Raw genomic sequence first — 52,496 nt, forward strand, 5'->3', positions numbered from 1 at the left:
ATTCATAGAATTATTACACACAACACATGATAATTTCTATTTCATGTCTTACATTCTATATTCATAGAATTATTCTTATACATCTTAAACACTTACTCACTTGAGCGTCGGAGTGTCTTTTGCAGGTACCCACCCTTTATTCTCTCCTTACCGACGTATAACTCATCCCAACAAAAAACTTGAAGACATTCATCGACGGACGAGCTATACACCGATCAAACTCAACCAGAACAATAACTAATAGACAAATTAACACAATTTTATTAATATATATTTTTTATATATATATTTTTACTTTTCCTTCTCATCATGAAAGTAACCACCAGAAAATGCCTAATGCACTTAAATGGAGTATGAATAGTGTGGTAGGACACAGGACCCTATCATTAGTTTCTTTATTTGTCTAGACCTCTTTTTCAAAGCATTTACGATGGTGTAGAATTAAGTTTTATCTACATCTGTAGATACTAGATAGACACGTGTTAGGTTGTTAAGCATTGCAGCTAGTATTTAATAGTAGTGTGTTTAATTAGAAAAATAAATTGTAATGGTTTTCGTCCCCAGGCACGCCGATTGAATAAGTAAGATTCTATGTGGTATGAGATTAATTTAGATAAAAACAAATGTTTGTAATAACACGAATAAGCTGAGGTTTATTCATTTGATTATCGCGGAGAATATAGTTTATTGGTTAAATTAGCAGAGAATATAAATGAGAAATTAATTTCAAATGGTTATTTTGATATTCTTTTTTAGAGTTTAATTTTAATACTATAAAATATTTTATGTAAATGTTCAATTACATCGGTTTTTTGGATAATCTTTACGCTATCAATAAAAAAAATACAAACTTCTTATTTTATATTTAGTAAATAAAAAAAAGTAATACTTATATTTACAATTTTAAAAATACGAGGTATTTTAAAAGTATCTAACAAAAACTTTTAAAATTAATTTGTGTTTATCGAGATTAATTCATATATTAATAAATATCTAAATTTACTCTTATAATTACGTTTATTATGATCTTTTTAGTTAAATTTCAAAAATTATTTCACTAAACACATTTTTTGTTGTTTGTACTTATTTTTAATTTCATATACCAAACTATCCAAACATTATGTTACTGGGGTGTATATGGGTCGGGTAAAGTTGAATTTGTTTTGATCCAGATTCAATTCTAAATAATGACTGGATCTATTTTTGAGATCCTTATTTAATTCTAGACCCGGTGAAATACTTTTCTGTCACACTAAAACTGGGTCTAAAACGATGTTGTTCGGATCTTGATAAACTTTATGTTAAAAAATTATGATATACTTATTTATAAAGAATAAAAAAACATATCTGTTACTGAGAAGTTAATATCTATATTTGAACTTAAATTTATTCATAAATTCTAATTTCATACTTCTTTGATCTATTTTTTAATTCAGTAAGTGTGATTAAAAACAAAATAATAAGCTTATAATTAATATCATATATTTTTTTTAGTCCCTTTAAGGTGCACATAGACCGGGTGAAGACGAGTTCACTTTGATCCATACTCGACTCTAAATAATTATCAGATCTATTTTTAAGATCTTTATCCGACTCTAGCTAAACCTGATAAAATCACATCAAATTAACTCTAAAATGTTCAGATTCAGACCAAACCTTTAAACCAGACTGGACCATATACACTCTTATATAATACAAATTTTAAAAATTTATATTTTAAAACCCAATTTTTATAAATTATTTTTTAAACTAAACCAAACCTTAATCATATCATATCTCTAACACTTTTGTTATAAAATTGTTACCTTAGCAAATTATAACTTAAATATTTTTCTCTCCAAATTAATTAAAAGTACTTTTACCAATTAAAAAAGTGGATTACCTAGGAATAACAATAATAAATAAAATAAATAACCAAACTGATAAATAGATAAATTAAAATTAATATGTAAAAAAAAAATTTTTGATTTTATGGATACATGTATCCTCAAATGCAATGACGATGAACTTAAAATCAACGTGGTTCTTCTAAAAATTAAAAGCTGTGTTAATGGATTTTATTTATTAAGCAACTTTGAGTTTCAATATATTTTAAAAGAGGCTCATTTTTTCATAAGTTAGGGACAAGATATGTTGCACAATAAAATTTAGCGACAATTTTAAACTATCGTAAATTTCATAAAAATTGCCTCTAAAATATACGTACAGAATAAAAAATCAAATAAATTAAATAAGATATAATCAAATAAAGTAGAATAAGACTCTAATCACTATGGATCCTGACAGTCGTCGCGATCATCCCCTTAGTCCTGCTGATGTGGTAATTTATGCAATAATGTCAGTGTCCCTGATAACGTCGTCGCTACCACCAACGCGCATCTGTTTCTGGTATACTGCCATCTATCGCCATATCCGCTGAATCTATTCCAGCTCCAATTTGAGAAAATTTGTCTCTGCCACGCGTGCAAAGATCTCGCTATACTTATCCTCAGATTGTTGCAATTGCTGAGTCTGATTGTAAAGGTTTTGGGTGAGATTCTGAACCAGTTCCCGCAAATTAACGATATTTTTAAGATCAGCAAAACTAATAACAGTGTGAATATACAAAAATTACTGACAAAGAACGACCCTCAATCCGTAAATACAATTCTTATACGATTCAAATGTGGTCTTGTACCACATCGTATCAAAATTGATGACTGAAACAACAGAATTGTTGCATTATATGTCAAAAACAAAAACAAAATAAAATAAAACAAGTTACATACTAGCTTAATCTTGTCTTCATGAGAGTTATTCACTGCTCATTTATAAAACCCTCACTATCTAATTTCAGCAGAAATTTTTTCGTAACTCAGTCAGAACTGATCATACATCAACTTAATCATATTTATATATTATTGTGTACACGCATTATTATTCTATGTAAACCTATCAATAGAGAAGTTATTAGTCCTTCTACCATAATTCCTTCACTTTTCCTCTTAAAACAAATTAGATTTGTGAACTCTTTATCTCAAATAATATAACATCGAATATTGAGGTGCTGACAATTATTTAATGTATATGGAATCTTGCTTATTTATTTTAATATATTCATAAATTAAATAAGCGACATATATTCAAAAATAATTTTTAAAATAACATTTATTTATTTATTATATTTGACCCTTTATTTTAAGTGCATGATCTTAATCTTTGATGAAAAGTTACTTATGAAATTGTTAAACATATCTTATATTCTATATATGTCCCTTGGTTCTATTTAACTATTGATCCAAATATATATTAAAAAAGAGAGAGCTAGCAACAAAGAAAATGAACAGAGAAAATATATAAGATTTGTCACTAATTTGGATATATTGGATATTTGTGTCTTTATAAATTTTTAAATTGTTAAATTCTCATCAACACATGTCACTTTTTTTTAAGTACCAAATTAAATTAAAAAAAAAATTCATCAGCAATCTTACACTTTGTCACCGAATAGAATTTTATATTTTCATTTAAGAATAATAAATAAGACATAAGTTAAGGTAGTATTAATTAGAAAAAGAATATATTATACATAGAAACAAAAAAAAAAAAACATTAAAGAATCACCAATACTACAAATTACACACATTCTTTCTCTTAGCTTCCACTGCATAAAAAAAACATAGCACAACATACTCAACTACCAAACATAGCAATTGTAAGCTAGTAATTCCATACTCCAATTTACTAATCCCCATAATGTAATCTTAATCTAGATGTCATTATACTCGATACTTTAAAAGTATACTCATCGTCAATATAATTTATACTAATAAACTAAAACTTTTAAAATACATACAACAACTATACTCATAAGCAATTTTAGAATACATACTCAAAGTTCAATGTAAAAAATAGAGAATGCATACCTTCTCGACATGGTAGCAATGATGACGACGCAGTGGTGGAAGCGACGGTGCGGTGGTAGCAGTGGTGATGCGGTAATCGAACTGAATGGTGGTTCAAAAAGGGTTAGAATTTCTTTATTAAAAAAAAATAAAAATAGGATGGAATAGAAAAATGGATGAAGACAACCTACTTGGACGACAGAAGAGAGACGTAGTTTCAATGATAGAGAGAGCGGTGATAGCAGCTCTTCCAACAGCAGCGGAGATATAGGGAGCAACTCCATTTGAGGTGACAAAACACGATTCAGGAAACTGTAGCCAATCTTTGGAGGAGAATGGAGGTGGGCGGTGCTGGCGGAAGGTAGCCGGAGGTAGTTGCAGGGGAGAGAGAAAAAGAGAGGAGAGTTGGGAAGAGAAAAGGGTGTTCTCGAAAGTGAGGGGGCACGCATTTTGAATTTAGATCAAATTTATTGTCAGATAAATCTGACGGTAACGTTTTCCAATGCACTAAAATGCAGCGTTTTACTAATTGGGTTTACGGCGGATAAATCTGAAGGTAACTCTATCCCAAATTTTTGCCCCTATTCTTTTTATTTTTTCCTCTAATAATTATCGGTGAATTTACCGTTGGAAACACAAATCCACCGATAATGGTTTGACCTAACGAATTTTATTTCCTTTTCATCGATAAATTCAACGGTAACGCCGCCGCTAATGTGCTACGATAAATCCGAAGATATTTAGTATTTTTCTTGTAGTGATGGTAAGAGGGAACTAGTAATTAAAAGACAAAGAAGAGTATTGGAATTCGCAGAATATTCAAGATATATCACATCAAGGATAAAACGAGAGAGTGAACTTTAGGAAAAGAGGGAAGACACTAAGGTTGAAGAAACTAGTGCTGCACACGGATCGGATCGAATTTGGCCGAAATCTCGATCCGAACCACACTAAATTCATCGGGTAGGATCAGATCTAATATCCGCACTTTTTGAGCTCAGATCCGATTTGCGACTTTGCGAATATGATTGAATCGAATATCGGATATGTGCGATTAAAAAACAAGAAACACAAAATATTCAAAAAAATTAAAAATAATAAAAAGTAAAAAATTTGAAAATTAAAACGAAAAATTCAAAAAGCAGGAAAACCCAAAATCAGATCCACATTACAAAAAATAGAATATAAAAATAAAAAAACAAAATTAGAACCCTAAATCAACACTAATCACAATATAATGTTTATCCCAAAATAAATCAATTATAGCCACCACAATAATATATTCCAAAAATTAAAAACAAAAATTTCGAGGCAACACTCAGCAACAAGTTAGCATATAAAAGGAACACAATGAAACATCAAGCCCTCCTGCATAAGGAATGACCGATTGAGAATGAGGGAGGAGGGAGCATTGACGATAATGGAAGTGGATGATTGAAGATCCTAGTACGACTAGAATAGAAAAGAACAATGTGATGAAAACTAGAGACAGTCTGCAACGAGGATAGAGAAAGACAAGAGCTTTCTGTTGGCACGGCGAAGCAACACGATGAAGAATGAGGTGATGGGCTTCCCAACAACGAAGAACTAGGAGGCGACAAAGGATTATGTTAGTCAGTGTGGCGAGACGGTGACGAAGGAGGCAGCAAGTGGTTGAGGTCAGAGAAGAAATGAACACTGATAATGATAGCTAAAGATGAGAGGGCTGAGAAGAGGGAGTGGAGTGTGTGAGAGAGAGGGGCACAACGCCGCCGAAAGTGAAAAGAAAACTTTTAGGATTAGGGTTTTTGAATTGATGAACTTAGCGATATATATTATTTATTTATTTATTTATTGTGCAGATCTGCAGATCGGATTCGCGAATACAAATGCGATATCCGCAATCCGTTCCTATTAGTGTGTGAATCGGATGTGGATAAATACCGCGGATCTGCGAATATTATCCGATCTATCTTCACCCCTATAAGGAATAATGGTGAAAAAGGTTCGAAGTTTTTCTTCATATAATGACAATTCTGAATTATGTTATTAAGGTCCAAATTTAGTACAACAACTGATCAAAGGAAAGCAAGCAATTTGAAATGTTGTATGTCCAAGATTCAAAAAGGATAAAAAAGATAAACCAGGGTATTAATAGAACAGTATTTAAATAATAAATAGATTATTAAAAATCAATAGAATATGATTTTAAATTACAACAACGATCAACAACGAATTATTTAAATAACTCATCATCTTATGTAACATGGCAAAAAAAGAACTAAAGTATAATGTGCTCAAATTTCTGTATAATGTGCTTAAGTCACCAACACATGTTCTCCTCCACTTTGATATCTCAGAAAGAACAGAAGCTATAAACATCATATCCCAAAACTAGTAACTATGACAAGCAAAATAATGACAACACCAAACAATTTTAGAGATTTTGAAGATAAGCATAATGATAAATATCCATAACAAAGTGACAAATATCCATAATAGATTATTTTAATTTTGTGACAACTCACAAAATGAATTTAAAAAATTGGCTAGAACAAAAAACTTTCTCCAATGCATAACTAGAACAACAATGGTTAGGGTTTGCAGCAACATGGGGGGGTTGCGAGAGAGGAAAGACAGAAGGTTAAAGGTTTGCAGCGACAGAAGGAAGTGACGGCGGAGGGAGTGTCGACGGAGAATTTGCAAGAGAGAGTGAGTGCCGAGGAGGGAGGCCATGCCAGAGAGAATCACCACCAAAGGAGTTTTAGAGTTTACAGCGTTTGACCTTAAAATTTGGCAACTAAAATAATAGTTTACTCAAAATATAAAAATCAAGTGTGTTTTTGTACTTTTAAATAATTTTATTTCATATTGGAGTTTTATCAAGTATTTTTTATTAAATATTTTATTCATTTGATAATAATAATATTAAAAAAAATCAAATTAAAAAACTTAGGACGGACCAACGCCAATTTGCCAAAAAATAGAGTAGGATAAAATTTGTAGACCATCTTTAATTTTTTATTTTAGTGGGATGAGCCAATCCGTCTTATTTATTGGCCGACTTTTGACGAGACGGACGAACTTATAGATTTGCTACCTTCCAGAAGACAAATCTTGTGAGTTTTTTGGTGCTCTTTAGGTTAACTCACTCTTCCTTAATTGAACCCTTGTATATACAGTACTTTTGCACCATAAAATGTAATTATGGAATGACATGTTTTTTATTTTGTAATAATGTAATATATAATTTTTATTCTCTTTTCACTTTTGCCTATTTTCAATGTAATCTAAGTTTAATATCAATTGATGCAAAATATCTTTTATATGCTTAGATATATTAGGACAAAATACGAGGTTCACATAGTTGAAGCTAAACTATGCTATTAATGAAATGTTTAATTATGTTGATGTGAATATTATTTTAATAATTCGTTGATATTTTATAACTAATTTAGTAATTAGAGAGTAACAACTTCTACTAAATAACTTCAGACCTAGTTTGGTAAAGTATTTTAAAGATTTTTCTTTTGCTTTTTAGAAAGATCATGTGTTATATCTTATAGGTTTTAAAAGTAGAGATGTTTTCAAAAACACTTAAAGATATAATTTTTAAATTAGTTTATATTTATTAAAATTAAAAAATTTTAATATAATAATTTAATACATGAATATAAATATTTAAGTTTAATTTATCCTTAATTAAATTATTGATGTTAAATTCATCAAAAAATGTTCTCTATTTATATTTTTCATTGTCATAATTTTAAACGTTAAAATTAGTTTAGCAAATATAATTATCATTATTTGTGTTTATTAAAATTCAATTTTAATCTAATAATTTATCATGTTACAACCTTTTAAAAAAAATATCCGTTTTAAGACAACTTTGATAATATACCAGTAAAAAGAAATAAAGGTTTTATCACCTTTATTTAGGCTTTAACTTCTTATATATACCTTATTTTTTGTTTATTACACTCCACAAATCATGTCCTTTTTTTCTTTCTTTGGAGTTATGATTATACATTTTCTTAATCTTCTATTAATAATTATTTTAAGTAACCAATAAATAATAACTCAAATGGCATAATCTCTTCGTACTCACCTAAAAATTGCAGATTCGAGTCTCATTTTTTAACTTTGAAAAAAAAAAGGGAAAGTCTAGGAGGTCAGCAATTCTATTGAATTTTGGCCAGCATGTAACCAACAGAGAAAGGTGAGCTATTGGATGAAATCTCACACCATCAAATCATCATTGATGGCTAGTTGATGGCTAACAATCATAAAAATTGCTGTTGCTAAAAAAAAAATTATTTTAAGCAATTTGGAGTAAAAATTTGTTCACATTAAAAATAATGATTTGAAATTAAAGGGAGTGAAAGCAAATCGAACTCTATTTAAAGCAACCCTATGCATGGTGCAAACTACACACTACTACTCACTAAAAAGAACTAGTAGCTAATAAAGCTAATATGGCAAAGGCTTTCTTCTTCTTCTTCTCATTGCTGCTTCTTCAAACACTACTCATCATGATCATTGCAACAAGCCATGTTCATGCAATGTTTCAACTAAAAGAAGCAACCATCGACGAAATTCAAAGCGCTTTTGCGCGAAACGAAATCACATCAAAGCATCTAGTTAAGTTGTATAAAGATGAGATCTTTAAAAGAAACCCTATCCTTCGTGGCGTCTCGGATCTAAATCCGGACGCAGAATTTGAGGCTGAGAAAGCCGACCAAGAGCGGTTGGCGGGGAAAAGAGGGACAAAGTTGAGTGGAATACCGGTGTTGGTAAAGGACAACATTGATTTCAAAAAGAAGAAGATGAGTACGACGGCCGGTTCGTATGCGCTTGTTGGGTCGGTGGTGGCGGAGGACGCTTTTGTGGTGAAGAAGTTGAGGGAGGCTGGGGCCATCATTCTTGGCAAAGCCACCTTGAAGCAGTGGAATGGTTTTAGGTCTTACAATATGCCTGGTGGTTGGTCTTCCTATGGTGGCCAAGGCAAGGTAATTAAAATTCTGTTTTCGGTTTGCGTTTTTATTTTAATTAATTAATATTCTAAATTGGTTAATAATTTTAATTTGTTTTCCTATTTAGAAAAGGAAAAAATATATAGTGGAAAAAACTTTCTAAGTGCAGGTTTGGAAGGTGGCAAGTGGGAGAGAGCTTCTGAAAAATCAGAAATGAAATTCCGCATTAAATGATGAAACAAACTTTAGAAAACACGTACATCCATTATGGGAAAGTATCAGGAGCCAATGAAATATTTATACAATGTGTACAATGGAGGTTTATGGAGTATTAGAGATATAATTATTAGTGTTATATTTTTTCATCAGTTGAAGCTTTTGGGATGAGTGGTATCATGACATGGTATTAAAGCGCTAGATCTGAAAGGTCAAGAGTTCAATCCTTGATGAACCCAAAAATTAAACTAATTTTTCGAAAAGATGTTTATTATCCCTTGTACATGAACCCAAAAATTAAACTAATTTTTCGAAAAGATGTTTATTATCCCTTGTACTCGGATGTTTATTCTAAACAGTATAGGAGATGTTCATTGTACAAATAGTCCATTGTCTCCCTAGCGGGATCCATTTATTGTTTTGATTATTAATTAATTATTAACTTAATTTTTTTAGTTTAATTTTTTTATTTTAATAATTTAATAACATATTTTATCTCATATTTTTAAATATTAATAATTAACTGATGATTAAAAATAAAAAATTTTAATAAATTTGACATTTTTTCTCTATAATTATGTTCTAACTCAAACAATAACTAATATCTAACTCCAATAGTAAGTTAACCAATACATACTAACTAACTTAACTGGCAGCATAACTAAATATAACTGTCACCAAGTTAGTTATGCTGCTAAATCAGGAAAGTCAATCTATTACTATTCAACCACGACTTTTAACTTCTACTCAGTTATAAAGAACAAGAACTTTATTTTTTTTAAAAAATTACTAAACAAAATAAATATATCATTTTTTTATAAAATAAACCTAAATATATTATTACAATAATATTTAAAAAATAATAAAAAATTAATTCTAACAGTCTAAAGTTATCTTATTTAATTTTATTAATTATTACTAGAATAATTATGTAATTTTAAGTAAAATAAATATGTAATTACGGGTATTATGTTTTTATTTGTGATTAATGATATGGATACATGGATGGCATGCAGAACCCTTATAACCTGAGCAATGAAGTGTGCGGATCAAGCAGTGGATCAGCAATATCAATGGCAGCAAACTTTGCAACGGTGTCATTAGGGACTGAAACCGATGGCTCAATAATTTGTCCTGCAGCATACAACTCAATCGTTGGAATCAAACCCACCGTTAACCTCACTAGCAGATCCGGCGTGATCCCTATTTCTCTAAGACAAGATTCCGTTGGGTACATATTGCATCATATAATTTTAAATTTATTACGTCATACGAAAAAAAATTATTTTATAATAATATGCATGCCAATCAAAAAGCACATGCACGCATCACTATATCATCATATCGCGTTCTTTTGCAATCAACATCACTAATTATTTAATGAGTAATGTCTCGAATCAAGCCTTTTTTTTTATTATTTTATTTATCTTAAATTTCAAAGTTGGCTAATATTAACTAATTAATATTAATTAACCAAAAATTAATTTTTTATATTTTGACTTCAGTTTTATAATTAATTAGTTGGTCTGTCTTACGTAAAGTTCATTATCACTATCTATTGATTTTTGTATTGAGTTAATTAATTAATTTTTAGTTTTGATATTAAATTAAATTTAACAAAATAATTAATATTGTATGTTAAGTATAATAAAATATTTTTTTTAATTTAAGATAAAAAATTTAATTTATATTTTATTTCGAAAATTAATATAACAATAAAAATATTTATATATAAACACAGTGGGGATTTACATCAAATTCATAATGTTAAATAATTTTATTATTTTCATATGAAAACAATTATACGTGAATTTCTACTATAATATACTTGCTAAATTTTACACATATCTATTTTTATTAATAAAATATTTAATTTTACGGAATTAGATTAGATATACTTGTTCACTTAGGACAAGAGAGAGAAATAATGCATATGACTTCAACAAAAAATATAAACTCTTCTAAGTAATTTTTTGTTGGATGAACAGGCCTATGGCTAGAACGGTAGAAGATGCAGTTTATGTTCTTGACGTAATTGTAGGGAAAGATGAGAAAGATGAAGGAACTGTGAATGCCTCTAAACACATTCCAGAGGGTGGCTATGCTCAATATCTGAATCCTCGTGGTCTACAAGGAAAAAGACTTGGAATCTTGAGATACCCTGATTCTTTTAATATTTTTCCTGAAAATTCTGTTGAGAATGCTACATATCAACAACTCTTCCAAATAATGAGGTTCTGCTGCATCACCACTTTACATTATGCCACATTTATACATTATTTTTAATTTTAACTAAGAATTTAGATAAAAATTTGTATGCAATTATTTTAATGTGAAATTAATATTTGAGAATCGTTAGATAATTTTAATTTAAGGACAACATATAAATGTTTACTAAGAAATTATTATCATTTGTACGTATAGCTAATTAATATAAAAAAGTACTATATTTTCATATAAAAGAAAATTAATTAGATGACAACGGAATTATTTTAGCATAATCTAAGTAGATTATTAATTTCTTGTTGAATAATATATAATCAGGGATCAAGGTGCGACACTTGTGGATGACATAGTAATTGAGAATACTGAAGAAATTTATGAGAATGAAATGATAGCATTGTTAGCCGAGCTCAAGAGAGACTTGAATTCTTATCTGGCAAACCTCGTGTCTTCACCTATGCGATCCCTCACAGATCTCATCATCTTCAACTATAAACACTACGTCCTTGTAAGTATATGAATCATTTTATGTCATTATTTATTTATTTATTTATTATTTTGTTACAGATATATATAATGACTTGTATGTTTAGAGAACTTTTCCAAAAATGGACTTTTTAATAAATTTTAAAAGTAAAAGATATTTTACAGTTGGATATAAAATTAATAATTATGTTACATTGAAATAAAAAAATCAGTCATTAAATCAATTATTAATATAAAATATAAAATATAAATTAAAATAAAATATATGTATTTAATATTTATTATTTAGTGATTATTTTTAAACGTGTATGTAGCATTTCTTTAAACTAATTTACATACACTTGAAGTAATAACAATTAAAATATCTTATTTTGTCTTATAAAATATTTTTTGTAATCCAGAAAAAATATCTAAAAGATGAAAATATAAAATATATTTATCAATAGATATTAAAACACTTTTTTTTTATCAAAATGTTGATTTCTTTTTCTCTAAACATATAACGTCACACAAACTAAATCATCAAGATTAACTAACACTTTCAACCGTGCACGTATAGATAATTTATTACTATCTTAATTATCTTGGTACAGGAGAAAATCATTGAATATCCACAAGACATGTTTCTAGATGCAAACAAGTTCGATGGAATAAGCAAAGAAGTTCAAGAAGCAATATCAAATCTAGAAACACTTTCCGAAAATGGGTTTGAGAAGATGATGAAGGAGAAGAAGCTTGATGCATTAATATATGTGGGACAAAAATTGGTTCCATTTTTAGCGGTTGGTGGTTACCCAGCAATAACAGTGCCTGGTGGATACAACAATGAGAATATGCCATTGGGCGTTTCCTTTGGAGGATTAAAGTATTCAGAACCAACTCTGATTGAAATTGCTTATTCTTTTGAACAAGCTACCAAGAAACGCAGGCCTCCTCCTGATGATGTAATCATACTGCAAGTACCACAAGGCAGGAGCAGCCGAGCACCTCGATTTAATAAATATTAATAAGATAAATATGTCCTAAAAGATTTGGGATCCACTTATAGATTTTTATGGTAAAAAAATATAAGGTAATTAAGTTTTTAAGAAAAATTTGCGACTACTTATAAGTCTTGAGAAAAAAAAATGTCATGTTCGTTTCTGAAAAATTATAGCATTGAACTAACAGTTTTTTTTTTTCGAAATAAAACTTTGTTCAGTGTTATAAATTTTAAAGATTTATTTTTTTTCTCAAAGACTTATAAGTTTATTACAAAATTTTCTTAAGAGACTTATTACCTAATATATTTTTTTTTATAAATTAAACGCAAAATCTTTTAGGACTTATTTATGCTATTACTCTATAATAAATTTGTGTGAATTGAATAAATTGGCGAATTAGTTATAATTGTTGTTTAATATAATGGTATTCACACATTAGGTGATGAGTACAAAGTGTTCTGAGTGATGTGGCTTTGTCATCCCCCTTATGAGATGAAAGCAATGAAATAAGTAGCATCTTGGTGCTGTCAATGTGTAAGTTTAATTAGTTTATTGTTTCAAGTTTTCTGATGTAAGCACATGATTTATGTCATAAATTCACAATATTTTAATGAAAAAATATTGGTGGCAATACCTATTTCAGCTTATTTTATCACATAAGTTTTTTAGTAAATTAATGTTTTTTTTTGTCCGTGTAGATTAAGACACCTAAAATCCTATGATTATTAAATACATTTTTTTATGATATCTTTTAATTTGGTAGGCTAAAAAATAATCCGTCACATATTGAAATTTTATTTAAAGATTTTTTGTTGAACAATGGTTACTACTTACTATACAACAAAACGAAATTCCAACCATTAATGGTTGTTTAGTTAGATTAATAGTCTACAAATTAGACCGATTTAAATTGGTTATATATGTATTTTTTTATTTGTTTGTTATTGAATAGGTCCATAGAAACAAAAAAGCCCATATGAGAAAGATCTAATTCGGCCCGTTTGGTAGGTGAAGAACCCAAACCGGAAAAAAAAAACAAAAAAGTGAAGAACAAGTTCCATTGATGAACACAAAGGTTGTTGACTGAAGAACCCAAAGAAGATTGGGAACCCAACAACAACCCAGATCTTCTTCACCTTCGCATTCCGTTTTGAAAGAAGCAAAAGTCAAAACACAATTGAAGAAAGCCATGTCGAAAAAGGAAGGAGCTTTGCTTCAGTTCGCTCCGATGCAGAGTTCCGTCGATGAAGGCTTCTGGCACAGATTCTCTTCCTTGAAGCTCAACAAGCTCGGCATTGATGATTCTCCATTACCCATCATCGGTTCTTCCCCTTTTCTTGATCCTCTATCAACTACCGTTCTTTTCCTTACAAATTTACTCCCTTTAACGAAAGGGCAACATCAAAATTGTGGTCTTTATTTTTTTTTTCTTGTTTATTCTGATACATGCGTTAGCATAACCCTGTTGGAGCTGAAATGTACACTAATTTTTTTATGATCTTTTTAGTGGGTTCATTCATCCATTTAAGATGCTGCTATTACTTGAATTTATAGGTTTCTATGCACCTTGCTCACATTCTCAAGTGTCAAATCAATTAACTCTGCTAGCTGAGTCTTTGCCGTCTGAATCAAGTGATTCTTCATTGGTACCAGAACCATGCTCTGGTAACAGGAACAAGTGTTCTGTACCTGGGGTTCTTTACAATACCAATACTGTAGAAGGTTTTCATGCACTTGATAAGATGAAACTCTTGAAGGAAGAGGTAGCAAAAGTAAACTCTTCAATTCAGTTCTTATAGATATCTCAAAGATGAGATAGTTCAAAGTGGAAAAGTAGTTTAGACTTTTGGACTAAAATTATCACACGTGTTTTTTTAACCTTCAACTTTTGATGTTAATATAGATATGGAATGATATAGTAACTGGAAAAGCTGCGGAGGACTGTGCAATGCTTTCAAGATTCCTTCTTAATTGCACGCATGCTTATGGTGTGTATTGAGAGCTAAGCCTCAAAGTGGTCATTGAAATTACACTCGTGCCTCATAGTAGTTCCTGAACTTAATAGTTACTCATATTCGTCCAAGTTGCACTCTGGGACTCAGCTCGTCCTTCCGGCACATTCTGTCCATTTGGCGCCACCGGAAAGCTGATCTGGACTTGAAGGTGACACGCTGGCAAAGCTAAAATGATGCAACATTGGTGGTGGCGCGTAAATGCCCTAAAACGATATCGTTTCACTCTAAAACTGCTTTTGAAGAATCCTCCCTCAAACTTCAGGGACCACTCTGTTTGCACTTTGGAAGGTGAGTGTAATGGTGCGAGGGAGAATAAAAAATCGCAAGATGAGGATGGAAGACAACAGTGAAGCTGATTAGCGCTGAGGGTTTCGAATTTGTTGTTGATAAGGAAGCTGCTATGGTTTCACAGACCATACACAACATGCTTACCTCTCCAGGTTGCTCTTATTTCCATCCTGGTTAATAATTCTTCCATTTGCACTGTAAAATTAGGGTTCCGCTCATTTCACTCTTCTGATCGTATTGATAGGGAATTTCGCTGAGAGGCGGCACGGCGAGGTTACCTTCCCTGAGATCTGCACCACCATTCTCGAGAAGATTTGCCAGTATTTTTATTGGCATCTCCAATTCGCAAGGTATTTACTCCTTTTTTGAGAGGCATGTATTCGTGACTTCATGAAATCTAATGTGAATTCTGTTGTATGAGAGTTTTTCGTGAATTTTGTGGTAGTGTATCCGAAGCTACCTATATTCGAAAATTTTGTAAATGCTATGGATTTTTAGAGCGACGAGCAAGGAGGTTTTTATTATGTTTAACTATTTGATTCTATAAAGCGGCCGTTTGATTTTCATTTTTACTTCTTAGGTTTCAAACTGAATTCTTCATGTGTCAGAGTCTGGGGTTTTGCTGAATTCAGTGCTCCATCAAAGAGAGATTGTTTTACATGGTTTTATGTATCATGTGGTTGCACTTTTCATTGTGTGCCCTTCTTTTATCAAATGACAAGAGAAAACTACTGGACAGCTTGAAAATTTGAGATACTACTGAAAAATCGCATTGCTAATTGAGTTGGCCCTTTTTTCTAATTGATGTTTTGGCCCCCTGCCCCCCTTCTCTACCCTAACCAGCATCAATGTTAGTCTTTCTTATGTGTTGCAATGTAAGCTATACTTTCCTTTAGGAAGTAATTGAAAGCTCTGTAGCTCTGATCTGAAATCTCTTAATTCATGCGATGTTATTTTTAGCAAAATAGTTCTATTGACTTGAATAGTGAAAATCTTGCTGTTGTTAGTGGGAAAGAGACAGAGCTTCCTATTGAATCTGAATTAACTTTGGAGCTAATGGTGGCTGCCAATTACCTACATACATGAGCATTTCCTAGGGGTAGTAGCTCTCCATTCTCTGTGTAAGCCTTCATTATTCTCTTGAATTTAACAAGTTTATTATCTGTAGTGGTTATTTTTGTTAATGTAGCGTTTGTTTTTGGTGTTTTTATATCCACTATGTCATTCAGGCAGATGGAGCTGTTTCTTGGAAGAGCTTTCATAAAGATGTGACCGTATAATTTGCTGCCTTTGGAGACTGTATCTTTGCAGGAACTATAGTATGTGTGTAATATGTGTAATATGTGTAATCTAATGGTCATAGGACTCAACTTGAAAAAGTTGCATATGAGTGGCTATTAGATGCTTACTGTCGATGAAGCCATACACTGTGTACATGAACTGATTCAAAGAAAATGTTAATTCAAAGTGAGCATTACTATCTCCAAATAATAGGAAAAAGTGAGCATTACTATCAACAAGCACACCAGCTGCCACCACCCAACCAGCCAGCACCCCACCTGCAAGCACTCCATCTGCAAGCACTCTACTAGCAAGCACTAATCCACCTAATTCAATGCAAGGTGCAACACAGGAAACTATATCAAGGCTTGCAAGCATAATGATATTTGTGTCTCTAATCTTGAATTCAATCCACCCAAAACCAAGAATTAATGACTTAGATTATTATGTTTAGGAACAAATGGTGTCTTTATTTATCTGATTTGGTGAAGTAACTTACTTTGTTGCTTCCTTAATTAGAATCCTAGTGTTGGGGATTTTAGTGTTGGAAACTTATGAGGTCTATATTTTGACAACTCTGATATACTTGGTGATTCTTGTTCTGGCTCTATAATGCCATCTTTGGATGTATTTTTTACATTATGAATATGAATTATAACTTTCTTGAATTGATCTGCGTCAGATATTTGATTTTATTTTGTCCTCTTATATGCAATTAAGATGCATTTCAAACACTGTCCATTTCCATTTTATTGCAAAACAGAAATTAGGATACTATGATTACGTAAGGCCTTAATTATGAAAACTTTGACAAAAATTATATTATGGATGAATATATTAGTAGTTCATATTATTTTTCCAATTTCCAAAATATGCTAGTACAGTGATGTCAAACACTTTAATTTGTATTTCTTTCAAACAAACAAACATGTACAAGTACAAGAGTAATATATGTATGTCATTTGTTTTTTTCTAGATACAATTAGTCAAATTGCTTATTCAATTTTAAGAGAAGAACAACTACTATAATCAACAGCATAAATACAAACACTAAAATTTCACCTACTTTTAGAATCCTAACTTCAGACTCTAATCTTTCAAGTTTTCAAGCAATCTTCATCTTCTATTCTTCATTAAATGGCTTGTTCTACCATCACATGTTATCACATCTTCTTTCAAAATTTTATCTACCCACAGAAACAACCACACCAGCTCTTACTTATAGTCTGCACCCAAGAAAGTGAATCAGTCAAATTTATATATCCAGAAATACAGCAAACAACGACAACAACCACTTACATTGTAGTTTGGACAATCGAAAAATAGTCTTCCTGGGTTAGAATCCATCCCTAACCATCGCAAAACTGGTCTCAACCTGCACCCACACCATTCTGGCAAACACGAATCTTTGTTTCTGGTCATTCTCCTCATAATGCTTCCAAAAGATCGTGGGTTGTTCGAGCTCCCAGTTGCATTACTCGCGCTAGCCATTACCGTTTGGCTTTGAAGATGCTGAAGCCAACACAAGAGAATCCAAGGAAAGAGAAGAGAAGAGAGTGGGCACTGCAAATTGATCTTCAAATTTAGGAATTAGGGTTTTTAACTTCAATTTAGGGACCAAATTGAATCAATAAAGTTTACTCATCCACGTCAGCTAGCCTTTAGCTTCGCCAATATGTCACCTTCTAGTCCAGATCAGCTTTCCGGTGGCGCTAGATGGACAGAATGTGCCGGAAGGACGAGTCTGAGTCTCAGAGTGCAATTTCAGGGATGAATATGGGTAATTATTAAGTTCAGGGACTACTATGAGGCACGAGTGTAACTTCAAAGACCACTTTAAGACTTAGTTCGTGTATTGAGAAAGTTATATAGCTATAATTATTGTTTAAATTCTTCTCATGGAGATAGTTTATGATGCTTTTTTCCTTTTTCAGGCATGGGGAGTCAGAAAAATTACTCTAGTAGACAATGGCAAGGTGACCATGTGTAACCCATTGAGGCGGTCTCTATATACTTTAGATGACTGTCTTAACGGTGGTAGTTTCAAAGCAATAGCAGCCGTTGAAAGCCTCAAACGGATATTTCCTGCGGTGGTTTTAAAAGTATCTGAAGAAAATTTTTTTAAGTATTGTAAAATAAATAAGGAAGATGTACTAAGTCTATTAATATATAATAGGAGAGTAGTAGTAGGTTTATTGTTCAACAAGTGTTCAGCTCCAATGATCAACAAGTGATATGTTTGTATTCATGACAAGTGGCAGACTAGAAAAACTAATAATAATCAAGAATAAATAACCATTTGTACCCATGAAAGATGATTACGCTGACATATGTACCTATGATAGATCGAAACTGATCTTGTACCCACGAAAGTTGCCTTCCTTGTGACAAAAGTACCCTGTTTTGGTTATGCACTTGCTTCGTTATTATCCAAACCTACGTGGCACCCTCAACCCTCCAAAACCCTATCCCTTTTCAATTCCATTTCTAATTTCAACCACCCATCCATATTCCATGGCAGCAGCTTTCTCCTCCTCTGCCGCCATGGCTGCTTTTCCGTCCCTTCGCACCTTCACTTCATCCTCGTGCTCTCCTTTCCAACTCTCCCTCTTTTTCAAACCCTCCTCCATCAAAAAGTGAGAAGCTCCAAACAATCACAAAACACCTATGGAGGATGGGGAATACCATTCCATGCCTCCATCAGAGGCCATTTTTCGATTGAGGTTCAATTCCTCAAAAATTGCGTTTTGAACCGGCGTTGAACTACAGGCGCTGCTGCTGTTTGGAGATCGCAAACCCCACGCCGGAGTATGAGACTTTTTTCAAAATGGCTTCAAACCAGTCATTCGTCCCTGAGATCAGACCTAACAGTCTCCCTCGAGAAGCTTCCGTCATTAGCTACATCGAGAAGGTACTTATCTATTCTTTGCTCTTCAATTCAATTCCGTCGTTACTTCATTTTCTCATTCTTCGCTTCCTTTCTTCTTCTTATTGTAAATAATCGAAAAAAAGCAACTTCATTTACACATGCAACTTCTCTTTCTCTAGTTATTTTTTTATTCATTTGGATCTGGCGATGAGTTTGTACTCAATTCTTGATTCTTTTTGTGCGGTTACATTTGCAGCATTGTTTCAAGTTAGGACGTTTTACTTCAATGGTCGAATTGAATTCATTATTTTTTGATCTTTTGGTTTACAAGTAACTTTAATTTTTGTTCTCTTGAAGTAGAAATTGGACATCAATTTTATATAATCTAATGATTCTTCTGGAAAAGATAACTAAAATTTTGGCAACGAAAGATTGAAATTAGAGGGAGAGTTGAGAAGGAGAGTGCGGGGATAAGGCAAAGGTGCAAAAGGGCGGAAGAGCGGCGGTGGCGGCAGAGGAGGAGGAAGCTGCCGCCATGGAATAGGGATGGGTGGTTGAAATTAGAAATGGAATCGGAAAGGAATAGGGTTTTGGAGGGTTGGGGGTGCCGCGTAGGTTTGGATAATATCGAAGCAAGTGCATAACCAAAATAAGGTACTTTTGTCACACGAAAGACAACTTTTGTGGGTGCAAGATCAGTTTCGATCTATCATGGGTACATATGTAAGTGTTATCATCTTTTATGGATACAAATGGTCATTTATGATAAACAATATATGATATATGATGAAACAAAAACATGAAAAAAACAGAAACCTGAAAGTTGTCAGTGTTCAATACAACAACAGAAATTAGGCGAGAGATTTGAAATTAAAATCAAATTTGGATTCTTCTCAGTTCTCACTCAACTCATTTATTCTATCTTTGAAAATCAAATCAGTCTCATATCTCACCAGTGGGCACGTTCTTTTCTTTTTGGATCAGAATTTGAACTTGAGCATTTGAAATTAGGGTAAGAGTGAACAAATTTAAAATTAGAGTTTTAAAAATCAAATATTTCCTTGATTTCTTTTAATCTCTCTTTCTCTTCTTTCTTTCTCGCGCTCTCTCTAGTTGATTTTTTCTTATCATCTTCTTCATCTATAACGAGGACGTGGTAAAAGTATTGGACAAGTCACAGGTGAGAAAGTTAAAAATCAAGAAGAGGAGAGGAACATCTAAGAGACGAAAAGGCGGAGGAGAAGCAAACTTCAGTAGAGGAGACCAGAGCTTTCACGGTGATTTCAGAGGCGGCAAAGTGGGGAAGAAGCAGCACAGCAAGTATAGGACGTTCATCGCACCCCCTTGCTTCAAGCAACTTCCTTTCTGTTGCTATGCGTAACTACTCTCCCTAAGCTTCCTCCTTTTACGTTAATTATCTCTTCACCTTATACTTCTTTAACAATTCAGGCTTACATTTACTCCGTTTGAATATCTGATGTGCACAACTGATGGAAGTATTTTCGATGTTAATATGAGTTACTGTAAGCCATCACAAGTGTTTTGTTTTAATCGAAAGTTAATGGGCTGTTATATGATAAATTCAGTTTGTAAATTGGGTGAGGAACATAATCCCGTATAATAAATATGGGTAACACCCCATCACTAGAGCTCCCCTTAAGCAGGAAGATATCATTCCACTAACTTCCAACAAGAATTCTAACGATTTTTGTCGTTGCACACTCTCTCTCACTTTCAATGCATTGAATTGCTATTCCGGTTGCTTTTTTTGTGTTAAGACACATTTGGTTGAGAAACCTCGAGCTTGAGCTAAATGATGAATTTTAATTGCATGTTTCTTTGTGTATCGTTTTCTTCATTTTTTTAAAAAGAATATTCATGATTGATAAATCGAGCTATTTTTTTCTTCTCCTATTCTTTTTTGTTATTAAATATTTTTTTATTGAAATGCAGTGTCTTGAGTAAAATATTAATGAAGAAAAAATCCAATGGAAAAAATTTAAGTGAAGAAAAAATAGTACAATATCCTTTGTGATAGAGACTGCCTCATTAAAAAATCTTGTCAAGAAAAACCCAATGGAAAAAAAACCTGACCAAGGGAAAAAGAGTACAGTCTCTCCCTCTTGTCGGCGCATCCCAGTCTGATGTATCAAGTTTTCAAAGGAGGATTTTGGAAGTGACTTTGTAAATAAATCTGCCAGATTGTCACTTGAGCAGATCTATTGGATATCAATTGTCTCTTGATTTTGAAGATCATAAGTGAAGAAGAATTTGGGAGAAATATGCTTTGTTCTATCGCCTTTGATATATCCACCTTTAAGTTGAGCAATGCATGCTGTTTTATCTTCAAACAAGACAGTTGGAGCTATCTTTTGATCAATCAATCCACATGATGACAGAATATATTGGATCAAAATCTTAGACCAAAAATACTCGCGACTATCTTCATGTATCGCTAGTATTTTAGCATGATTAGAGGATATTGCCGTAATCGTCTATTTTGTGGACCTCCACGATATAGCTGTACCACCATATGTGAACAAGTATCCTATTTGAGATATTCCTTTATGTGGATCAGACAAGTATCCTGCATCTGCATACCCAATTAGTTGTGATTGGATTCATAGGGATAAAACAATCCCATATCAACCATTTCATGAAGATATCGAAAATTTTGTTTGATTCCATTCCAATGTCTTTTGGTTGGAGAGGAACTATACCTTGCTAGTAAATTCACAATAAATGATATATCGGGTCGTGTATTATTAGCAAGATACATTAGTGCTCCAATGACACTAAGATATGGTACTTCAAGACCAAAGATATTTTTATTTTCTTCCTTAGGACGGAATTGAATCTTTTCCACATCCAAAGATCTTACGATCATTGGGGTACTTAATGGATGTGACTTATCCATAAAAAATCTCTTCAAGATCTTTTCTGTGTATGTTGTTTGATGAATAAAGATCTTATTTTTTGTATGCTCGATCTGTAAGTCGAGACAAAATTTAGTCTTTCCAAAATCTTTCATCTCAAACTCTTCTTTTAAAGCTTTTATGGTTGTTGGAATCTCTTCAGGAGTTCCAATGATATTTAAATCATCAACGTACACAGCAATTATAATGAATCCAAATGTAGATTTTTTTATGAAAACACATGGGCAGATATCATCATTCTTAAATCTGTTTTTAGCTAGATACTCAGTAAGATGATTATACCACATTTGTCCAGATTGCTTTATACCATATAAAGATCTTTGCAATTTGACTAAGTATAAACTGTGAATATTCATTGGATGATTTAGATATCTTTAGTCCTTCAGAAACTTTCATATAGATATCACGATCTAATGATTCGTATAAGTAGGCTGTTACCACATCCATTAAATGAATATGTAGTTTATGATATGTGGATAAACTGACCAAATAATGCAATGTTATTGCATCCATTACAGGAGAATATGTTTCTTCATAAACTATACCGGGCCTTTGTGAAAAATCTTGTGCCACAAGTCAAGCTTTGTAGCGTACAGCTTCATTTTTCTCATTTTATTTTCTCACAATTTTTAGGTACCTGAGTGTCTTCTTGTGTTAAAACTATATCAGAATTTTGGACAACTACAAGTGTCTTTTTCAATAGGAATAGTATTTACCTTTTTTTTTCGAGAATTTTTGTCTTTGAAACCGATAGGTCTACCATGCTTCTGGTGTGAATTCGTTTTAGTGGCCACTTGTCTAAATGGGACATCAATTCGAATTGGGGCATTTTTTGCTGGTATATAAGATTTGGTTATTCTCTTTATATCAGAAAATGCATCAGGCAATTCACTTGCTATTCTTTGCAAATGTATAATCTTTTGAACTTCTAGTTCACATTACCCTGATTGAAGATCTAAATGCATCAAAGATGATGCATTCCAATTAAGTTCCTTTTCAGAAAGCTTATCATCTCCATCTAATATTGAAAATTTTGATTCATCAAAATGACAATATGCAAATCGGACTTTAAATACATCTCCAATTTGTATCTCAAGATACCTCATGATGGAAGGAGAATCATATCCAACATATATTCCCAATTTTCTTTGGGGTCCCATTTTAGTGCAAGAAGGTGGCGCAATGGGAATATATATCGCACACTCGAATATTCTTAAATGAAAAATATTTAGCTGCTAGCCAAAAGCTAATTGCATAGAAGAGAACTGATGGTTGGGAGATTTGTTCTCATAAGTAAGGGGTCTAACAATTAATTGGAGGCGTTTAATAAGTGATTCTACTAACCCATTTTGTGTGTGAACATGAGCTATTGGATGTTCAACGCTTATTCCGTTAGCCATACAATAAACATCAACGGCTTGGGAAGTAAATTCATCAGCATTATCAAGACGAATTGTTTTGATTGAATTTTTTGGAAACTGTACTTTTAATCGAATAATTTGAACAAGTAATCTCGCAAATGTCGGGTTGTGAGAAGACAATAAGCACACATGTAACCATCTTGAAGATGCGTCTATTAGGACCATAAAATATCTAAAAGATCTACATGATGGATGAATAAGTCTACATATATCGCCTTGAATCCTTTCTAAGGATTCAAGAGACTCAAATCCAATCTTTACTGGTGATGATCTTAAAATTAGCTTTCCTTAAAAACTCTCGCGTGTTTTAGATTGATAGTGAAATTTTACTAAGATATTAAGTTAATTGTTTTTGTTGTTGCCTATCAGAGAATGTAATAATTTTAATTTAAAAGTGTTACGGCCTGGTTCAAAGGGAACTTGGGCCGACGCGACCCATTAACCACCCGACCTGAACGGTCAGATGATGCACTCATATCCGGCCCGAACACGCGTCTGGGACAGCTGGCCGTCATAGCTGTACAAGGAAACTTCGAGGAAGGTGGATTCTGCCCTCGTGGGACCCACATCTGACATAGTATATAAGGGGAGGGCCCTACCCCTCCCCCAAGGTACGTCACACATTCCACTTAACCTATTTCTCGCCTGCACACTAACTGACTAGAGCGTCGGAGTGTCTCTGCAGGTGACACCCCCTCTTTCCACAACGAGAGCTCGGCTACCCGGCAGATCCGATCCCAGCACAATCGCGAACGAAGCGTTCCCGCCTCCTCAAATCTCCACCCGAACCGTCCGAAAACCGTTCAACCAAACATTGGCGCCGTCTGTGGGGAAGCCTAAATGGACGTCGTGCCGGGCATTGGAGACCAAGGCCGAGCAGCCGGCGCAGAGGGAGCAGCCTCTGTCGCCTCACCGAGAGGGCGACAAATGTCCCCCCGACAACGCACTAAACCACGCACAGGGACGTGACCCTTCGGAGGAACTGGCGGTGACAGCGCTAGAATAATGCAGGAGCTACGCCATAGGGTCCAGAACCTGGAACGACAACTAGCCGATTAGGAGCATGATCGACGAACCACCGATCCTAGCTACTCCCTGTCTCCTGAAAGCCGAGAGAGAGATTCCCACCGAAGTCGCCCCCGACACGCCTCCGCTTCCAGAACGGAAGCGAAAAGCACCCGAGAAGATTCACCTATCCCGAGAAGATGAAACGACACAATCATCTACTCCTGGGGGCGAGATCGCTGATGAGCGGATAATTTATACGCTTTTTGGCATTGTTTTTAGTATGTTTTTAGTATGTTTTAGTTAGTTTTTATTATATTTTTATTAGTTTTTAGTTAAATTCACTTTTCTGGACTTTACTACGAGTTTGTGTGTTTTTCTGTGATTTCAGGTATTTTCTGGCTGAAATTGAGGGACCTGAGCAAAAAACTGATTCAGAGGCTGAAAAGGACTGCAGATGCTGTTGGATTCTGACCTCCCTGCACTCGAAGTGTATAATAGTCCATACTTTTTCCGAGATTTGATGGCCCAAACCGGCATTCCAAATCAGCTCAAGAATGCCCGGCGTTAAACGCCGGAACTGGCACAAGAATGGGAGTTAAACGCCCAAACTGGCATAGAAGCTGGCGTTTAACTCCAAGAAAAGTCTCTACACATGAAAGCTTCAATGCTCAGCCCAAGCACACACTAAGTGGGCCCGGAAGTGGATTTTTATGTCATTTACTCATTTCTGTAAACCCTAGGCTACCAGTTCTCTACATATAGGACCTTTTACTATTGTATTCTCATCGGGGTAGCTATCTTTGATCAGTTTTATGCTATCTTAGATCATTGGGAGGCTGGCCATTCGGCCATGCCTAGACCTTGTTCTTATGTATTTTCAACGGTGGAGTTTTTACACACCATAGATTAAGGTGTGGAGCTCTGCTGTACCTCGAGTATTAATGCAATTACTATTGTTCTTCTATTCAATTCAGCTTGTTCTTGTTCTAAGATATCACTTGTTCTTCAACTTGATGAATGTGATGATCCGTGACACTCATCATCATTCTCACCTATGAACGTGTGCCTGACAACCACCTCCATTCTACCTTAGATTGAGTGGATATCTCTTGGATCCCTTAATCGGAATCCTCATGGTATAAGCTAGAATTGATGGTGGCATTCAAGAGAATCTGAAAGGTCTAAACCTTGTCTGTGGTATTCTGAGTAGGATTCAATGATTGAATGACTGTGACAAGCTTCAAACTCCTGAAGGCTGGGCGTTAGTGACAGACGCAAAAGAATCAATGGATTCTATTCCAACCTGATTGAGAACCGACAGATGATTAGCCGTGCCGTGACAGGGTGCGTTGAACATTTTCACTGAGAGGACGGGACTGTAGCCACTGACAACGGTGATGCCCAACATACAGCTTGCCATGGAAAGGAGTAAGAAGGATTGGATGAAGACAGTAGGATAACAGAGAGACGGAAGGGACAAAGCATCTCCATACGCTTATCTGAAATTCTCACCAATGAATTACATAAGTATCTCTATCTTTATGCTTTATTCGTATATCACTCATAACCATTTGAATCTGCCTGACTGAGATTTACAAGGTGACCATAGCTTGCTTCATACCAACAATCTCTGTGGGATCGACCCTTACTCACGTAAGGTTTATTACTTGGACGACCTAGTGCACTTGCTGGTTAGTTGTGCGAAGTTGTGAAATTATGTTTAGACCATGGTATTGAGCACAAAGTATTTGGAGCCATTACCAGGGACTGTTTGAGTTGTAAAAAGAATGAATCACAATTTCGTGCACCAAGTTTTTGGCGCCCTTGCCGGGGATTGTTGAGTTTGGACAACTGACGGTTCATCTTGTTGCTTAGATTAGGTATTTATCTTCAGAGTTCTTAAGAATGAATTCTAGTGTTTCAAGGTGATGTTCTTATCATCACCAAAGCTGATTGATTCTCATCAATTTAGCTCTTGAATGCAATGTCCTGCTGAAGCTTGGCTAGCCATGTCTAATTTCTTTAGACTGAGGCTTTAGACTAACATTGCATGATTCCTGGAATTCTCATTAAGAATTTTGATACCTTTATTTTCTTTCCCACTTAATTTTCGAAAAATCCAAAAAAAATGACAAAATCATAAAAACCAAAAATATTGTATGTTTCTTGTTGAGTCTAGTGTCTCATGTTAAGTTTGGTGTCAATTGCATGTTTCTGTTCTTCTTGCATTCATTCATGTGTCTTAAGTGATCTTCAAGATGTTCTTGATGATTTCATTGCTCTGATCTTTAAATTCTCTTGACTTGAGTGTTTTGTTGTTTCTCATATGCATTCTCATTTTGTTAGTGTCAGTAGTATACAAACTTCTAAGTTTGGTGTCTTGCATGCATTGTTTATTTGATTTTAGTTGCATTGTGATTATTCCTCATCATTAAAAATCCAAAAAAATTTTTAATTTGTGTTTTTTCAAGTCAATAATACAGAGAATTGAAGATTCAGAACATACAGTAGAGGAATTATACAGAAAAAGCTGGGCGTTCAAAACGCCCAGTGAGGAAGGCAAACTGGCGTTTAAACGCCAGCCAGGGTACCTGGCTGGGCGTTTAACGCCCAAAAGGGTAGTGTTTTGGGCGTTAAACGCCAGAATGTGCACCATTCTGGGCGTTTAACGCCAGGATGGCACAAGAGGGAAGATTCTGTTTTCGATTCAAATTTTTTTTTTATGTTTTCAAAATCTTTTCAAAATCAAATCTTTTTCAAATCATATCTTTTCAATCAAATATTTTTCAAAATCAATTTCTTTCCATTTTCAAAAATACTTGCTATCAATTAATGATTTGATTCAACATTTCAAGTATGTTGCCTTTTCTGTTGAGAAAGGTTTAATGTCTGAATCATATCTTTCTTGTTAGGCAAGTCATTATTTTTTAAGATCAAATCTTTTTAAATTGTTTTTCAAATCATATCTTCTCAATCACATCTTTTTAAAACCATAGCTTTTAAATCATATCTTTTTAATCACATCTTTTTCAAAATAGTTTTCAATCATATCTTTTTAATTTCTAATTTCAAAATCTTTTTCAAAAATCACTTGATTTCTTTTCAACTCTTAGTTTTCGAAAATCAATTAGTGTTTTTCAAAATGTTTTTAAAATCTTTTTAATTTGTTTTCGAAAATTTCTTCCCCTCTTCTCACATCCTTCTATTTATGGACTAACACTACTCCTCAATGCACAATTCGAACTCCATCTTTCCTTGATAAGTTCGAATTTTCTACCTTTTCCTTCTATTTCTCTTTTCCTCTGACACCTCAAGGAATCTCTATACTGTGACATAGAGGATTCCATATTTTCTTGTTTTCTTCTCTTTCATATGAGCAGGAGAAAAGACAAAAGTATTCTTGTTGAGGCTGACCCTGAACCTGAAAGGACCTTCAAGCAAAAGCTAAGAGAAGCTAAGGCACAACTCTCTGTAGAAGACCTAACAAAAATCTTCAAAGAAGAAGAACCCATGGCAGCCGAAAACAACAACAATGCCAACAATGCAAGGAAGGTGCTGGGTGACTTTACTGCACCTACTCCCGACTTCTATGGGAGAAGCATCTCTATCCCTGCCATTGGAGCAAACAACTTTGAGCTTAAGCCTCAATTAGTTTCTCTAATGGAACAGAATTACAAGTTCCATGGACTTCCATTGGAAGATCCTCATCAGTTTTTAGCTGAATTCTTGTAAATCTGTGACACTGTCAAGACCAATGGGATTGACCCTGAGGTCTACAGACTTATGCTATTCCCTTTTGCTGTAAGAGACAGAGCTAGGATATGGTTGGATTCACAACCTAAGGAAAGCCTGAACTCTTTCCACCTCAAAAATTGAGTAAGCTTAGAGTGGAAGTCCAAACCTTCAGACAGAAGGAAGGAGAATCCCTCTATGAAGCTTGGAAAAGATACAAACAATTGATCAGAAAGTGTCCCTCTGACATGCTTTCTGAATGGAGCATCATAGGTATTTTCTATGATGGTCTGTCTGAACTGTCCAAGATGTCTTTGGATAGCTCTGCTGGAGGATCTCTTCATCTGAAGAAGACGCCTACAGAAGCTCAAGAACTAATTGAAATGGTTGCAAATAACCAATTCATGTACACTTCTGAAAGGAATCCTGTGAACGATGGGACGAATCAGAAGAAAGGAGTTCTTGAGATTGATACTCTGAATGCCATATTGGCTCAGAACAAAATATTGACTCAACAAGTCAATTTGATTTCTCAAAGTCTGTCTGGAATGCAAGCTGCACCAGGCAGTACTAAGGATGCTTCATCTGAAGAAGAAGCTTATGATCCTGAGAACCCTTCAATGGAAGAGGTGAATTACATGGGAGAACCCTATGGAAACACCTATAATTCTTCATGGAGAAATCATCCAAATCTCTCATGGAAGGATCAACAGAGACCTCAACAAGGTTTCAACAACAATAATGGTGGAAGAAACAGGTTTAGCAATGGCAAGCCTTTTCCATCATCTTCTCAGCAACAGACAGAGAATTCTAAGCAGAACCACTCTGACTTAGCAACCATGGTCTCTGATCTAATCAAAACCACTCAAAGTTTCATGACTGAAACAAGGTCCTCCATTAGGAATTTGGAGGCACAAGTGGGTCAGCTGAGTAAGAAAATTACTGAACTCCCTCCTAGTACTCTTCCAAGCAATACAGAAGAGAATCCAAAAGGAGAATGCAAGGCCATTAACATGACCTACATGGCCGAACTTGGAGAGGAGGAAGAGGCAGTGAACGCCACTGAGGAAGACCTCAATGGACGTCCACTGGCCTCCAATAAGTTCCCTAATGAGGAACCATGGGAATCTGAGGCTCACACTGAGACCATAGAGATTCCATTGGATTTACTTCTACCATTCATGAGCTCTGATGAGTATTCTTCCTCTGAAGAGGATGAATATGTCACTGAAGAGCAAGTTGCTAAATACCTTGGAGCAATCATGAAGCTAAATGACAAGTTATTTGGTAATGAGACTTGGGAGGATGAACCCCCTTTGCTCACCAAAGAACTGGATGACTTGTCTAGGCAGAGATTACCTCAAAAGAGACAGGATCCTGGGAAGTTTTCAATACCTTGTACCATAGGCACCATGACCTTTAAGAAGGCTCTGTGTGACCTAGGGTCAAGTATAAACCTCATGCCTCTCTCTGTAATGGAGAAGCTAGGGATCTTTGAGGTACAAGCTGCAAGAATCTCACTAGAGATGTCAGACAATTCAAGAAAACAAGCTTATGGACTTGTAGAGGATGTTCTGGTAAAGATTGAAGACCATTACATCCCTGCTGATTTCATAGTCCTAGAGACTGGGAAGTGCATGGATGAATCCATCATCCTTGGCAGACCCTTCCTAGCCACAGCAAAGGCTGTGATTGATGTGGACAGATGAGAATTGATCATTCAAGTGAATGAAGAATCCTTTGTGTTTAAGGTTCAAGGATATCCCTCTGTCACCATGGAGAGGAAGCATGAAGAGCTTCTCTCAAAACAGAGTCAAACAGAGCCCCCACAGTCAAACTCTAAGTTTGGTGTTGGGAGGCCACAACCAAATTCTAAGTTTGATATTGAACCCCCACATTCAAACTCTAAAGTTTGGTGTTAGGAGGTTCCAACATTGCTCTGAGTATCTGTGAGGCTCCATGAGAGCCCTCTGTCAAGCTACTGACATTAAAGAAGCGCTTGTTGGGAGGCAACCCAATGTTATATTTAATCTATTTTCCTTTGTTATTTTATGTTTTCTGTAGGTTGATGATCATGAGAAGTCACAAAATTAATTGAAAAGGCAAAAATAGAATGAAAAACAGAAAGAAAAATAGCACACCCTGGAGGAAGACCTTGCTGGCGTTTAAACGCTAGTAAGGGCAGCAAATGGGCGTTTAACGCCCAGTCTGGCACCATTCTGGGCGTTTAACGCCAGAAAGGGGCACCAGACTGGCGTTAAACACCAGGAAAGGGCAAGAAGCTTGCCTTAAACGCCAGAAATGGGCACCAGCCCGACGTTTAACGCCAGAATTGGTACAGAGAGCATTTTTGCTCGCCACTTGGTGCAGGGATGACTTTTTCTTGACACCTCAGGATCTGTGGACCCCACAGGATCCCCACCTACCCCACCACCCTCTTTCTTCTTCTTCACCCATTCACCAATCACCTCAACCACTCTTCCCCAAAAACCCCTCACCTATCAAATCCCATCTTTCTCTTCACCACTCACATCCATCCTTCATAAAACCTCACCTACCTCACCATTCAAATTCAAACCACTTTCCCTCCCAAACCCACCCTCCCATAGTCGAACCCTACCCCTCTCTCCACCCCTATATAAACCCATCTTCACCCCTTCATTTTCACACACCCTAAACACTACTTTTCCCCCTTTGGCCGAACCACAAAGCCATCTCCATCTCCTCTATTTCTTCTTCTTCTACTCTCTTCTTTCTTCTTTTGCTTGAGGATGAGCAAACCTTCTAAGTTTGGTGTGGTAAAAGCATTGTTTTTTTGTTTTTCCATAACCATTTATGGCATCTAAGGCCGGAGAAACCTCTAGAAAGAGGAAAAGGAAGACAAAAGCTTCCACCTCCGAGTCATGAGAGATGGAGAGATTCATCTCAAGGGTGCATCAAGACCACTTCTATGAAGTTGTGGCCTTGAAGAAGGTGATCCCCGAGGTCCCTTTCAAACTCAAAAAGAGTGAATATCCGGAGATCCGACATGAGATCCGAAGAAGAGGTTGGGAAGTTCTTACCAACCCTATTCAACAAGTCAGAATCTTAATGGTTCAAGAGTTCTATGCCAATGCATGGATCACCAAGAACCATGATCAAAGTGTGAACCCGGACCCAAAGAATTGGCTTACAATGGTTCGGGGGAAATACTTAGATTTTAGTCCAGAAAATTTAAGGTTGGCATTCAACTTGCCCATGATGCCAGGAGATGAACACCCTTACACTAGAAGGGTCAACTTTGATCAAAGGTTGGACTAAGTCCTCATAGACATTTGTGAAGAGGGCGCTCAATGGAAGAGAGATTCAAGAGGGAAGTCGGTTCAACTAAGAAGGCACGACCTCAAGCCCGTGGCTAGGGGATGGTTGGAGTTTATCCAACGCTCAATCATTCCCACTAGCAACCGGTCTGAAGTTACTATAAACCGGGCCATCATGATTCATAGTATCATGATTGGAGAGGAAGTAGAAGTTCATGAGGTTATAGCCCAAGAACTTTATAAGGTGGCAGACAAGTCCTCTACCTTGACAAGGTTAGCCTTTCCTTATCTCATTTGTCACCTCTGTTATTCAGTTGGAATTGACATTGAGGGAGACACCCTCATTGATAAGGACAAGCCCATCACTAAGAAAAGGATGGAGCAAACAAGAGATCCCACTCATCATGAAATCCCTGAGATACCTCAAGGGATGCACTTTCCTCCACAAAACTATTGGGAGCAAATCAACACCTCCCTAGGAGAATTGAGTTCCAACATAGGACAACTAATGGTGGAGCACCAAGAACATTCCATTCTCCTCCATGAAATTAGAGAAGATCAAAGAATCATGAGAGAGGAACAACAAAGGCAAGGAAGAGACATTGAGGAGCTCAAGCACTCCATAAGATCTTCAAGAGGAAGAACAAGCCGCCATCACTAAGGTGGACCCGTTCTTTAATTTCCTTGTTCTTTATTTTCTTGTTTTTCGAATTTCATGCTTATGTTTATCTATGTTTGTGTCTTATGATCATTAGTGTCTTAGTGTCTATGCCTTAAAGTTATGAATGTCCTATGAATCCATCACCTTTCTTGAATGAAAAATATTCTTAATTGAAAAAGAGAAGAATTGCATGAATTTTGAATTTTATAACAGATTTATTATCTTGATGTGGTGGCAATATTTTGGTTTCTGAATGTATGCTTGAACAATGCATATGTCTTTTGAATTTGTTGTTCATGAATGGTTGGCTCTTGAAAGAATGATGAAAAAGGAGACATGTTACTGAGGATCTGAAAAATCATAAAAAAATGATTCTTGAAGCAAGAAAAAGCAGTGAATACAAAAAAAAGAAAAAAAAGAAAAAAAACGAAAAAAAAGGAAAAAGAAAAAAATTAATGAAGTTCTGATTCAAGGCAAAAAGAGTGTGCTTAAGAACCCTGGACACCTCTAATTGGGGACTCTAGCAAAGCTGAGTCACAATCTGAAAAGGTTCACCCAATTATGTGTCTGTGGCATGTATGTATGCGGTGGTAATACTGGAAGACAGAGTGTTTTGGGCCACGGCCAAGACTCATAAAGTAGCTGTGTTCAAGAATCATCATACTTAACTAGGAGAATCAATAACACTATCTGGATTCTGAGTTCCTATAGAAGCCAATCATTATGAATTTCAAAGGATAGAGTGAGATGCCAAAACTATTCAGAGGCAAAAAGCTAAAAGCCCCGCTCATCTAATTAATACAGATCTTCATAGATGTTTTTGGAATTCATTGCATATTCTCTTTTTTTTATCTTATTTGATTTTCAGTTGCTTGGGGACAAGCAACAATTTAAGTTTGGTGTTGTGATGAGCGGATAATTTATACGCTTTTTGGATTTGTTTTTAATATGTTTTTAGTATGTTTTAGTTAGTTTTTATTAGTTTTTAGTTAAAATTCACTTTTCTGGATTTTACTATGAGTTTGTGTATTTTTCTATGATTTCAGGTATTTTCTGGCTGAAATTGAGGGACCTGAGCAAAAAGCTAATTCAGAGGATGAAAAGGACTGTAGATGCTGTTGGATTCTGACCTCCCTGTACTCGAAGTGGATTTTTTGGAGCTACAAAAGCCCAATTGGCGCGCTCTCAACGGCGTTGGAAAGTAGACATCCTGGGCTTTTCAGCAATGTATAATAGTCCATACTTTTCCCGAGATTTGATGGCCCAAACCGGCGTTATAAATCAGCTCAAGAATGCCCGGTGTTAAACGCCGGAACTGGCACAAGAATGGGAGTTAAACGCCCAAACTGGCATAGAAGCTGGCGTTTAACTCCAAGAAAAGTCTCTACACATGAAAGCTTCAATGCTCAGCCCAAGCACACACCAAGTGGGCCCGGAAGTGGATTTTTATGTCATTTACTCATTTCTGTAAACCCTAGGCTACCAGTTCTCTACATATAGGACCTTTTACTATTGTATTCTCATCGGGGTAGCTATCTTTGATCAGTTTTATGCTATCTTAGATCATTGGAAGGCTGGCCATTCGGCCATGCCTAGACCTTGTTCTTATGTATTTTCAACGGTGGAGTTTCTACACCCCATAGATTAAGGTGTGGAGCTCTGCTGTACCTCGAGTATTAATGCAATTACTGTTGTTCTTCTATTCAATTCAGCTTGTTCTTGTTCTAAGATATCACTTGTTCTTCAACTTGATGAATGTGATGATCTGTGACACTCATCATCATTCTCACCTATGAACGTGTGTCTGACAACCACCTCCGTTCTACCTTAGATTGAGTGGATATCTCTTGGATCCCTTAATCGGAATCCTCGTGGTATAAGCTAGAATTGATGGCGGCATTCAAGAGAATCCGGAAGGTCTAAACCTTGTCTGTGGTATTCTAAGTAGGATTCAATGATTGAATGACTGTGACGAGCTTCAAACTCCTGAAGGCTGGGCGTTAGTGACAGACGCAAAAGAATCAATGGATTCTATTCCAACCTGATTGAGAACCGACAGATGATTAGCCGTGCCGTGACAGGGTGCGTTGAACATTTTCACTGAGAGGACCGGATTGTAGCCACTGACAATGGTGATGCCCAACATACAGCTTGCCATGGAAAGGAGTAAGAAGGATTGGATGAAGACAGTAGGAAAGCAGAGAGACGGAAGGGACAAAGCATCTCCATACGCTTATCTGAAATTCTCACCAATGAATTACATAAGTATCTCTATCTTTATGCTTTATTCGTATATCACTCATAACCATTTGAATCTGCCTGACTGGGATTTACAAGGTGACCATAGCTTGCTTCATACCAACAATCTCCGTGGGATCGACCCTTACTCACGTAAGGTTTATTACTTGGACGACGCAGTGCACTTGCTGGTTAGTTGTGTGAAGTTGTGAAATTATGTTTAGACCATGGTATTGAGCACCAAGTATTTGGAGCCATTACCAGGGACTGTTTGAGCTGTAAAAAGAATGAATCACAATTTCGTGCACCAATCGCGAAGAAGGAGAAGGGAGGCCTGTGAAGACACGGCGACCCGTGATAATGGGCGCCACCCCGTTCCATCGATCCATCCTCGAGGTCCGGTTGCCGAAGCACTTCGACAAACCAACGGACATGAGGTACGATGGAATTCAAGACCCTCTGGAGCACCTCACGGCCTTCGAGGCTAGAATGAATCTGGAGGGAGTAGGGGACGAGGTGAGGTGCCGAGCCTTCCCCGTGACCCTGGCAGGACCTGCGATCAGATGGTTTAACGGCCTAGCGCAGGGATCCATCTATGGGTTTTTGGACATCAGCCGTGCCTTCTTAGCTCAATTCACAACACGAATAGCAAAGGCAAAGCACCCGATCAACCTGCTTGGGATAACCCAAAGGCCCGGGGAGCCAACCAGGAAATACCTGAACTGATTCAATGACGAATACTTAGAAATTGACGGCTTAACCGACTCGGTGGCCAGCCTCTGTCTGACGAACGGCCTCCTCAACGAGGACTTCCGAAAACACCTCACCACGAAACCGGTTTGGACGATGCACGAGATCCAAACGGTAGCTAAGGAATACATAAATGACGAGGAAGTCAGCCAAGTCATGGCTGCCAATAAACGACACTCCGGCTACAATCAACCTAGGCAACAAGGTAACGGAGAAAGACAGAAAGAGCAACCCAGGGAGGGAGCGCCGAGCAAGGCACCCAGACCATTCCCCCGGATCGGGAAATTCACCAACTACACTCCTCTCACTCTTTCCATCATGGAAGTTTATCAGCAAATTACCGAGAAAGGAATCCTGTCGAAACCCCGACCACTCAAGGACCGTACGGGGGGAAACAAGAACTTTTACTGTGACTACCACAAGGGCTATGGGCACCAAACACAGGACTGCTTTGACCTGAAGGATGCACTAGAACAAGCGATAAGGGATGGTAAACTAACAGAATTCTCCCATCTTATAAGGGAGCCGAGGAGGCGTCATCGCGACCAAGACGAGGAAGGCAAGACCCGGTCGGCAAAGCGGCGACAAGAGCCAGAAGACAAAGACCACGGTGTCACCGAGATAAACGTAGTAACCGCCAAAAACACCGCGCCAAGGTCGCGAACGGCACACAAGAAAGACGCCAAGGTCCTGGCGGTCTCCTCCTCACTGGTGCGAAGCTCTAAGAAGCCCCCATCTATCTCTTTCGGCCCGGAAGACCAATGGTTCGACTGAAAACCCACCCATGGTCATCACGGCCAGAGTGGGAACCGGCCTCGTCAAACGAATCCTTGTCGACATGGGGGCAGACTCGAACATTATGTTTCGCAACGTGTTCGACGCACTTGGGTTAAGGGACGCCGACATATCGACTCACCAGCACGGGGTCATCGGGTTAGACGACCACTTCATCAAGCCCGATGGAGTGATATCCCTGCCAGTCTCCGTGGGACAGGCTCAAGGCCGGAGATCGGAAATGGCTGAGTTCGTGGTCTCCGAGATTCCACGGCCTACAACATCATCTTAGGGAGGAAGACGATTAACGATGTTGAAGCGATAATCAACACAAAGCTACTAGTCATGAAGTTTGTTACCGACGACGGATCTATAGGGTCCATAATGGAAGATCTAGAAACGGCGGTCGCTTGCGACAACGCCAGCCTCTCCCTAAGGAAGAAATCTAAAGAAGCGTCGGGGGTGTTCCTGGCCGACCTAGATGCCAGGGTTGACGACAAGTCCAGACCGGAACCAGAGGGGGACCTGGAAAAGTTCAGGGTTGGTGACACGGAGAAAAAGTTCACGTTTGTCAATAGAAACCTTCCACATGAATTGAAGGAGCCTCTGGTAGAAATGATCAGGGCCAATGGGGACTTGTTCACCTGGACACCGGCCGACATGCCGGGCATAGACCCCGAAGTCATGTCACACCACTTGGCCGTCAAAATGGGAGCACGCCCGGTAGCCCAATGGAGGAGAAAGATGTCGCGGGAGAGGGCGGAGGAGGTGGCCAGGCAGACGGCCAGCCTCCTAGAAGCAGGTTTCATACGAGAACTAGATTACTCGACCTGGCTTTCGAATGTAGTTCTGGTAAAAAAGCACAGCGGTAAATGGAGAATGTGCGTAGACTACTCCGACCTCAACAAGGCATGCCCCAAAGATTGTTTCCCCCTCCCCAACATAGACGCACTCGTCGACGCGGCGGCGGGCTACCGGTATCTGAGCTTCATGGATGCCTACTCAGGCTACAATCAGATACCGATGCACCGACCCGACGAGGACAAGACAGCATTTATAACGCCTGGGGGAACCTTCTGTTACAAGGTGATGCCATTCGGCCTAAAAAATGCAGGGACAACATACCAGAGGCTGATGAACAAAATATTTCGCGACCTCATAGGCAAGAGAGTGGAAGTCTATGTAGATGACATCCTCGCAAAAACTGCACGACCCGATGACCTCCTGAATGACCTGGCAAAAGTATTCGCGTCTCTCCGACAACACGGTATGAGGCTCAATCCCCTCAAATGTGCCTTCGCCATGGAAGCTGGAAAGTTCCTAGGGTTCATGATAACCCAAAGGGGGTAGAAGCTAACCCTGAGAAATGCCAAGAGATACTCTAGATAAAGAGTCCGGGTTGTATCAAGGACGTCCAGAGATTGGTAGGACGACTCACCTCGTTATCCCGTTTTCTCGGAGCTTCGACAACAAAAGCCCTACCCTTCTTTAACCTCATGAGAAAAGGGATAGCATTTGAATGGACGCCCGCATGCGAGGAAGCTTTTAGACACTTCAAGGAAATCCTGGCGACACCCCCTGTGCTCGGGAAGCCAAAGGCCGGGGAGCCATTATACCTATACCTCGCCATAACAGGAGAAGCCCTGGCTGCAGTTTTGGTACGAGAAGAAGGATGGGCTCAACAGCCAGTCTATTTCGTGAGCAGAGCCCTACAAGGGGCAGAACTAAGGTACAGCAAACTGGAAAAGCTAGCTCTGGCACTCTTGACCTCTTCGCGGAGGTTAAAACAATACTTCCAAGGTCACTAGATTGTCGTAAGGATGGACCAAGGAATCCAACAAGTACTCCAAAAACCCGATTTGGCGGGAAGGATGATGACTTGGTCCATTGAACTTTCCCAATATGACATACGGTACGAACCCCGGCAAGCAATCAAGGCGCAAGCAATGGCTGACTTCCAGGTAGAAGTGACGGGAGATCCAACCGAAGAGACGGGCACACGGTGGAAGCTCCACGTGGACGGAGCCTCCAATCAGACGTCCGGGGGCACTGGGATCATCCTGGAAAGCCCAGCTGGGGTCGTATACGAACAGTCGATCAAGTTCGAATTCCCCGTCTCGAACAACCAAGCAGAATACGAAGCCCTCATAGGGGGCTTAGCCCTAGCAACGGAAGTTGGAGCGACAAGGTTGGAAATATACAGTGATTCACAAGTCGTCACCTCCCAAGTAAATGGGAGCTACCAAGCCAGAGACACACTATTACAAAAGTACTTGGAGAAAGTCAAGAATTTGAGCCAGAAGTTTGAGGAGGTCACGATCCACCACGTTCCAAGAGAAAGGAACACACGGGCAGATCTCCTATCAAAATTGGCTAGCACAAAACCGGGAGAAGGTAACCGATCTCTCATCCAAGGTATGATGAGGGAGCCGGCAGTCATTCTGCACCTGTCAAGGCTAAGCCCCTCATGGTTGGACCCCATCACCAGCTTCTTAGAAAACGGCAAACTCCCTGACGACGAAAAAGATGCTAAGAAACTGAGAAGGGAAGCAGCCAAGTATGCGATCATCCAAGGTCAGCTGTTCAGAAAATGACTCAACCAGCCTCTATTGAAATTCCTACACCCTGACCAAACGGACTACGTCCTCAGAGAAGTCCATGAAGGATGTTGCGGCCATCACATAGGGGGCAAAGCCCTAGCAAAAAAATTAATCCGAGCTGGATACTATTGGCCATCAATGATGGCAGACTCTAAAGAATTCGTTAGAAAGTGCGTCAAGTGTCAAGAGAACGCCAATTTTCACAAGGCACCGGCCTCCGAGCTAAGCTTGTTAACGTCTTCCCGGCCATTCTCACAATGGGGAGTCGACCTCTTGGGGCCTTTCCCGGTTGGTCCTGGACAAGTCAAGTACCTCATAGCCGCCATTGACTACTACACCAAATGGATAGAAGCCGAGCCACTGGCCAGCATATCCTCATCCAATTGCAGGAAGTTCATGTGGAGGCAAGTGATAACACGGTTCGGCATCCCGGAGATCGTTATCTCGGACAACGGGACACAGTTTACCGATAAGAAGTTCACAGAGTTCCTCACCGGCCTGGGTATAAGACAGAAGTTCTCCTCAGTTGAACACCCCCAAACAAACGGAAAGGTTGAGACCGCAAACAAGATCATCCTGTTAGGACTTAAAAAGCGGCTGGATGATAAAAAAAAAGGTGCTTGGGCCGACGAGCTCGCCTCGGTCCTTTGGTCGTACCGTAGTCGTCTACCGGAGAAACTCCCTTTCGACTAACATATGGGCTAGACGTGGTAATACCCGTGGAAATTGGGGAACCGAGACCACGACTACTTTTGAAGGGAGTGGGGAAAGCTGTGGAGAAGGACCTAATAGACGAAGTCAGAGAGATTGCCCACCTGACGAAAATAGTGCTGAAGCAAAGAATGGCCCTGCGCTATAACACCAAAGTACTCAGAAGAGAGTTTGAACCAAACGACCTCGTCTTAAGGCGCAACGACATCGGCTTACCGACCCCGGGAGAGGGCAAACTAACGGCCAACTGGGAAGGCCCCTACAGAATTAAAGTGGTGATTGGCAAAGGCGCTTTCAAGTTGGAAAGGCTCAATGGTAAAGAGATCCCAAGAACGTGGAACACGAGCAACTTGAGAAGGTTCTACTCCTAGCACGCGTGACGACCTACCGACCAAACGAGCTAAGTAGTCAATCCATGAAATTGTACTTTTCGCTTTGGCTTATAGACCTTTTGTGCAATTACCGACTGAAATATACTTGTCAAAAGTTTTGTTTGTTTACTTTTCTTGGACAACCCATTGTGCAAATAAACTCCACACAACGCGACGATAATACGCGGCCCCGGGACTGATCACCCCGGGAGCCCGTCAACTACCATAACAACAAATGGCTACACTAAAGAGCCACGACCTGGCTCAGCCAGAATACCATCAATACGATAAAACTAGTACGAATAACAACGGTGAATATAAACGGCGACACAACCAGACGAATAGGAAAGTGTTAACTACAATAAGACGGGCAAACGACCCAAAAAATTGTTCATGAAAGTCAAAACAGCTTACGAAAAGTTTCACGAAGTTACACAATATAAGAAATAATTTCCTAGGCATGTCAACAATCTTGCCGTCTTTGATCATCTTGAAAACACCAATTGCCGACGTGTCGAAGTCAGGGGCAACGATTTTGACCTGAGCCTTAAGGGCTTCCTCAGTCGCCAGGATTGCACCTTTTCCCTGCTTAACGACCTCCTTATACTTTGTTTTCCACCTCGCGAGCTCAGTCTCGACAGCCTCCTTCGCCAGAACAGCCTCGTCGCATTCTTTCTCTAGTGCGGTCACCAGCCCTTGAGCCACGCCGACTTGACCCTCCAAAGCCATTTCCCGCTCGACAAGTCGTGAAACGGTGGCATCAGACTGTTCCAATTTTTTCTCAACAGCAGAGGCCTTATTTTCGGTGGCCTGGAGCTTCTCATTAGCTTAGGTAAGTTGCTCCCGAAGAGTTTCAACTTCGCGTTTAAAAGCATTGTTGGCCTTCCCGGCAGATTCCAACCTCTTGTGGAGAGATTCCATCCCAGACAGCTCAAACTCGGCCTTCCGAGCTATCACTGCGCCGCGCAGGAGGGTACGATACATCCACCTCGCTTGCCCGGCAAGAGATGACTCGTGAAAATGCTCTTCAGTGCCGGGAATCAACTGAGCATCTATGAAATTCCCGGCGTCAAAATTTTTCTCCATCACAATAAGAACCCCCTCGGGACTACTGGATGTTTTCCTCCTTTTGAGGCTGGGCACCTCTTCCACCTCATCGTCGGCTACTGGGTTGGACGTCGAACCCTCAGTACTGACCACTTCGCGAAAGGGGGAAACGCGCACCTCTTTGTCGTTGCAAGCCATGGCATCTTGAACCGAGTTGCCGACCTCGTCGGCCACAACCCCCTGCTCGAAAGTGGCCTTGCTCTTGTCCTCGGGGGGAGCAGCTGACTTCTCATTGGCCGCCTCATCGTCACTTGCGCACAAAAACGTCTGGAACAAGTCAGTGAGACCCTTCACCTCGGCAGACATCCCCACTGTAACAGGACAAGAAGATGGTTTAGTCACAATGGAGTATTGGAAAAAGCAAGAAACAAAAGTAAAGCTCAAGTTAAAACTACTCACAAATATAGTTCCGACCGACTTCCTGATCACCCATGAGGAGGTGAGGATTCACATGATTCCTCCCGAAGACTGCCAATAACACGTCGGCAATCTTCTTGTCCACGGCGGACATACTCTTATAGGACACTTTAATAAAGGCATTGGACCCCGCCCCGAAGCTCCAATACGTCGGGATGAGGCGTTTCCCCTCTAACGACAACCAAAAAGGATGACGACCTTTGACGGGATGCACCTTGAAATACTTATCTTTGAACCCGTGGTAGGAGTCCTCAAACAAGCCAAAAATCCTCCGACTTTGGGCATATCGGAAGGACATGAACCCCTTCTTATGTTTCCCTTCCTTCGAAGGGTTTGTAAGGTTGAAAAAGAAAAGAAAAATGTCCACAGACACCGGCAGCTCGAGATATTCACAAACCATCTCGAAACAGCGGATTAAAGCCCAACTGTTCGGATGCAGCTGCGACGGTGCCACGGAAATCCGGCCCAGAAGCGCCATTTGGAAGGCGGAGAAAGGAATACGAACCCCCACTTGAGTAAACATGGATTTATAGAACCAAATCCAGTCGGCAACTCGGGGAGCATTGAAGTTGATCTCATATAAATGCTCGTGGGGAGCCGGGACGTAGACATTGTAGTTAGACTCCTCGTCGGTACCGCCGCACAAGTACTCGTTTTGGCGGAACTCGGTGAGCTCATCCTCGCCCATTTGATTGGAGGAGTCTCTCAGGTCGGAAACCACCCAGGCGTAGGGGTCGTACGCCGCGGGAGAAGGGGAAGCCCGGGAGGCGATGCGAGCCATACCTACACGGGGGGGGGGACCATCCAGTCAGTCTAAGAGGTCGGGTACTCGGAGTGAATGCAGAAGCTACACTCAATCTATTCTGCAACTAAGGCTAAACACGGCTAAAAGATAACACCCAAACAAAACCTACCCTAGAATGGCAACCTCCTCCTAATACACCTACTTAGGGCCTAAGATCAACCATCATGCAAAGCTAAAACAAACGGCATGCACAAAAAGGAAGCAATGGCAGAAGCAAAAGAACAACAAAAAAGGATAAGAAAGATGCACAATTACCTGTACTGATAGCAAAGATCCGAAAGGAAGATAACAACAACGCCCTGGAACTGCTGAGGGAGAAGAAGATGGGGATGGCTGAATTGGAAACGAAGGGATAAACGCCAAATGAATACCAAAGGCGTCACAAAACTGTTTTAAAACTACCACCAAAAGGAGCGCGAAAGCCGAGGGGCATATCAGTCTTTGCACGAAGGGTTTTAAACCCATTATGAGCATTTAATGCTCGACACGAAGAACGAGGCGGTGAATGATCGCCCCAGCAACAAACAGGCACGCACGCAAGAGACACGTCCCCCCACGGACGGCCGACTTGGCGACAACGCATGAGGTCAGAGATAACATGCCACCAATAGCCCACGCGACTATTGTTGACGCATTGGGGGCACTGTTACGGCCTGGCCCAAAGGGAACTTGGGCCGACCCGACCCATTAACCATCTGACCTGAACGGTCGGATGATGCACTCATATCCGGCCCGAACACGCGTCCGGGACAGCTGGCCGTCACAGCTGTACAAGGAAACTTCGAGGAAGGTGGATTCTACCCTCGTGGGACCCACATCTGACATAGTATATAAGGGGAGGGTCATACTCCTCCCCCAAGGTACGTCACACATTCCACTTAACCTATTTCTCGCCTGCACACTAACTGACTAGTGCGTCGGAGTGTCTCTACAGGTGACACCCCCTCTTTCCACAACGAGAGCTCGGCTACCCGGCAGATCCGATCTCAGCACAATCGCGAACGAAGCGTTCCCGCCTCCTCAAATCTCCACCCGAACCGTCCAGAAACCGTTCAACCGAACAAAAAATTTTAAATAATTATAAAAAAGTTTTGCTCGAAATTATATAAAAAGTGTTTTAAGTGTAATGCCTTATTCGACAACTGTTATATAAAGAGCATTTCAAGTATAAATATCATGTTTTGTAATTTATAGAAATTAATTTTGTTATCTTATATAATATTATAAGAAACTAAATTTTAAGTTAATTAGTTATATTGTTGATTTGTTGGAAGGATTTTTATTCTAATTGATTATTTTCACACTAAATTATAGTTAGCATTTTAAACAAAAAGATAGTTCTGACTATTTTTTATTTGACAATTTTTCTATTATATATAATTATACAACTGATTTGAGCATTGATTATTGTATGTAAATACTAATATTTTGCAGAATATTATATATAGTATTAGACTCTTGATAAATTCAGATATTGTTGAGATTGTAATATTTTAAAAAGGTATTGTATCAATATTTTGTGAAGTATTTTATGGTTGTACTTATTAGCGGTGTCTTTTTGGCATTATGACTGATTAGTAGCATGTTCTGTAAAGAGTTCTTATAGTATTTGTCTGTACTTTTTGACAAATCAAAGTATATTTGCTGAGGATGAATTTTTATATTTCATTGAGAGGAATATAATAAATGAGTTACGCTGAGTGTAACTTGTAATAATTAATTTGTAATAATTAATTAGTTATTATTAGTTTTTTAATGGTGTGAGATTATATCTAACAGTATAAAATCATTCATTTTTTTTGTTAATTAAATACTAACTAAATTTTAATAAAAATGATGACCTCCTAAACTTTCTCATAAAAAATTATTATTTAGTGTTTGGTCCATTTTTTGTTGTTTAACTTTCACACCGTTTTTATGTAGGTTAGATTTTATGTTATTTTGGTCATTATGTTTGTTGTTGATCCCATTTTATATTGGTGGCATAAATCCTCTGTTTTTTATTATAATTTATGAAAATATGAATAATAAATAAGACAGAAAAATAATTAAAAAAATAAAATATTAATAATTACTTAAAATAGATAACAAAATAAGTTATAAAATATTATTTTATTTAAATTATTAAAAATTAGAAGAATAGAAAGTGAATAATTATTTTAAAATAAACATTGAATTTAGTTTATTGATACTAATTTTATTTTATTATTAATAAAATTTTATAATTTTTAAATTTATATCTATTCAATTTATATATTTTATTTTATTCACTTTAATAGAAAATTGAGATGTGTGTTTTTAATTATTTATTTAGAAATAAAGCATAACAAAATAAGTTATATCAATTATAATTAATTACCTGTGATTATATCAATTAATTAATTGTGTTAATTTGTAAGAGATGAATAACACATAATAAATATTGTAAAATTAATTATAATAAATTAATAATTAATAAATAAAAATTAAAAAAGATTTTTTTATTACCTTTTGATGGTTACAGGTTTTTATTCGTTCATTTTTTATTTTATCTCTTTTTTTTTACATTTATTTTTTTAATTTATTAATAAAATCAATTACACTAATAAATTATAAAATGAATAACACATAATAAATTAAAAAATGGAATAAATAGATTAATTTAATTTATTCTTTTATTTTTTTCATATATCTAGAATTAGAAGGTGCGTTATGTTTTTTTTTGTGTTTTAGGTATAATTGTTGCAATTTTTTATTTTTTATTTTACTAATCTTTATGTTTGCTAATTTTTTTTCATGATTTTATTTTATATTAATTTTTTTATGTATTTTAATTAATAATTTTTAAGAGTATTATTATTTTATTTACTAGCAATTCAAATTTTTGTAATATTTTTATAAAAGTTGATTAATAGGTTCTTTATAATTTTTTATATAAGAACGTATCTTGATTTTTTTTATATTCATTGATTAGATTAAAGTGTTTTTGCAATACATTTTTTATCTCTTTCTTTTTCTCTTTGTCTCTTAAGTCTATTACTATATCATTGAGTCTTATTTTAAAAAAATTATGTTATATTATTATGTTAAAAGATGTTTTTATGTTATTTTATTTTAAAATATTATTTTTTCATAATAAATATGTTATGAATTACGTTAAATTATGTTGAGTTGATTATTTCATGATGATTATATTATTTTTTTTGTTAAGTTTTTTTTCACAAAATTAAAAGAATATCTATAAATATCTGCTGTATCTATTTTCTCTAAGAGGATATTTAAAGAGAATTAAAGATGAAAATAAAAAGGAGATTAGAAATATTTTTGAAATAGAAACGAGAGACATAAAAAGAATAACCGTCGCACTAACTGGCAACAGAGGTTCAACTTGAACCAATTTAAGAGCACATGCGTCCAGATTGGACCTTAAGATAATAAATCCTGGTCAAATTTGAGACCTCACGTTGGGCTTATGTTAATCTTGCTTATTTAGATCTTACTGAGCTTAACTATATCTTAGATTAATGTTTTAAGTTATTACTATAACAAATACTATACCATTAAATATTATAACATTTAATATATATAAAAATTTAGATATGTTTACAAGAGATTTTTTAATTCAAGTTAAAAAAAATTAATTATTTTTTTCTCTTTTTTAGTTTAAAATATTATATATTAATGTAATGAAAAAAGTGAAAATAACAATAATAATAATCATTCACATAATTAAAATAGATCATATTATTACATACATAACACTACATATATCTAAAATTATTATATATGATATATAAATGATATTTTGATATTTTTGTAATAACTATATAGTTAATTTAGGTATAAATCATCTAATCCTTATAACATATAATATATTGTATAATTTTTCTCCTTTTCGTATAGATATATTAATTGTCATTAATATTATTTTGCATACTAAATAAACAACTTAAGTTATTATATAAGGCAATAAATATAATATGCCAATATTTTTTTTAATTATATTAGTATTAAAAAAAATATTTAAATAGTATAAACTGATTTTTTTTACGTAAAAAAATAATAATTAAAATTATTAACTAAGTTAATTATATAATTAAAAAATTATGGGTAATTTTTTAAATAATAAAAAAATTCTATTTTTGTATACTACAAATTTTATGGAAAAAAATTAAATAATAAATTATTTCTCAGTAAATTACATATCAAATATTAATATATAAGTATCAATTATTTTAAATTAAATTAATTTATATTCATATCAAAAAATATTTATTTAAGATTATAATTTAAATTTCTGTGCAGGACACGAAAAATAAAATTAGTTATAAAATCAATAAATAAGATGCAATTTATCCAATTAAGGCTACCTTGAATACCTTACATGTCTTGGCCGTGCAAGGCACGGGAGACTGCACTAGTTTTAAGTAATTTAGAGTAAAAATTTTACACAGTAATTTGAAAGGGAGTGAAAGCAGAACTCTATTCAAAGCAACCCTATGCAAAGTGCAAACTACACACTCCTCCCTAAATAGAACCAGCTAAAGAATAGTTAAAAGAAGTCACGTTTAATTCATGCAATTCGCAATGTTTCAATTAAAAGAAGCAACGATGGACGAAATCCAAAGCGCTTCTCGCGAAACGAAATCACCTCAAAGCACCTGGTTAAGTTTTATAATCCTATCCTTATCCTTAGTGGCGTCTCGGATCTAAATGCGGACGCAGAATTTGAGGCTGAAAAAGCTGACTTTCACATTTATCATTGTTACATGTGAACTATTTTTTGTTAAAAAAATAAATTTTCTTTTTAAAATTAAATATTCATTTTTGTGTTTAATGTAAAATAAATAATAAAATATTATAAAAATAAATATTTTAGAATTAATGTTTTTTTCTCAACTAATTTTTAAATGACTTTTAATTCAATTTATGTGTGAAAATTAATTATCAAGTAACTATAGTATATATACACTAAATAGTTATTAATATAAAATATATGTTAAAATATAATATATACGTTAAAAATAAATTAAACAACGTATATATTTATGTATAATGATTGAGTTTAGTGATTAATTTTGTTAAACAAATAATATTTTTTATTGTCAAAATATAGATGTAGTACAAAATTTTTCATTTATTAATAGATATTAAAATTGAGTAAAAAAGTTCAAGAATATAACTTTAACTATATAAAATTTTTAATTGAATAGTATCATAATATTCTATTTTTGTTAACTTAATTTAATAAAAAAAATTATTATTGTGCAAGATTAAATTAATGAAATAATTTTTTTGACAAAAATTAAATTTAGCATAATTTTATTTTAATATAATTTTAAATATAACTTTATAATGGAAAAAAATATATACATAGATATATACTTTCAGGTAACTCATATAAACAAATCAAATAGATTCTAATATTATATTAATGTCCTATATCCAAACAGGTTGTATGAATTTTTTGTTTGTCTATCTATCTATTTACATTTTCTCAATGTAAATCGAATCAATTGAATTCGAATTTATATAAACAGTGATTGATAAATAGAAATAAATAGCTTCGATTTAGTAAGAAAAGACTTAAACTCGCCCTATTCATAGTAAATCGAAACAACTGAGTTCAATTTATATCCCATAATAAATCGACACTACAAGAATAAGGCCGATTAGCTACCACCTAACAACTAATGTTTTTCTTACTAATTACAAATCGCAGATCAATGAGCAAACATAATAATCGTTAATTCATCAGAAATTTTTTAGCGACTGAATAATAGTCGCAAATCCATCACTAAATTAAAAGCTAATTCCATAGAAGAAATAAACTAAAAGGTATGTAGTAGCTAATTAGCGACAAATTCTATTGCAGCGGACTTATCGCTAAATCCAAGCTAACTTCCACTACAAGAAAAAGGGACTATGGCCATGCTTTTTTCTTGTTACGCTTTAAAAGCATGGCCAAAAGTGGTCAATGGCCACGCTTTTATGAGTGTGGCGACTGAATAGAGATTTGGCCACATTTTTTTTGCTACGCTTCAAAAGCGTGGCGAATAGGGTCAATAGCCACGCTTTTATGAGGGTGGCAATTGATTCGAGATTTGGCCACGTTTTTTTTGTCACACTTAAAAAGCGTAGCCATAAAGAAAAACAGGCATGTTTTTAAAGCATGACGACAGAATTTTGTTATTGGGTCGTTTTAAAAGCGTGGCCATTTTCTACAACTCTTTTGGCACACTTCAAAAGCGTGGCCGAAAAGTTCCCCAAATAAAAAATCAGAGAACTCCCTTTGAAATTACTAAGTTACAATTACAATACACCATATGCTCTTCCAACCTTTAGCTTTCTCCTTCTTACAATTGCCCTAACTCATTAGATAACCTTAAGCCTTCCACGCACGAAGCGACGATCGCCCCTAACCTTGTCTTCATTGTTCCTACCCTATCCCATTTTTCATTGTGCCTCACGAAGAACCGCTAACCACGATGAAGAACATCATACCGAAGAACCCCTAACCCTCTCTTCATTGTGCGCGCGCGATGCCTCTGTCGGCAATCCCTCTTCTGGCACCCCTAACCCTCCTTTGAGTTTCTTCTCTCTTCTCTCGACACTCTCTCCCTCAAGCTTACTGTATCCCACCTCTCTCATGGCTGGTCTCGCCGTCGACCTCTCTTCTCTCCTCTCCGGTTTCTCGCTTCTTTAAAAGCATGGCAATAGAGATGTTTTCTTGTGATGTTCATAAACAAAATGGAATGCTTAGTTTATGCTAATTAGCGAGGAATTGTTCTGAACCTAACTCATCGCAAGTTGTCCGCTAATATGATCACAAATTTATCACATTTTTTTACAAATTTATAGCTAATCTTTGAAAATTCTTAATCAAATTTGTAGAAATTTTGTTGCTAAACCAAAGCTATGATAAATGAGAAAGCAAAGTTGTGAAGTAGTCGCTAATTTGCTAGAAAATAATATGTAGTAAATTAGTTATAATACTATTGCAAATGTCATTGCAAATTCTTTTTAAACTAGCAATAAATCGATAGGTATTTCAGTTGCAATGGAATATTTAATTTGTCACTATCATCAACAGCAAGTATGTCGCTAATATTTTTCAAAATATTAGTTAGAATACCAATTTTGTTGTCACACAAAATAAATCTCATATTATTTTTTATTTTAGTCATTGAACTAAAAAATTATAATGCATACAAATAAAATTAGTTTATCAATTACACATGTTTAAAAGAGTTCAAACCATGTTTAAAGAAATTAGGTATTGAAGCTTAACCTAATAATAACCAAGCATTTGGGCTTGATCAAATATTTATTCTATCTATTCAATAGCTCTAAAAAACATGACTAATTTAGTAAATTAACAAAGAAAAAGGTTCAGTTATAATATCATGTAAAAGTAAATATTCACTCACTTCTTTAGAGATATTTCAATCTGGCAGCAAAAATGTGATCCTGCTTCTAAAAAATTCATTATACATTACATATCTTAGTTTCTCATTGTACATTAACCTAAGATTTGACAGTTTATCAGTGAGATAAATGTATTAAACCACATACTTGCTTCTTTAAAACTGTAGGTATCTATATTAGTATCTATGTTCACAAACATAGTTAGTTGATTTGTTGAGATATTGCTGGGCAAGATAGAAATATTATTTTTTTTCATCATCCCTCCCTTTTATTATTATGCACAAAATATGAGAGTCATCTATTTTAATAAACCTGCAAGCATGAGCAAGAAAATGAAAAGAAGATAAACTTAAGCATTAGGTGAATCATTTTTTAAGGAATAATGTTAGTAAATATATTTCATGTTCAATAGGAAGTATTTCATAATGAGTTTTTTGAGCCTAATACGTAATGATTTACTCACCAAAAGTATCATACAAGCTTAATGTAGTAGAATTACTTCCATGAATAAAAAACAAGAAATAAGAAGGAAAGAAAATGAGAATTCAACCATGTAATAGTGGATAGTCAGTTATATGCTAGAAAAGCTCACAACGTAACAAAGCTTTCTTCTCTTTTCCTAACAAATTAACAAATGATAGGTTCTATTAATACTTTGATGCAAAGGGAGTCAACTACAAGTTTATAATTGTGTATTAGTTTCTAATGATCTAGATCTCACGAATAAGTAAAGTACAAAAAGATTATAAACTACTTAATCAATTAATATATGTTATCAAAAGTAGCAATTTAAAAGATCACAAAAATCACTTTTAATAAACAAAAAAAAGCAATAAAATTACAATTTCAAGAACAAAATATAAAATATAAAATGTTTACTCTTAAAATAAAAAGCGTCGCATTACTGTGCATTTGTTGACAAGTAAAGCAAATTAAGAATGTTCAAAAAACAATTTTTTTTTAGTTTTGTCCAATTATGCATGTGTTGTCAAAACAGTTATTTGACCTAAGCATCTATAGATTTTGTTGTAGATACTTCTTTTGTTCAAAATATTAGTTTTGTCTATAGAAAATAAGAAGTTAATTGCTATTTCAGTAAATAGCAACCAAATTTTCAATAGAATCACACTCTCTCAAGATTCAACCAACCAAACTCATCAGGATAATTAACATCTATGTTTTACCTTTTCTGGGTTGACAATTTGACATTTTTTATTGAAAATTTCCATCTTAGTATAAATGATAACATGCACTCAATAAAATATTTAAATATCAAGAGACAAAAGAAACAAAAACAAAAAAATCAATTTCTATATTGAAATAATAAGCAATTGAGAATGACATGCATGTCAGATTCAATAGAGTTGCTAGCAATTTATGAAAATTATTATATTTATACATTAAAATTATATTTAGCACATACAAATTATTTAAAAAGCCGCATAAAATCCATGTCTATTTAAAATATTTTTAACTCTATTTTTACAACCATTCCAACAATATAATTAAAGAAGAATGGATAAAAAAATAATTTACAAAGACAAATTGAAATTAAATATCAATACTATGAGGCACTAAATACAATTGCCAAGTGAACTAATGCATATTGATTCAGTTAGAAGAAAGCGGTGCATACATAGTAAATATTGTGCAGTAATGATTTTTCTACTCTAAAGTGTCTTTTGATGAGCGTCTTGCAAAACCAAAATCATGTTTTCAATTTTTTATTTGAAATACTGGAAAAGGCGCTTATACGTACATTTTCAATTTTTGAAATTAAACGTTTTTTTAAATTGATATAATTTGTCTTATTTTTTGAGTTATTATTTTTTTCTTTTGTTTTCAATTTTTTTTTTATTTTTTTGAAAAATAATTTAAATTTTAAAAAATATTTTATAAGATAGATAATATTTTTTTTAAATAAACATGAAAAGATTTATGTAAATGTCAATGATCTTATATTAAAATAAATAAACTAAAATAATTTGTATCACTCTTTTAATTTAAGAATATTTTTATAATTTATGTTTCCATAACTAAAATATCACAAACCAATTCAATTCAAATATAAATTATTGGATACTGATACTTGAGCATTATGAGTGATTTTCTTGGTTATTTCATATAGAAAGTTAATACATTATGATCAATTATAAAGTGTTTTGGTATTTAATTTGGATATTGCTTTGAGTTAATAAATTTTGTAGAAAATGATAGAAATAGAAGCAACAAAAGCATTAATAAAAAAAGTACACTCCTAAAGTGGCAAAAGAATAAAAATAAGTACAAGAAAAGTGGCGTATGTAAAGAAGTGGCGTGTGAACTCAAGTGTGCTTGGCGTATGGCTGGCGTACCTGGGAAGTGGCACGCTAGGCCACTAACCCAGAGGGCATTTCAAGTCTCAAAAGTGGCGTGAGAACTGGTGTGTGGCTCGCGTGTCTCACTCCACACGCCTTCGAGTCCCAATTTTCTGCAATCTTGGCATGTGGAGTGGTGTGCAAGGGAAGTGGCACGCTGGACCATTCTTACAGACTGACTTCTTTTCACTCGAACAAAGATAACTTGAGCTACAAAGATTCAAATGAAGTGCTTCCAATGGCTTTAGAAAGCTGACTTCCAGAACTTTCCAATGATATATAATACTTTATAGTGAACGCCGAAGATGAGGGTGAAAACCACTAATCTTTCAGCATTGAAGGCTGGCGTGTAGCCAGCATGTAGAATTTCACATGCCTTCAAACCTGCAAACACGCTAGGGTGACCTCTTCACCTTCAAAAGAGAATAACTTGAGTTAGAAAGGTCCAAATGACATGCTTTTAGTGACGTTAGAAAGCTGACTTCTAGAACTTTCCAACAATATATAATAATTTATAGTTGACATTTATTTTTGGGCCGCGAACGACACCATCTTTCAGCATTATAAACCCGGCGTGTGGACTGGAGTGTGGAGTGAAATGGCACGCTGGGCAAACTTCCCAGGGAGATTTCCAAACCTTCAAAGTCCAAAGTGTCACCAATGTACTACTTCAATGACATTTCACATTGGTCTACTTCCAATACC

The 52,496-nt window shown here is 35.8% G+C and overlaps 2 protein-coding genes across 2 annotated transcripts; both read left to right on the forward strand.

The window, feature by feature from the left end:
- The first annotated feature begins 8,319 nt into the window (after window positions 1–8,319).
- On the forward strand, window positions 8,320–13,362 carry LOC130970697 (probable amidase At4g34880). Its single transcript, XM_057896857.1, has 5 exons — window positions 8,320–8,872; window positions 10,069–10,283; window positions 11,041–11,286; window positions 11,597–11,783; window positions 12,355–13,362. The coding sequence occupies exons 1-5, from the start codon at window positions 8,339–8,341 to the stop codon at window positions 12,766–12,768; spliced, it is 1,596 nt and encodes a 531-aa protein (XP_057752840.1). The 5' UTR covers window positions 8,320–8,338; the 3' UTR covers window positions 12,769–13,362.
- A 1,567-nt stretch (window positions 13,363–14,929) lies between these two features.
- LOC130965600 (uncharacterized) lies at window positions 14,930–16,949 on the forward strand. Its single transcript, XM_057890369.1, has 5 exons — window positions 14,930–15,047; window positions 15,092–15,199; window positions 15,292–15,397; window positions 16,055–16,168; window positions 16,277–16,949. The coding sequence occupies exons 1-4, from the start codon at window positions 14,930–14,932 to the stop codon at window positions 16,131–16,133; spliced, it is 411 nt and encodes a 136-aa protein (XP_057746352.1). The 3' UTR covers window positions 16,134–16,168; window positions 16,277–16,949.
- The last annotated feature ends 35,547 nt before the right edge of the window (window positions 16,950–52,496 follow it).

The sequence above is a fragment of the Arachis stenosperma genome, chromosome 3 (assembly GCF_014773155.1).
Source record: "Arachis stenosperma cultivar V10309 chromosome 3, arast.V10309.gnm1.PFL2, whole genome shotgun sequence".
Taxonomy (NCBI): Eukaryota; Viridiplantae; Streptophyta; class Magnoliopsida; order Fabales; family Fabaceae; genus Arachis; species Arachis stenosperma.

Coding starts and splice junctions, on each gene's coding strand:
- LOC130965600 (XM_057890369.1), top strand. CDS start 14,930: ATGATGCAACATTGGTGGTGGCGCGTAAATGCCCTAAAACGATATCGT. Junction 15,048..15,091: donor CTCTGTTTGCACTTTGGAAG/GTGAGTGTAATG, acceptor TCGCAAGATGAG/GATGGAAGACAACAGTGAAG. Junction 15,200..15,291: donor CAACATGCTTACCTCTCCAG/GTTGCTCTTATT, acceptor TCGTATTGATAG/GGAATTTCGCTGAGAGGCGG.
- LOC130970697 (XM_057896857.1), top strand. CDS start 8,339: ATGGCAAAGGCTTTCTTCTTCTTCTTCTCATTGCTGCTTCTTCAAACA. Junction 10,284..11,040: donor CTAAGACAAGATTCCGTTGG/GTACATATTGCA, acceptor TTGGATGAACAG/GCCTATGGCTAGAACGGTAG. Junction 11,784..12,354: donor ACTATAAACACTACGTCCTT/GTAAGTATATGA, acceptor ATCTTGGTACAG/GAGAAAATCATTGAATATCC.